The sequence below is a fragment of the Vipera ursinii genome, assembly GCF_947247035.1.
Source record: "Vipera ursinii genome assembly, chromosome: 3".
NCBI classification, from domain to species: Eukaryota; Metazoa; Chordata; class Lepidosauria; order Squamata; family Viperidae; genus Vipera; species Vipera ursinii.
This window is the reverse complement of record NC_139516.1, coordinates 202,626,602-202,698,690: the sequence shown is the minus strand read 5'-3', so window position 1 is coordinate 202,698,690 and position 72,089 is coordinate 202,626,602. Positions and strand designations below refer to the sequence as shown.

Here is a 72,089-nt window from a genome sequence, read left to right as displayed (position 1 = left end):
CTGGTGTTCTGTACAATAAAGAAGAATAGGAAGCAATTCCTTTCCTCTCTTTCTATCAGAATAGAGCTGGAAGGGACCTTGGAGGTCTTCTAGTCCAGCCTCCTGTTCAAGCAGGAGACCCTATACCCAGGGTAGGCAACCTTGGCTCTTTTATGACTCGTGGACTTCAACTCCCAGAATTCCTGAGCCAGCATGGCTCAGCTTGGTTGCCTTTCTCTTTCCCCTCAGCATGGTTGGCTCAGGAATTCTGGGAGTTGAAGTCCACGAGTCATAAAGCGGCCTAGGCCAGGGGTAGGCAACCTTGGCTCTTTTATGACTCGTGGACTTCAACTCCCAGAAATCCTGAGCCAGCATGGCTCAGCTTGGAAGCCTCTCTCCCCTCAGCGTGGCTGGCTCAGGAATTCTGGGAGTTGAAGTCCACGAGTCATAAAGCGGCCTAGGCCAGGGGTAGGCAGCCTTGGCTCTTTTATGAGTTGTGGACTTCAACTCCCAGAATTCCTGAGCCAGCATGGCTCAGCTTGGAAGCCTCTCTCTTTCCCCTCAGCATGGTTGGCTCAGGAATTCTGGGAGTTGAAGTCCACGAGTCATAAAAGAGCCAAGGTTGCCTCCCCCTGCCCTATACCAATTCAGACAAGTGGCTGTCCAATCTCTTCTTAAAAACCTCCAGTGTTGAAGTACTCACAACTTCTGAAGGCAACTTCTGTTCCCCTGGTTAATTGTCCTCACTGTCAGGAAGTTTCTCCTTAATTCCAGGTTGCTTCTCTCCTTGATCATCCATTTCCATCCATTGTTTCTTGTCCTGCCTTTTGGTGCTCTGGAAAATAGGTTGACCCCCCTTGTTTTAGTGGCAGCCCCTCAAATACTGGAATACTGCTATCATGTCACCCATAGTCCTTCTTTTTCTCTAGGCTAGCCATATCTAGTTCCTGCAACCATTCTTCATATGTTTTAGTCTCCAGGCCTTTAATCATCTTAGTTGCCCTTCTCTGCACTTTTTCAAAAGTCTCATCTTTTTTTTTTTTGTAACGTGGTGACCAAAACCGGATGCAGTATTCCAGGTATGGCCTTACTAAGTTTTTATAAAGCGGTACTGATTCTGTGCCTCTGAACATGCAACCAAATTTCCTCCTCCTATGCTGCCTTTTTTGAATTAAGTACCCCAATATAAATCTCCTTTGCCCTGGAGGTGTATTATTTGAAGGGAATGTGAGGAGAGATTGCTAGTAGGCTCTGTAGTTTTGATCTCCCCAGCAAGACACGGACAACCCTTCCAAATTAATTACCTCCTCCAAGGCCGAAAGGATATCTTGGCAGAAAAATAAATTCCAGCCTGTCCATTAAGGGATTACTTTAAAATTAACTCCTAAGAGTCAGAGACTGGGGCTAAACAACATTGTTCTTGGCTAGGCGTGAAGGTGTAGGTGCCCTTAGCTTACAACCCGTTCATTTAATGATGGTTCAGAGTTACAGCAGCCTTAGAATAGGTGTACTTACGACCCATCCTCAAATTCACAACCGTCACACTACCCCCACAGTCGTGTGATCGGAATTCATATAGGACGGTTGGAGTGCCTTTTGGTCACATGATTGTGACCTTCCCAGCATTCAGATTTGCTTACTGACCATGGGGTTCACTTCACAACCACAGTAACAATGATCATAAGAACAGCTCCAGTCGTGTGGTGACTGTCTTAATGACTTCAGTGCTTGGTGGCTGAAATTCTGGGCCCAATTGTGATTGCAGGTTAAGCACTACTTGTAGGTAAGTCCATGGCAGTTGATTGAGGAAGCTTGAGGAGCGATGGGCAGCTGATAAATGAGTCCCAAAGCAACTTAAGATGGGTCTGGAGTGGAATGGGTCTGCCCCCCTTATCTTCCTCCACTCAGATAATGTACCATAGAACAGGGGTCCCCAATCCCTGGTCCGTGGTCCGGGACCGGCCGTGACATGCCAGCAACCGGTCCACACAAACAATCAAAGCCCCATCTGTGGGATGCAGACAGCACACAAAACCATGCCCCCTCCGGTCCACGGAAAAACCTTTCTCTGGTCTCTGGTGCCCAAAAGGTTGGGGACCTCTGCCATAGAAAATAGTACAGTGCAGGGGTAGGCAACTTTGGCTCTTTTATGACTCATGGACTTGCAACTCCCAGAATTCCTGAGCCAGCTGCTGACTCAGGAATTCTGGGAGTTGAAGTCCATGAGTCATAAAAGAGCCAAGGTTGCCTACCCCTGGTATAGCCCACTTCTGGCTGTCAGCAACCAGGGTCTCTCTTTTTCCCAGCAATGTGCTGCAAGTTTGTTGCCTCGTGCTGAAGTTGGCAGGCTTAGACCGGGGAGGGAATATTTGCTCAGTGAATCCTGAATAACAGAATTGGAAGGGACCTGGCAGGTCTTCTAGCCCAAGCAAGGAGACACTGCACCCTTCCAGACAAATGACGTCCAATCCCTCAAGACTGTCCCATCCTCTTACCTGTGGCCTGATTTCCTCTTCTGTACCTTCCTGAAATTTTGTGATCAGGAAATCCCCCATTGGAGGGATGTTGTGACCACTTGTGAATCGCACAAACGCTTGTTCGGAACTCACGAGGCTTCAGCTTCTGCATCACTTCAGCGTAAAGTCAGGTTGCCTGGTCCTGGAGCGTCTTTGCACTTAAAAGGCTCCTCATGGAAAAGGCAGGAACTGCCTGGGTTGTAAATGTCTGCCTCCAGGAGCTATAGTAAAGGTAAAGGTTTCCCCGCACATGCGTGCTAGTCGTTTCCGACTCTAGGGGCTGGTGCTCATCTCCGTTTCAAAGCCGAAGAGCCAGCGCTTGTCCGAGGACATCTCCGTGGTCATGTGGCCGGCATGACTAGACGCCAAAGGCGCACGGAACGCTGTTACCTTTCCACCGGGGTGGTCCCTATTTTTCTACTTGCATTTTTACATGCTTTCGAACTGCTAGGTTGGCAGAAGCTGGGACGAGTAACAGGCATGCACTCTGTTACACGGCACTCGAGATTCGACCCGCCAAACTGCCGACCTTCTGATCGACAAGCTCAGCGTCCTAACCCACTGAGCCACTGTGTCCCTTCCAGGAGTTATGGAGACACACAATTAGGTGCTTTGCCCTGCAGAGTCATCCACTATTCAAGCAGCATCTTGAGCAGTAAGTAGATGGGTGGAATTCTACCAGGCTTGGACATTCTGTAGGTAGCCCCCGCCCTAAGACTTGCAACCAGCCATTTGAGGTTTCTGCAGACCCCCACCCACCAAAAAGGTACATACAATCTGGTTTGAACTTGTGACTCCCCACCCCCCCCATGGTCACGTGTTTTTCGGCTCATGGCAGCTGGCCTGCCTTTAAAGCCGTTTGCAGCATCCCGTGGTCACATGACCATGGTGTATGATGTATTTTTGCAGAAACTGGCATTTATTTCTGTTTTCTGGCAAAAATGCTCATCGCAGACCATGGGTTCGCTTAATGACTGCCTGCCCCACAATGGTACAGGCTCTCCCACTGGAGCAGGGGGTTGGACTAGAAGACCTCCCAGGTCCCTTCCGACTCTGTTATTCTAATAAAAATATGTGGTGTAATCAGGTTGAGCACGTGGGTACCTTGACTTACGGCCAACGGAAATTCCAGAGTTGAGTATAAAGTCAAGTATAAAGGGACCATAAGAAAGGCTGAGCACCAATGAATTGAGGCCTTTGAACTCTGGTGCTGGAGAAGACTCCTGCGAGTCCCTTGGACTGCAAGGCGATCAAACCGGTCAGTCCTAGAGGAGATCAACCCTGACTGCTCTTTAGAAGGCCAGATCCTGAAGTTGAAACTCAAATACTTTGGCCACCTAATGAGAAGGAAGGACTCACTGGAGAAGAGCCTAACGCTGGGAAAGATTGAGGGCAAGAGAAGAAGGGGACGACAGAGAATGAGGTGGCTGGATGGAGTCACTGAAGCAGGAGGCATGAGCTTAAATGGACTCCAGAAGATGGTAGAGGGAAGATGGAAGGCCTGGAGGAACGTTGTCCATAGGGTCGTGATGGGTCGGACACAACTTTGCAACTAACAACATAAAGGGATGGATTTTGGGGTAGATGGATGTCAATCTGGTGCCAGCCTGGTGCTGTCATATTTGCCTTCTGATAGAAACCACCGATGATCTCTGAGCTGTTTTGCAAGTCCCTGGTGCACATAAGCTCTTTTCTCAGCATGATATCCCATGAAGCTGGCAAAATGGCCACAAGTTTCCGAAAACTTATGTCATAATAAAGTCTCACGCAATGGACTGGACCGTGTCGGACTTAGCTGGAGAAAACAAGGCCTAATTGATCTTTCCACTTGATACGGTTGCGACTTCTCATCTGGATGGATTGCTCACAACTTTAGCTGAGTAATGCAGTTGCACGGCTATTATTCATACGCTGCATCACCACCCCAGCCCTTGCTGTCTTGGGTAATACCCATGTGTTCCAATCATTCAAACATTACTGGAATAATGTGGGATTTGGTTACCGACAAATGGCAACCACTTGGTTCTCCTAAGGAAGGGTGGGGAATATCCATCCTTTCAGAAATTGGTAAACTTAGACCACTGACGCTGGTATGTTAGTGGGGGCTGGTAACTTAAGTTGCAGTGGAACAGAATCTGGAGGGCTAGATGTTCTTGCTCCTCTAGAAGTGACATTAAGAATTGAGTCTTAAATTCTAGAATCAGGAGATTCTACAGTGAAATGCGGCATTGTAAAATAATGTATCACATCTTTTTTTGGGAGGGGGGGTTATGTTGATCTTTAAGTGAGAAAACTTTAATATCTTAACTTTTAACTTTTTTAAAAGAAAAAAGTTAACTAGATTTATTTGTAAATGCAGTGATTATGTTAACATGCCAATGTCTTGACTTTTCTTGATCCATGATTTTTTTTTTAGAGCTCTTTGGAAGCAGCCAGCTTGTCACTCTTTCCGATTAGTACTGGAGTATATTTAATGTTTCCCAAGCAGAACCAATTCCGCGTATGTGAACTTGCAAAAATCATGCTAGCGGGAAAATTCTGGGAGTTGAAGTCTTATATATATGGCAGTTACCACATTTGAGAATCACAGAACCGAGATGATCATTTCTTCAGGCAGAGAGTTGGGGTAATCTAGCTGGCTGAGGAATTCTGGGAGCTGAAGTTCACAAGTCTTAAAGTTCCAAAGTTGGACACTCCTACTTTAAGTATTTTATTATGTGGCTGCCTTAAATGAATTGTATGGGCAGTGGAGGGAAAGTGGCAGAAAATACAAGTTTCCCATTCATATAGCAAGTCCCTGACATCCTCTGTTATAAATTTAATATAAGCTTAAGAACACAGTTGAGCCCCAAATTTCTGTTGCTAAATGAGACATTTGTTAAGTGAGTTTTGCCCAGTTTTATGACCTACCTTGCCAGACTTAAGTGAATTATTGTTAGATTTGTAACCTGGTTGTTAAATGATTCTGGCTTCCTCGTTGACTTTGCTTGTCAGAAGGTTACACAAGGGGATCACATGACCCCAGGACACTGCGACCGTCATAAATATGAATCAGTTTCCGGGCGTCTGAATTTTAATCACATGACAGAGATGCCGCAACGATCACAAGTGTGAAAAATGGCCGTAAGTCATTTTTTTTCAGTGCCTGTGACTCTGAACGGTCATTAAACAAATTGTTGTAAGTCGAGGACAACCTGGATATGGGGGGGGGGAAATCCTATTTTCTAGTACCTGTAAGGTCTCCATACCCAATTTACCTGAGATGAAAAACTAAACGAATGGTTTGTAAGTCAAGGACGAACCTATATTTTTATTTTTCTTTAAAGATCCAATTTTCTTGTAAGTTTGTTTTTTCCTTGATCCTGATTGCTTTTGTGCATTTATCATGGTAAAGCTGGGAAGTAGGACTTGTGAAAGTGTGCAGTGCGTTGTGCTTTGTCTTAAATCTGTGCTTTTAGGTGTAGTTGGATGACACAGTTGTCAGTCTGAGAATATTTGTCGTGAAAGATTGGAGCAAGAGACGGCTACTGTGATGATGAATATTTCAGAGAAGTTTACTTTCCTTCCTGTGAAGCCTTGATGTTCAGTGACCCTGTGTGAATCTATTCTACCTTCCTTGTCTTAAGGAGGAAGCAATCTTTTTCTCTCGACTTCTTTTTTATCCTCTTTGGATAAAAAGAGGCAGAAGAAAAGAAGTAATGATGGCAGCCAAATACACAAACTCTTCAAGAGCGGAATCTGCATCGGGGTCACGTTATCTTCACAGTTTTGAAACTCAACAAAATAAATAAAACATTATCTAATGTAAATCTCAGGGACGCGGTGGCTCAGTGCGTTAGGATGCTGAGCCTGTCGATCAGAAGGTCTGCAGTTTGGCGGGTCGAATCCCGAGTGCCGCGTAGCAGAGTGAGCGCCTGTTACATGTCCCAGCTTCTGCCAACCTAGCAGTTCGAAAGCAGGTAAAAATGCAAGTAGAAAAATAGGGACCACTACGGTGGGAAGGTAACAGCGTTCCATGTGCCTTTGGCGTCTAGTCATGCCAGCCACATGACCACGGAGACATCCTCGGACAAGCGCTGGCTCTTCGGCTTTGAAACGGAGATGAGCACCGGCCCCTAGAGTCGGAAACGACTAGCACGCATGTGCGGGGGAACCTTTACCTTTTTAATGTAAATCTCTCGAGGGTTTATCATTTGTCTATCCAGTAGAGAAATGAAGACCTCTGTTTTTCATTGACTATGCTCATTACCTAACAATTAATTTTCACTGTCTTAAGGAAAATGCATATAGATTTAGAATATTTTATTTGAAGTAACTATTGGATCTGAAGACTGTTGGTATCACTGTGACATTTGTTCCTGCAGTTACACACACCAGACAGGTCTTTAATTGAATGGTTTTAGTTTTATTGTGTTTTGTTTCTATTTCGTCTTTTCAGGCTTCATACAAGAGCTGGTGCATCTTGCGTGCAAGGAGTAAGTGTCTATAGAAGTTTCAAGACATAGTTTACCTGGTACGTATCTTTAAGATGTTCATATCAGTTAGAATTAAGGAGAAATTTCCTGACAGTTAGAACAATTAACTGCCAGAGGCTGTGAATGCTCCAACACTGGAAGTTTTTAAGAAGAGACTGGACAGCCATTTGTCTGAAATGGTATAGGGCAGGGGTAGGCAACCGTGGCTGGCTCAGGAATTCTGGGAGTTGAAGTCCACGAGTCATAAAAGAGCCAAGGTTGCCTACCCCTGGTATAGGGTTTCCTGCCTGAGCAGGGGGTTGGACTGGATGACCTCCAAGGTCCCTTCCAACTTTATTATTATTGTTGTTGTTTGTTAGTTATTGTTGTTATTATTACTATTATTAAAAAATTATCCATCTATGTGAAAGGCTTCAAATGCTGAGCAAAGCTATGGATTAAACCTGCACCTTTTCAGTCCATCAGTACAGGGATCCCCAACCCCCAGTCTCCAGCCTGGTGCCTGACCGCGGCCCACTGGAAACTGGGCCACACAAGCGGCAGGCTAGTGTGCAAGCACACAAAGCTGCATTTGCACAAGCTGCGCATGCACGCACGAACGAAACCATCCCCTCTTCACCCACCCACCCCCACTGCTGGTCCACAGAACTGGAAAGGTTTGGGGACCGCTGCATTAGTAGGCAGCATTGTTCCTTCTTGAAAAGGGGGGGAAAAATACATAATTGTATTTGCCTTGTGTCAATCTTACTAACTAGATCTTCCTTGATGATAATTTTGATAAGTGAATGCTTGTTTATAGTGCAAACCAAATGCAATCTTGCCACTTGTTCTCTACCTGAGCCTATTTCAGGAAACATAGCCTCCAAAAGTTGAAGAGAGAAAATTAACTTTCAACTCTGGGAGATAATACAGGATATAGTGGATTTCCCCACCACCACCACTGGCAAAGCAACTATGGCAACGCAAGATCTTAGTGACCACAGATGTCTCAGGTCTTTTCCAAGTACCTTTCCCCCTTCTGCCCCGTTGTGGTTTCTGACTTTGCTACCGCACGGAATTGGCCATTTCACATTATTGCATCTGGAAAAGAGGTTTAGGGTTTACGCTGACCCTGGAAAGTGGCCTTAAAGGGTAATTTCAGCTCTGCTAGTTTGGTTTGCAGAAAGAGGAAGCAACGGCGAAGGGAAGAGAAACGAGTAAATGTAAGATTTGGTCCAATAGTTTGTGGTGTTTCATGCGAAGCAGACCCCAAATAGGCTCATGTGTGTGTGGCAGGGTGCGAAGTCATGTCCGACCCATCGCAACCCCATGGACAATGTTCCTCCAGGCCTTCCTGTCCTCTACCACCTTCTGGAGTCCATTTAAGCTCAGGCCTACTGCTTCAGTGACTCCATCCAGCCACCTCATTCTCTGTCGTCCCCTTCTTCTCTTGCCCTCAACCTTTCCCAGCATTAGGCTCTTCTCCAGTGAGTCCTTCCTTCTCCTTAGGTGGCCAAGGTATTTGAGTTTTAGCTTCAGGATCTGGCCTTCTAAAGAGCAGTCAGGGTTCATCTCCTCCTTTTGGACATGTCTTGCTCTCAATTGATGACAGTTGAAAACGGTCATTTAAAAGCAAGTTGCCGATGGAATGATAGTCACCTTTTTGATTCCTTCAACAGATCTTATTTATTTACTGGTCTTACAGGCAGCTTAAATGGCTAGCATCGGAGTACCAGACATATCTGAGACACCTGTAAATCACATTAATTTAATTTAATTTAATTTAATAACATTTATATACCGCCCTTCTCCCTGAGGACTCAGGGCGGTTCACAGGGCAGAATAAAATAGCAAGTACAAACATTAAAAAAAAGATTAAACAATTGCCCTAGTTAAAAACAATATAAATACAACGCTAAAAACCCCAGAAAAATTAAAAAACGAAAGATAAAACAACCCCAACACTCCCCCTCAGGCTAGGCCGGCTTGTACAAACAGAAATGTCTTGAGATCGCGACCTAACTCTGTGAAATAAAAGATAAATAAAGGTGAAAACTTCTCAACATTAATATAAGTTGGCTTTGGTTGTTGCCTGGTTTGGGCTATCTTTTATTTTATTTATTTATTTTAATTCCATTTATATCCCGCCCTTCTCCGAAGACTCAGGGCGGCTTACAAGCTTAGCAGTAGCCTTTATTCTATGTATATGCCTGCTTATTAGGGCTTTCACACACCCCAAGCGTCATTATTACAAAGTCAGCTTAATTGCCCCCAACAATCTTTTGTTCTTTGGGTTTTTTTTTATCATTTTCTGTTGTTGTTTTTTTAAAAAAAATCTGTGAACTGCTACAGTTGCTGGAAGCCAGATACAACTGGTATGTATTTATGACGGTTGCAATTGTCCTGGGGTCCTGGGATCCCCTTTGGCGACCTCCTGACAAGCAAAGTCATCGGAGAAGCCAGATTCACTTAGCCGTGTTACTAACTTAGCAAGTGCAGTCATCCACTGAACCGCTGTAGCAACGAAGGTCGTAAAATGGGGCAAAACTCACTTAGCAAATGTCTTCCTTAGTAACAGAAATTTTGGCCTCCATTGTGGTCGTAAGTCAAAGACTACCTGTAGAGGAACCCCCAGTAAGTGATGCTTGCTTATTTTTAAGCATCATTGATAACACATGTGAGCAATCTGAGGGCCCCCCCCCCACACACACACAAGGCCACATGTGGTCTACACAGCCTCTTTTTTTTTTTTTTGCGGGCCCAGAAGATACTTAACAATCAAAGCTGTGGAAAAACCATGATATCGTTACTTGCAGCTCTGAAGAAAGAGTTGCTCAGAAACGGCGGTGTCAGCCCGGGAATTGGCTCATTATGGTTTTATAAAGAGAAACTTCAAAACCCCTCTCACCAACTGCCATAAAATCCTATTTCCACCTATTTGACATCGTGAAAGCAGTCCCTGTGCTCTCCAGCCACGTAAAAGATGTTAAATATGGCTCTTTGCGAACAAAAGCTTGTCCAGCCCTGCGCTACAGATAGAGTTATACGAATACAGCTGCCAATATCTGTCCTGCTTCCATAGCCGAGGAACAGATCCACCCCCCCAATTTCTGGATCAAAAGTCAGCAGATGGAAACAACCCTATAAATAGATTGCTGCCCTTGCATTTGGGAACTGCTCTCTATAGGTTGCCTTCCACGTATAGAATTTTTAATGTGCTCACACAGTGAGTTGTCTTTCACATCGTTTTGAAGAAATCCGCTTGGAACATTAAGCTGGGTAGCGGTATGCAAATGCATTTTTGTCTCTGATGTAAGGAGAAAATATAAATAAAAATGGAAGGATTTGGAGAAATACATTTTTATCTGATTTTTTTGTCTCCCCCCCCCCTTGGACTTTTCACGTCTCTGGATAACTGGCGCACGTTAACTCGAAGACTGAATTAATTAATACTTTTAGGGGCTAGTACCCTTTATGACTTATTTTCCATGTTGGAGAAAGCTCCGAAAAGCAGGGGTTTCCAAAATAGATTTTCTGCTTGGCTGTAGGAGTATTGTTCTCATTTATAATTTTCACAGGTGCAACGAACAGATTTCTATCCTAAGGATTTAGCAACGATCTTCTAGTGATTTAGTATTGAACGGAGCAGTTCTGATAAAATAAAAATGTGGGTATAGGACAGTGGTGGCGAACCTATGGCACGCGTGCCAGAGGCGGCACTCTGTTGGCACGCGCACGACCACCCCCAGCAACCGGTCCGTCAGGCTGCCACCACCGCCCGGAGCAGCACAAAGACGAAGCAGCCGACTAGCAATCTCAAGTAGAGGTGGTAGAGCAGAGGTCACCGACCATTGTCGGTTGGTGGACTGGGAGAAAAGGGAGGGGGAAGCATTTTACCTGCGTGCATGCACGCATGGGGCCGCAAGCACGCACATGCTGCAAATGGGGCAGGGCTAGTGCCTGGGTGATACTCACTAGCCCTGCTGTGTTCTTGCGTGATGCAGCGCCTTGTATCTGCACCCCGCAGCGCGCCGGCGGCCATTTTTGCACCTTGCAGCATGGCCTATTTTTGTGCCCCCCGTTTTTTGCATGCCAGAGGCGGCACTCAGAGGCGCCTCCCTGCCCCTCTTCCCCCCCCCCAGGGCACCACAATGCTGATGTGGCCCTGGCATTTTTGCGATAAAATAAGCGGGTTTTGGGTTGCGGTTTGGTCACTCGGTCTCTAAAAGGTTCGCCATGACTGGTACAGGAGTACATTTGATGTGTGCGTATTGGTTGGTGGTCTTTGAATTCAGCAAGTGTGTCTAATTGGGCTCCCAGCTGCATAGAGTAGGGAAATATGATGGGGTGTGCAATTTTGTTTCTTGGGTGTTCACTTATCTGTGGCTAAGCCTCTTGTTGCCTTGCAAATGGCTTTTAAGTTAAAACTGAGCAAGCTAAAATGAGCCACTCTAGGTACCTAAGTCTGCAGTTAACAAATTTAGGTAATTGAGACTATAATTCACACTGAGGCAGCTTGAAGGCTCAGCAACATTGGTGTCATCCACCGATCCTCACGAGGACAGGGCTCTGTCAAATGGCTCTCGGTTCCCCATTTTCCAGTCGCAAGTAGCAGTGGAGATTTTAACTGATTTCTTGCTTAATACATTATGTGTCGTGGCGTGATTTGGATTTTGAAATGCCTTAAAATGAACTGAGATGCATAACAGGAGGAAAAAAAATCCCTCTGCAGTTGTCTCTTGCTCTTCACTTTGAAATAGAGGAGGTTAAACGGCAAGACCAGACGAAAAGCTTCTGTGCCTGGGATTCGGTTCATGTATACATTTTATTTATTTATTTATTTATTTATTTATTTATTTATTTATTTATTTATTTATTTATTTAATTTATATACCACCCTTCTCTCAAGAGACTCAGGGCGGTGAACAGGGCAATACATAAAAATTAGATACAAAAATTAAAATTAAAATTATTAAAACATGATTAAACAATGCCCATAAGTAATACAAATTTAAAATTGAGGTCATTAATAAAAGTCCCACCCCGTCCCATCAGGCCAGGCCCGCTTGTTTAAAGAGATGGGTTTTAAGGTCGCGCCGGAAGGAGCGGAGATCGGGCGCCATCCGGAGCTCAACCGGAAGATGGTTCCATAAATCCGGTGCACCCACAGAGAACGCCCTCCCCCTGGGGGTCACCAGTCGGCATTCTTTGACCGGCGGCACCCTGAGGAGACCCTCTCTGTGGGAGTGTACTGGGCGGAGGGAAGTTGACGCCGGCTGCAGGTGCTCCCCAAGGTATTCTGGACCCATGCCATGGAGGGCTTTGTAGGTCATAACCAACACCTTGAACCTCACCCGGAAGACAACTGGTAACCAATGCAGCTCGCGGAGCAAAGGTGTAACACGGGAGTATCGGGAAACTCCCGATACAACTCTCGCGGCTGCATTCTGTACCAGTTGGAGCCTCCGAGTGGTCTTCAAGGGTAGCCCCATTTTTTTTTTATTTTTATTTTTTTATTTTTTATTTATTTTAATTCCATTTATATCCCGCCCTTCTCCGAAGACTCAGGGCGGCTTTACAAGCTTAGCAGTAGCCTTCATTCTATGTATATGCCTGCTTATTAGGGCTTTCACACACACCCCAAGCGGCATTATTACAAAGTCAGCTTAATTGCCCCCAACAATCTGGGTCCTCATTTTACCTACCTCGGAAGGATGGAAGGCTGAGTCAACCTTGAGCCTGGTGGGATGCCAACCTGCACTAATTGCAGGCAGCTGGTGTTACTTAAGGAGGCATCAGCCCACTGCTCCACCAAGGCTCTGTACATATATACATAAATATATATCCCCCCCCCCCAAAAAAAAACAGTCCTGTGTAATAGCTAGCCTAATGCCGTTCATTCAGTGAGTTTTCTGTTCTGTCGTGGGATTTGAACCTACATCTTCCTAGGCCTACACCACCATTCATAATGCTTGCGTAAATAAGATGACAGGAGCAGTGATCCCTGTATTTAGCCCCAACCCCAAATTTGCATCCTCCCTTTCATCATCCCCACTGTGTTGCTCTCCATAACAAGTGTGATGGAGGGAGAGAAGATAAGTCTTCATTGTATCAGAAGACTATCATCCTGGGCTGGGAAATTGAAGAAGGCCATTGGCTATGATTGATGTTGAAGTTACATCTATATATCTGGAAGGCTCTAAGGCCAGATGCTTGGAGTCATCAGGATCAGGCAGCTTATCTAACATTGAACTAAAACAACGCATCCATCAAGATAGCCATGGTTTTCCCAGTGTCAGCCTGATTGGTACATTTTGTCAAGGAGAACTCCTGGACAATGTGCAGTTATGTTCCATCCAGATGTCTTCAAATAAAGTTTCCTATGGCAGTTTAGGGCAACATATTTTTCAAGGTAGCTGAAGTAGCAATCTATTGGGGCTACCTCATCCATCTCTTTCTTGTTAGCTGTGGTAAGTATTAGAACAAAGGTAATCTATCAATCTTTTCAAAACTGCTTATATTTAAAACAGGTCCTAAACTTAAACAGTAAATTGAAACTAAATTGAGACGTGTGTGTGTGTGTGTGTGTATGTGTATGTGAGTACACACACACACACACACACACATCTATCTATCTATCTATCTATCTATCTATCTATCTATCTATCTATCTATCATCTATCTATTCCTTCAGTGCTTTTTATACGACTTCCTTAAGTCTTAATGTTTGGCATACTCAATATTCTTCCCAGTGTTGATACCGTGCAATTAATGAGGGAAAATTATGAATGGATTCAGATTCTCTTTTATCACGAAATGGATATGAAGGGCCAACAAGCAGATTTCAACCCAAGTTCCTTTGCAGGATAAATAGTGAGATTATAGGCCAGGCGTCTCATCATGGCGAAACCGCGCCCACCCGATTGCCGGCAATGGAAAAAAAAGTCGTGATACGTCACGACACATCACATGACGTTGCGAGTTTGACACCCCTGTTGTAGGCCATATTGTGTAGTTCCTTACTTTTGTAAATTGAGAGCTTACTATGTGATGTTCCAGCTGCATGTACCAATGGTTTGTCCGTACTCCACTTTCGTCATTCGTCAGTTCTCACAGACATACACTACCCCCTTGGTTCTTCCTATATACTATCTATTAGATCATGTGCAGTGAGATGTTTTACATGGCTGCCTCACCATGTGCTTACAACGTCCATATAAATAGTTAGCTTGCTGTGTTATGAGCTGATTGACATCTCTCAATCACACTTTTCCATCTTCCATTTCAAGTCTCTATGATACATACCAAATTTGAACGGCATGAAAAATACTAGATGCTCTACATGCCAGCAAGGTCTCTGTCGTATGGCAGATGGTGAAGTTGGAGAAAGAGGGGAAATGACTTAGCCTTTATTTGCATCCTTATTTCATATGCTGGTTTCACATCCTGATATGTGACCAAATCTTGATGGTATCAGCATTAAGATCTTCTGCTTAAACTTGGTAATTGCGTGATTTGATTTCATCCAAATAAGAATTTTGCTGGCTGATAAACACTGTAACATAATCACCCCACCACAGCCAATGGAGGGAGAAAAATCTGCAAAAAATCTATTCCTATTTTTAAACATTTTAACTGTATCTGCAATTATATTTAGAATATTGGATAGCTATAAAGACAGTAGGCTAATATTTGATACAGAGAACTTGCTGTTAGCTTCTGTTAGACCCTAGTATATTTGCTTAAAGAGACTTGGGTGTGACTAAAAATATATTCTGTTTGGGGGGAAAAAAATGAAGTGTTAGTTGAAAACTGACTGGACATGGTTTCATTTCCTCTTTTTATATTTTTAGATTGGGAACAAAAACAGAGCAGCACTGGCTGAAGGTGAGAATGTTGTTCTGTTACACAGTAGATGCCTGTTGCAACCGCCACCCTTGCTGAAGCATATTTGTTCTTTCTTTCGTTTTTTGCAGTGAGGATTGTTATCTAAATTTGGTTTGGGGATGGTATCTGAAAGCTGACTTTAAGACAGTCACTAATGAAATATTGTGGTTTTTTTTCTTCTTCTAATCTACGTAAAGCATAAAGCAATCTTAATGCATAGGAGCAAATGACTTAATAGAATAAATAAACGTGTCTTCCCCTTCTAACATGCCATTTCCTTTGAAATGGTTTCCTTATAGCTCAAAGAATAATGAACTCTCCATGGCACTAAATATTTAGTTATTGATTGTAGTGTATTTTTTAAAAAGCAAAAGAGGCTGACCATGAGACATCACATACGATTTCTCACAAGTATTAGGAATTGCTGTAAATCCTATTTACCTAAACGTGATGCTGTTTAGGTTGCATCTTATCATATAGTTGACAAGCAGAAGCTAAATGCAGAAATCACTTGGGTGTAGCATTCAGTTTTCCATTCTATTAGAGAAAATTGGGAGTCACCAAAAAAAATAATAATATAGTGATTATAGTCTATTTTAAACCTCTTTAAATAAAACATTTGCGTATTATTTACAAAGTTCCTGCTATGTGTTTTACTTGAATTGCTTTTATGGTCATAAATATTAGAAAAACCAGTTATGAAGAGAACTGACAGATGATTGCTTTTAATATCTTTTAAATAGCCCTATTAATGAACTTATTCTGTAGTCGTTAGCTATAGGGTTCTTGCACCAATCTAAAGCAGCATACTTAAAACTTGCCACTAGATGTCAGCAGTAGAAAAGAGAATAAGGAAGGATGTAGCTCAAGATACATAAATAAGTCAAAAGATTTGTTTTATCTTGCATTTGGCACCCATGCTTGTTCAACTATTCCCATTCCTTGCAGCCATGTATATTTCTGGAACGTGTGGCCTAAACTGTACTTCTTGCAGTAGCATAATTTACTTTGATTTTAGACCTTTTTGTTTCTTTTTTTTTCATTTTTAACCCTCTGCAATTATTGGGGGGAGGGATAGAAGTTATATTGGTGTATGAAATTATACCACAATATTGATTGTTGTACTTCCCTTTAGCAAAGAACTAAGAGGATTGAACCTGTAAGTCTATGGAAAATTACAGATGGTCTCTGACAATTAGGAAACAAATAGAGGTAGTCCCCGCTTAATGGCTAGTGACTGGTCAAAGTTAAAATAGAACTCAAAAAAAAACCTACAACCCTCCTTGTGACCCAGTTCTAGACGTCCACCCCTTCTGGGCATGTGGTTACATTTTGGGTGGTTGGCAAGAGGCTCAATTTATGGTGGTTTGCAGCATCCCACAGTCACACAACCACACTTTTTGGTGTTATTTTGCCTATCTTTGGTGATCACTTCCAGTTTCTGGAAAAAAAATATATGGATTTGTTTAACGATCCCCACATTCGTTTATCTGCCACATTCGCTTAACAACCACCACAAATACAATCTTAAAAGTCAGGTCCCAGTCATGTGGTAACTTGCATCCGCGACCGCCACGACTTACAGCTGTAATTCTGGACTCCGTTATGGTTGTAAGTCAAGGACTCCTGGTGTAGTGGCAGAAAGAATTTGGGAAATTCACCTTCTACAGTTTTATTTCAGAATATATAATCCTGCTGAGTTATGCCGCAGGTTCTGCAGGTGTGTGTTTGCAATTTAAATTCTATTGACCAACATCTTCAAGGGACAGTTGTACGGTGCAAAATGGCTGCCAGGTTTTTATGTGCAATTCACTAAGAGGAAATGCTTGCCTGTGTTGGTGGTTAGTTACTAGTTTCAAAAGTGAGTGAAAAGGAAGTGCCTCAGCCTTTGCCCCGTCTCTTTGATATTCTCCAAAGATTTAAGTGTTGCTTTTAAACATTTAAAGAAGTATTAAAAGCATGAGGATTCTTTAGGGCAGGGGTCTGCAACCTTGACAACTTTTAAGACTTGTGGACTTCAGCTCCCAGAATTCCTCAGCCGGCTCTTAAAAGTTCTTAAAAGTTGTCAAGGTTGCAGACCCCTGTTTTAGGGGGTCGAGTTGTGTATCACTGCTTCTTGTCTTTTAAAATGCTCAATACATGAGGGGACCTTGGTGCTCTCTGAGCTGGGTTGTTTTCTTGCAGAAGTTTCATTTCCCAAACCAGATAACATCATCAGTGCTAGTAAGGAGTGCAGTTTGGTCTCATTTTATATTCTAGTGCAGTGATGGCGAACCTTTTAGAGACCGAGTGCCCAAAACTGCAACCCAAAACCCTCTTATGTATCGTCGGGTGCTGGGTGGGCGTGGCCCATTGGGTGGGCGTGGCTACGGTGGTAACGGCAGACTGGGTGGGACTAAAAAGTTCAATCAATTCCAACATTGCAAGATCTTTTTTTTCCCGCGAGTTGAAATTGATTGATTGATTGAACCTTTTTTTTTTTTTGCACAAGACGGCGGAGACCTAAAGCAAAAACGTTTTATAAAACCCAGCTGAATGCCCAGGGCCGAGGCGATGGCGCGTGTGCCCACAGAGAGGGGCTCTGCGTGCCACAGGTTCGCCACCACAGTTCTAGTGGCTTTGCCTGTCAGTGTTTGTGAGGGCATACTCCTAGAGATTCTTTGGTTGGGCTGTTTGCTGTTCACTTCTTTGGAAGTTTCTTGATTGGGGTATTGTTTACTTGATCGTTGGTCTGATGTTAACCTTGGAATAATAATAATAATAATAATAATAATAATAATAATAAGAATAAGAAGAAGAAGAAGAAGAAGAAGAAGAAGAAGAAGAAGAAGAAGAAGAAGAAGAAGAAGAAGAAGAAGAAGAAGAAGAAGAAGAAGAAGAAGAAGAAGAAGTTGGAAGGAACCTTGGAGGTCATCTAGTCCAACCCCCTGCTCAGGCACGAAACCCTGTACCATTTCGGATAAATGGCTGTCCAGTCTCTTCTTAAAAACTTCCAGTGTTGGAGCATTCACCACTTCTAGAGGCAGGTTGTTCCACTGGTTAATTGTTCTAACTGTCAGGAAATTTCTCCTTAGTTCTAGGTTGGTTCTCTCCTTGATTAGTTTCCATCCATTGCTTCTTGTCCTGCCTTCGGGTGCTTTGGAGAATAGCTTGAGTTAATCTATGCTGATCTGGGTGCTGAATCTCTAAAGACCAGCCCTATCAAGACTGACAGGGCAAGTCACTAGAATATAAACTTGACACCCAACAGCACTCCTTATTAGCACTAATGATGTTACCTAGTTCGGGTAATGAGACGTCTACAAGAAAACAACCCAGCTCAGAGAGCACCATGACCCCTCATGTCAACCCTGAGCTTGAAATATTCACCTTTATTATGCTCAATACATTTTACAGCCTGGATTTTACTTTCTAAGAAACCTAATTGCAGCTGGTAGTTCTTTTCTGCTATTAGGGAAGTTTGATGATCATTGCCAGAGACTGTAGCTCTCTGATGGCACTAGGCTGATGGAAGTGTGCTAGTGTGCCTGCTTTACTCAGATAGCTGCTTGGGAAGTCGAGGTTGGGGGATGTGTGGTAAGCGAACAAGCTTAGAAATGGAGCAGTTTTCGTTCTCCGACCTACATCATCCTTATCCTTTGATCGATTGCTTCACCTCCACTGCCTTATTCTATTCACGGTTAGGGTAGAGGGGCCGTAAAGTCTGGCCTTGCAGCAGCGTCCCATGGTGTACAGAATTTTAAGAGGTTTTTGCAGCTTATTCTAGGACTAGATACCGTATTTTCCGGCATATAAGACAACTTTTTAACCCACGAAAATCTTCTCAAAAGTTGGGGGTCGTCTTATACGCCCAGTCGTCTTATACGCCGGAAAATACGGTATTATCCTTTCATCGTTTTGCTTTCATTTGCTGCTCTTTCAATATTAAAAAAGGTTCTTCTTGTGCAGTTCCTGACCAAAGGCAGATAAAGATAAAAACACTGAACTTGCTAAAGAGAAAAGATTGCTGAATCCTATGTCCCCATTCCCACAAAAGTCTAGCATATGTTTCCTCTTATTTCAGTATCTAGATTAAATTTCTAGTCCAGTGTTCTTGCACTGTCATTTGCTATGGATCTCCTTAGGGCAGGGCTAGGCCACCTTGGCTCTTTTATGACTCGCGGACTGCAACTCCCAGAATTCCTGAGCCAGCGTGGCTCAGCTTGGAAACCTCTCCCTTTCCCCTCAGCGTGGCCGTCTCAGGAATTCTGGGAGTTGCAGTCCACGATTCATAAAAGAGCCAAGGTTCCCCACCCCTGCCTTAGGGCTTGGGATTTTGTGATTAAGAGATGTCCATCTATCCATCCACCCGTCGTCTATATATCTCAATATACAAAGAAGAGAAAGGAAGAAAATTGGATCAAAATAATTCCATTTCTCAGCTTCCAATCCAGGTTTTGTTTTTGCAGTTACTCAAAAAACACTTGACTACATCACTCTTGAAATAATATTGTTTAGTATTCCTGTATTATTATTTATTTTTATTATTTTCATGCAATCCATGAAGACTTGGGATTTTATATGTGTGTGTGTGTGTGTGTGTATGTACACACACACACACATACATACATTTTAAATAAATTATAGAAATCCTGTAGGGTCATATAAATGGGCTTTGTATACACATGTACAGTTCTGAAAACAAAATATGTTCTTCCTTTTTTTTCCCTTATCACCCCTTTTGAGATAAAAGCTTCAAGTGTGGGACAGTTATCTTTTTATAAGCAGCACAACTGAGAAAGCTATAAGCACCACAGCTTTGGTGTAGAAAAGAGGTAATCCTCTTTTGCATTGTTAAGATTTTAAAGGTGAAAATAAGGGAGGGGAAGAATAAAGAAATAGGGACCACGATTCTTTACCATTTGCTTATGGAAAGCTTGATTGAAATGCTTAATGCAAATTGATTACAATATGCATTTTTTTTCTTTGTTACCATGGAGCTTAGAAATTTGGTATTAAGAAGCTCACGAACATTAAGAAGCCCCTAAATTAAAGGGCATACACTACTCAGCACAGCACAGTCAAGAATTTTATATGTCAGTAGATCCTTTGCACGTGGCAAAAATTAATCTCCATAATCAGGGACAGTCCTATTTTATTTTAATTTTATTTTAATTCCATTTATATCCCACCCTTCTCCGAAGACTCAGGGCGGCTTTACAAACTTAGCAGTAGCAGCATGTATTTATGACGGGTGCAGTGTCCCATGGGTCAGTGATCCCTTTTGTGACCTTCTGACAAGCCAAGTCAACAGGGAAGCCAGATCCACAGTGTTCCTAACTTAACAACTGCAGTGTTTCACTTAACGACGGTGACAAGGTTGTAAAATGGGGAGAGCTCACTGAACAGTTGTCTTGCTTAGTAGTGGAAAGTTTGCACTCAGTTGTGGTCAATCAAAGGCCACCTGTACCGGATGCCGGTTGGTTGGATGGATGGTTGGTTGGATGCCATTGGTTGGATGCCATTGGTACATCAAAACATGTAGCTAGTTTATTGTGTGCACTGTTTATCCATTATTGGAAATTATGGGAACTGACTCATGATCACTGTTGTTTTCTGAGATGTAAGCATTTGACAGTCTCCCGTTCATTACTATTAAATCCTTGCACATCCGCACTTGGGCTTCAGGATCATTGTTGCACACCTGTGTGTAAGAGAGGGAGAGGTCTACTCTAAGCAGTCTTACTGTCTGGTGCAAATGTGTCAGTCAGCTTTCAATCTGCGTACATTGAATTTCATTTAGGAAGAAGAGATCTACAGTATGTGCAGGTGCTCGGCGTATAGAAAAGCCGCCATAGTGCCTTCAGTATTGTTTCTCCCAGTGAAAAAAAAGCAGAATAGCTTTGCAGTTCATTATGTTGAGCCTTCCCTTCCAAGAATTTTTACCTTAGGGGTTTTCTTCCCAAAGTATTGAAATTGGATGTGGAGGGGAGGGGTTGTTAACCACTTGCTGAGCCATGCATTCGGTAGATCAGCGGGGAACAAAACAGTTATTAATGTAGTCTCACCCCTCGGGGAGTTATCTCTTGATCCTTCAGAATTGGCATTACATCTTGTAACTCCATGGCCTCTTCCTCTGAATTAAGCCCAAACGAAAATGTGTCAGATGCATCCAGCATGAAGGCCGTGCGTGCAAGTCTTGTTTGGAAAATGTGCCCCAGCTTTCTGCCTGTCTGATTTTGACATGGCCCCTCGCATCAGACAATCCCATAAGGCTGGAATGGGTCTAGTCATTGTAATCAAATGCAGCGTTTCGTGTGTCTAATTTTGCAAAAGTAGGTCAAGTTGGAAATAGTATTTCCCAATGATTCCTGCAGTCTGTTCTTAGAGGGGCCGGAAGCACCGTTTGCCGATACCTTGCTGTATAATCTGGACCAACCAATGATAAGAATCACACGGTCACTGGCCTTTCGGTCTGTAATAGCTCCATCAGGCAGCATCTGAGAATGAAAATTGGTGCCTAACAATAGATAAAAGGGAAAGCATTAAAATAGATGAATGCATTCTCGTTCTTAAGAGGAAAATTGTTATATTTTTAACAAAGCAGGACTGTAATGAATGACCATTGCCATGAGCATGTTGCACCTGTATCCCACGGCTTTGGATACAGTGAAATTACTGATCGTTGCCTATAGCACCCTAGATCTCCAACTTTATGACAAGAGGACTTTATGGCAACTTTATGACGTGTGGACTTCAATTCTTAGAATTCTTCAGCCAGCCACGCTGGCTGAGGAATTCTGGGAATTGAAGTCCACATAAAGTTGCCAAGGTTGGAAGCCCCTGCCTTAGATTGTTTGGTGCTGAAGTACTTATAACAGGGGTCTTCAAACTTAGCTCTTTTATAACTTGTGGACTTCAACTCCCAGAATTCCTCAGCTAGTGTGCCTGGCTGAGGAATTCTGGGAGTTGAAGTCCACAAGTCATAAAAGAACCAAGTTTGAAGATCCCCGGCTTATAAGAATGGGTTCTCTAACTAGAATTGACCTACCCAATGTATCCATCCCTGGAGCAATTGCTGATGAGTGTCTCATTTCCATAAGGCATGGTTGAACTGCCTGTAGAAATTAGGTTAGCTCTGCTATCTCGGCTTCCTGGAAGCTTTCAAAAAATGAAATAATATTTCAGAAGCTTCTGATGTGTTAGGATGCCCAATTCAACTTGATTTAAATGATGTTTATGGGTTCATATTCTATAATGCTCTATTCCTCCAAGGGATTTTTTTTTGTTTTAGAAGTTTTTCCCCCCTACTGTAAACTACCAGGGATCTGCGAATAACAGGGTTGGAAGGGACCTTGGAGGTCTTCTAGTCTGACCCTCTGCTCAGGCAGGAGACCCTGGCCTGTACCATTCCAGACAAGTGGCTGTCCAGTCTCTTCTTAAAAGCCTCTGGTGATGGAGCACCGTAACTTCTGAAGACAAGCTGTTCCACTGATCAATTGTTCTGTCAAAAATTTTCTCCTTCTAAATTGATTCTCTCCTTGATTAGTTTCCATCAGTTGCTCCTTGTCATGCTTTCCGATGCTTTGGAGAATAGGTTGAACCCCTTCTTCTTTGTGGCAGCACCTCGGATATTGGAACACTGCTATCATGTCACCCCTAAACTAGACATGCTTTTTTTTCTTTAAACTAAAAGGTAAAGGTTCCCCCGCACATGCGTGCTAGTCGTTTCCAACTCTAGGGGCCGGTGCTCATCTCTGTTTCAAAGCCAAAGAGCCAGCGTTTCTCCGAGGACGTCTCCGTGGTCATGTGGCCGGCATGACTGGACGCCAAAGGCGCAAGGAACGCTGTTACCTTCCCACCGTAGTGGTCCCTATTTTTCTACTTGCATTTTTAACATGCTTTTGAACTGCTAGGTTGGCAGAAGCTGGGACGCGTAACAGGCGCTCACTCTGTTACGCGGCACTCGGGATTCGACCCGCCAAACTGCCGACCTTCTGATCGACAAGCTCAGCGTCCTAACCCACTGAGCCACTGCGTCCCTTCTTCTCTAAACTAGACATGCCCAATTCCTGCACCTGTACTTCATATGTTTTAGCCTTGGATAGAGGAAAGAAGACTTTGTAGCTTTATTATTTCCTCCAGTGATATTTTAAAAACCACAGTTGATTTCAGTTGTTTGTAACTCATTTTTTTATACCTGGGGTGGATATATATTATGGCCAAATGACTTTACTTGCCTAGGAAGTAGAAAGGGCATCTTTACTAACTTGCTACCTGCTAGATCTGTTAAGAATGCAGTTCTTTGGATTCAGCTATGCTGGTTGGAAATTCTGAGTGTTGCAGCTCCTAATTCCAGAGAGAACAAAAAGTGGGCCTCAAATTATTTAAAATTAGCCCTGGACACACAACATTGTGAATTTGTCAGCTCTATGTACACTTACATGAGCACAACTCATTGGTGTGGGGGGGAAGTGTTCTAACAAAACTTTCTCACTATTGTCCTTCAGCGATTCTCTTGCCCACCCCTCCCCATCCTACTCACATACACCTAAACCACAGGTCTGCAACCCGCGGCTCTGGAGCCGCATGCAGCTCTTTCAGCCGTCTCCTGCGGCTCCCAGTCCTCTGCCAGGTGTAGTCCCAAAAAAAGTGGGACTAAAAAAGTTCAACCAATCAATTCAAATATGCAGGGTAGGTGCATATCTCGCCTTGGCTCCACTCTTCAGTCAAACCCTGTTCTGCGCATGTACGTGCATGTGCACACAGTTTTTGCGGCTCCCAGTTTTTCCTTTTGTGAGGGAACCGGTTCCGAGTGGCTCTTTCACTGTTTCAGGTTGCTGACCCCTGACCTAGACCAAGGGTAGGCAACCTTGGCTCTTTTATGACTCGTGGACTTCAACTCCCAGAATTCCTAAGCCAGCATGGCTCAGCTTGGAAACCTCTCCCTTTCCCCTCAGCATGGCTGGCTCAGGAATTCTGGGAGTTGAAGTCCACGAGCCCTAAAAGAGCCCAAGGTTACCTACCCCTGACCTGGACACGCTCAGAGAGACATATGCATACACTCAGATGCTATTGCAGAGCTTGAAAGGATGATGAAGAACATACTGGAAGAAATCCAGTAAATGTCAAGAGAAGGTGGTGGTTGAAATGGGGTCTGCTTAAGAAGAACTGGGTCCTGTTTAAATAACCATCCCATGTTGCTAAGATCATGGATTAATCATAATCATAGTCGTAATCATAATAGTAAAGTTGGAAGGGACCTTGGAGGTCATCTAATCCAACCCCCTGCTCAGGCAGGAAACCCTATACCATTTCAGACAAATGGCTGTCCAGTCTCTTCTTAAAAACTTCCAGTGTTGGAGCATTCACAGCTTCTGAAAGGAGGTTGTTCCACTGGTTAATTGCTGTCAGGAAGTTTCTCCTTAGTTCTAGGTTGCTTCTCTCTTTGGCTAGTTTCCATCCGTTGCTTCTTGTCCTGCTTTCAGGTGCTTTGGAGAATAGCTTGACTCCCTCTTCTTTGGGGCAGCCCCTGAGATATTGGAACACTGCTATCATGTCCCCCCTAGTCCTTCTCTTCATTAAATTAGACATACCCAATTCCAGCAGCCGTTCCTTATATGTTTTAGCCTCCGTCCCCTAATCGTCTTTGTTGTTCTTCTCTGCACTCTTTCTAGAGTCTCAACATCTTTTTCACATCATGGTGACCAAAACAGGATGCAGTATTCCAAGTGTGGCCTTACCAAGGCTTTATAAAGTGGTATTAACACTTCATGTAATCTTGATTCTATCCTTCTATTAATGCAGTCTAGGACTGCGTTGGCTTTTTTGTCAGCTACAACACACGGCTGGTAAAAGCTGAAAGGCAGAAGGCAGGTAAAATTATTGACTTCTCAAACTGAGCTGCCTTAAATCTTCCTCCTACACCTGTTGCAGCTTGAGAGAATGGCTGCTAAATAATAGCAGGCAGTAAGTAACATTCAGCAAAGTTAGTTTCTCTGTAGGGCTGGTGGGGAACTGTGGTTTTCTTCCCTCTGCATTACGTGTGACCATAATTATAAATATAGAGAGCTCTATTAATATAGGAGCCTGCTAGAAGTGCCTGTATATCGCTGTGCTGGGGATTCTTTCCCCTTTGCTCCATAAATCAATATTACATTATGGTTTGCTGTGGTTGCATCATAAGCTGTGGGAACTGATGGGTAGTCAGTTTAGGGAAAAGTAACCCTAATGAATCTGAGATTTAATTCTGTATCCTTGTCCTGTGATGTTGAAAGATTCTAATTTCTGATAGCAGCTGGTTTATTAATCACCCAAGACAGTTCTGACCTAAGGATTTATCTGAAAAAGCTTTAGAAACCCATCCTCCTGCGTTTTTAACCTTACTTAATGCATGCAGTCTGCCCCAGAACTGTGGGGAAGCAAGATTTTCTTCATGCATGCACCAATAATTGCTTTTTCAACAGATGGTTTCCTGCACCATCGGAGTTCCACACTGCCGATTTTCCCAGAATATCATTTGTCTCAACATGATACCTTAAAGCAGAGGCTTGACATCTTGTTAAATTGTCAGCATTTCAGATTTTTAGACCTAAAAGGAAGTATTTCAAGGGTGTCATCCATCTTAAGCCATAGCTTTCCCTGAACAGTTTGGCTGTGAAAAACAAACGTATCATTTGTTGGGGTGAAGGAAAGTAATTTCAAAAGTGAAATGTACAACTAGCTCCTGACTCAAGGCTGCAGAAGACTGGACTGCACTTAACATTTCTCAATAAATTATAAGTACTTTCTGGGCAGCAGGACATTATTAAAACCAATTGGTGACAAGAAAATATTACCGTTCAATTCCTGGTTCGGTAGTAAAATAACTCCAGAAACATTATTTTGGAGGTGTTATGGGTTTTTCTTTGAATTGTAGTAATACTTTTCTTCTCTGCATGAAAGAAACCAATATTTTCCTCCTCAACATATCTATTGGCTAAAGGTAAAGGTAAAGGTTCCCCCGCACATGCATGCTAGTCGATTCCGACTCTAGGGGCTGGTGCTCATCTCCGTTTCAAAGCCGAAGAGCCAGCGCTTGTCCGAGGACGTCTCCGTGGTCATGTGGCCGGCATGACTAGACACCAAAGGTGCACGGAACGCTGTTATCTTCCCACCATAGTGGTCCCTATTTTTCTACTTGCATTTTTACGTGCTTTCGAACTGCTAGGTTGGCAGAAGCTGGGACGAGTAACAGGCGCTCACTCTGTTACGTGGCACTCGGGATTCGACCCGCCAAACTGCCGACCTTCTGATCGACAAGCTCAGCGTCCTAACCCACTGAGCCACCGCGTCCCTTGTATATTGGCTATTAATATGTAAATAATTAAGCAGTGATAAACTTGATATCCCTTTCTATGGATAGTTCAAGAAGACACATAGGGGGGATAGGGAGAGGAGTGAAGCTATGCAGTTACAGAAAAAAGAAGGCAAATAGGAGAAAGGCTGAATATTGAAGAAAAATTATAACTATTGGTTATCCGGGTGCCTGCTGTGATGATACAGATTGATGAAGAAGCAACTTTTCTGCTTTTTGGATGCTCTGGATTACAGTTCCCATCAGCTGTTTTGGAAGTCATACTCCGAAGCATTTTAAGGGCATTTCTAATCAAGGAGAGAAACAACCTAGAACTGAGGAGAAACTTCCTGACAGTTAGAACAATTAACCAGTGGAACAACCTGCCTCCAGAAGCGGTGAATGCTCTAACACTAGAAGTTTTTAAGAAGAGACTGGACAGCCATTTGTCTGAAATGGTATAGGGTTTCCTGCCTGAGCAGAGGGTTGGACTAGATGACCTCCATGGTCCCTTCCAACTTTTTATCATCATCATCTTGCTTGACCCTATTTTAAAGTATGGGAGAGTGATGAGAAATTTCTGTTAATCTGATATAAAAGCAGCAAAGAAAGAAAGAAAGACCCAGTTGCAAATTTGCCCAATCTACAAGCTGTGGGCAAAGCGAAAATCTATTTGCTCGCTCTCAAGCGGGTTTGGATTCTTTGGTCCAAAGAGCCTCTTTCAACTCTTATGTTGTTGTTGTTGGTATTTGCGAAGTTGTGTCTGACCCATCTTGACCCCATAGACAATGTTCCTCCAGGCCTTCCTGTCCTCTACCATCTTCTGGAGTCTCTTTAAGCTCACGCCTACTGCTTCAGTGACTCCATCCAGCCACCTCATTCTCTGTCAACTCTATGCATCTATGAAATCTAAGAAGAGTAGTATAAGTGTGTTTGGAGAGCTGTGTGGTTTGTGGCTTTAGTGGATACGGACTGGGGTTCTTGTGTCTTTCATTTGTTATGGAAGAGCCAATGGTCATCTGTAGGATATTGGGAATTTGCAGGTGATGGGCCCACTCTGTTGATCACTGACAGGAAGTGAAAACTGCCAAAGGTTTGTGGATATTGATGCATACATCTCCCACTACCTCTTAATTTTTCAAAACTTCCCTAAAGAAAATGTGTCTTCTGTTTTGTCTCAACAGGTATCTTAACATGGGGAACCTTCTTAAAGTTTTGACATGCACAGACCTTGAACAGGGGCCAAACTTCTTTCTGGATTTTGAAAGTGAGGACTGTTGGGCTACTTGCGTATCATAAGCCCCGGCTGTTTGTTTTACGCATTTCTGAAAAAGTACCTTACTAGACAGTGCCCGGATCATAAATTAAGTTTCCTTTTATCAGCTAATTTATATGAGAGTGGGTTATTCAAGGATGAAAAATCTGAGCACCTGTTGGGAGCATTCACTGAAACAATATTTAGGGGGGGGGGGGAAAGGGGTTATTGTGTTAATTAATTCCAGGTTATAATAAATATGTTTAAATATTGTGTTGGTGCCCACAGCTTGTATTCAACTCTAGTGGGACAGATTTTGCAGAGTCTCCATCACAGGGGTAGGCAACCTTGGCTCTTTTATGACTCATGGACTTCAACTCCCAGAATTCCTGAGCCAGCTATGCTTTCTGGGAGTTGAAGTCCACGAGTCATAAAAGAGCCAAGGTTGCCTACCCCTGCTCCATCAGAACTGGGAAACCAACTTCAAAAGAAAAGGCGGCCCTTATTGTGAAACTGGTTTCTTTTGAACAGAGTTTTGCAACGTGAATGAAACAAAACCCCAAGATTTAGAGGGCTTCCTTGTAAAATTGAAGTTGCTGCAAAGCAGCTGGATGGGCATGCATAAACATCTCTGTGTAACTCTCTTGATTAAGTCAATAATGAGCATTTTCCTTTAGAAGTTCTCCTTATTAAGGCTGTGCAGCCCTTCGGCTTTAAAGGAGAAAAGATTCTTTGGAGCACATAGTGGTATACTCATGTCACTAGGTGGTCACTCCATAAACTACATCCCTCTTTATTGGATTGCACGGCAACTGTAAAAGGCAGCCGCGTGACCCTGGGAAAAGATGCAGCTACTTTAATGAGATGTGCTTCATTGTTATTCCCATGAGTGTAGAAAACTTTTTTTCCTTCCCCATCCAAAGTAGTACACAGTTCAGGGCCTTCTAATTTTCAGAAAGCCCAGCTAGAGAGTAGAGAAATGGGTTGAACATTCCTGATTTCGAATATAGATGTTTTTGAAAATTAAAATATGTTCTATGCCTATGTGGCATTGGAATAACTGCAGAATCTTCTTTTATTAGCCTCTTAAAACCACTCAGAATGGTACCTCAAATTCCAAAAGAGGCTGATCTTGAAACCATAGTACAACATAGCATGCTTTATTAACATACCTTTAGAACAGTGATAATATTTTTTATTTTTGTTGCTGGGGACATGGCACAAGGACATACTGCCTGAAAATGTAGTTGATCTACTTTAATCTGCAAGATTTTTGCAATGATATATGAAAGTAAACTGATAAAAACAGATCCAATAAACATAAAAGAAGGCCACCACCAATGGAACATTTAAAAGAGATTCACTGGTTGATAAATACAAATAAAATTAAGCCAACACAAACCTTACCTTGATGACAAATATGTTTTAGTGGAAAGATATTCTGCTAAAGTTGATGACAGTTGATAAGAGTTAGGACTAAAATACGGACATAGTATTTGGATTTGTGAAGGGGATAATTCCATACACAACCTGATATTCTCTCCTGTGTGTAGATGCTCAACCTACAGAATCAGAAAAGGAAATTTACCATCAGGTGAACGTAGTGTTAAAGGATGCAGAAGGAATCCTGGAAGACTTACAGTCGTACAGAGGAGCTGGTCATGAAATACGAGAGGTAAAAGTTTATATTGGATGTTCAATTCAACAAACCTTTTTATACAAGACTGATGCCCATGAGCTTCGTTTAGATCAGTGAAGGCCTCTGGATGTCTTAAGTGAGAAAACATTAGACCAGGGGTCTTCAAACTTGGCCCTTTGATGACTTGTGGACTTCAACTCCCAGAATTTCTCTGCCAGGAAGACTGGCTGAGGAACTCTGGGAGTTGAAGTCCACAAGTCATCAAAGGGCCAAGTTTGAAGACCCCTACATTGGACATTGTTGTTTGTTCATTAGCTTTAACTTACAAGTATACTAAGTGTGTCAATAATCTTGATCAAGTGTTTTTCAAAGTTGGTAACTGGGTGGCCTTCAGCCAACCTTACATTCGCTGGGGAAGTTTGGGAGTTGGAAGCCCACACGGCTTAAAGTTGCCATGTTTGGAGAAGACATGGTCTTGATCAAGCATGTCTTTAGCAATCATGCAGAGGGTTTGTTTATGCTTTTCCAGGTAAGCAATCTATTCCTCATCTGTTGTGCCACCACCGCGCTGCTTCCTTTAAGGACCACATCCCAAAGATGCTTTTTCACGAGGAAACAGGACTTTCTTGTTTTCCTTTGAAGAGGTTTTGCTTCTTGGATGAGAAGAAAGTCCGGTTGCCTCGTGAAAAAGCTTCTTTGGGATAACTTACGACCTGGATGACTGAGAATCTCCGTAGATTTTAAGGATACCCTTTCTTTAAGGCATCTCCTTTCCCCCCCCACACTTTTTGAGCCATCAGTACGTGGGTCAAACACTGCACTTGGGACTGGCAATTCCGTCACTGATACAACTGTAGCATGAAAAACCATGTGACTATGCCCAACTTAACAACAGCAGTTCATCTTTTTTGGTTGTTGCCATTACGTTAGTCACCTACAGTCATTAAGTCATTGTGTTACCTGACTGCAACTTACTACTTCCCTCCACTTTGCAAATCAGAAGCCATCCGTGAAGGTTGCAAATGGAGTTCACATGACTATGGAACACTGCAACCATTATGTTAACACACACCAGTTGCCAAGCGTCTGCATCACAAACATGTTGTAAAAGGTGATCCTCGTAGAGTTGCTATTGACCTCACAGCCTGCTGTGTACAGTGAAAACTTTTAGATCATTGTACCTCTCTCTTTTTTTCCCCCAAACATATACACGACGTACAAAATAATGCCTCTTCTTTGTCATCAGATAATATTAAAGAAAAGGATAGGGGTAAAAGGGAATTTCTATTTTTATGAAACGGGGTTTTTTTTTATTTTATTTTTTCAGGCAATACAGCATCCCACCGATGAGAGGCTGCAAGAGAAGGCATGGGGTGCAGTTGTCCCCCTAGTGGGCAAACTAAAGAAATTCTATGAATTTTCTCAGAGGCTAGGTAAGAACATTAGCTAATAATTCATAGTATTTAATTTATTTTATTCATTTAGCAAATTTCTATATTGTTGCCTTGTGCAATTTTAGTTTAGTGACGCAAAGCCCTGAATCCAGCTTAGCATGACAGATGATTGGAGATAACTTTTAAGAACAGTATTACACCCACACATAATTTTGGCAACTTGCTGCTGGTTGGTTTGAGTTGTAAATTTTCAGCGTCTCTACAGTTAGGCAAGAACCTGTTTCTTCTTCTTCTTCTTCTTCTTCTTCTTCTTCTTCTTCTTCTTCTTCTTCTTCTTCTTCTTCTTCTTCTTCTTCTTCTTCTTCTTCTTCTTCTTCTCCTTCTCCTTCTCCTTCTCCTCCTTCTCCTCCTCCTCCCCTCCTTCTCCTCCTCCTCCTCCTCCTCCTCCTCCTCCTCCTTCTTCTTCTTCTCCTCCTCCTCCTCCTCCTCCTCCTCCTCCTCCTCCTCCTTTTTTGAGGCTGGTTAAACTTGTCTGTTTAGACAACACACCGCAACACCTAGGATTTTGTCACGCTTGAACTGCGCCCTGTTTTTGTAACCGTGAATTAGGCCAAGATAGTCAACACATCCCCAGCGTTTGATATATTCCTGTCTTTTCTCTTTTTTCCCCACCCTCAAAATAGAAGCTGCTTTACGAGGTCTCCTCGGGGCCTTGACTAGCACGCCTTATTCTCCTACGCAGCATCTCGAGCGAGAGCAGGCTCTTGCTAAACAGTTTGCAGAAATCCTTCATTTCACGCTTCGGTTTGATGAGCTGAAGGTAAGTACAGAGTAATTTCCCCTCCGAACTGTTAGTTGGCTGATCGCCACGTCACATTATATTGATTGTGAGCTTTAGTCTCCTTTTAGACTGTGTTTAAAACAAATGAGGAGGCGTTTAAATGTCTTTCTTCCCATTTCTACCTTTTGCAGAAATAATAGATTTCTAACAGATTCTTTTAGAACATTCATATTGACTAGTGAAACTTCTGTTAGATGAGTCAGGATATTAATCTACATTAATCCACACACATATATACGTGTGTGTGAATGAGACCTTCTGGATCAGTTCAGGAGCCGTTCTAGGTTTTGTGTTGTTTTTTTTTAAAATCCTATCCCTCACTTCAGTGCAATATACGGAAAATCTTCAAAGGAAGAGGAAAACAATCTGATTGTTATATCCCATTTTTGCTTCTTTACATTTTGGAGCATCTCTTAATAGTCCAGTTGATTAAGCTTTACATATGATCAGGTCCTGAACCGTGGTAATCAATGCTACTGAAGTGGATTGGGCTTGAAATGCCATTTTATTTAGAATTATTTATTAGGCATATAGGCTGGCTGGGGAGTTTGGGCCAAACTAGAAGGCTGTGAGTTTTAGTCCTACCTTAGACATGAAAGCTGGCTGAGCGACTTTGGGCCAGTCACCAGGAGATAGTGAGTTATAGGCATACTTTAGGCATGAAAGCTGGCTGAGCAGCTTCGGGCCAATCACCAGGAGACAGTGAGGTGGTTGGGGAAATAGGAGGATAACTCAACTGCCTTGAGTTATCTGTTAAGTAATAAAGGTGGGATAAAAAAAATCAAATAACTCTCGTAATTTCTCCACTTTTTACAAATTAGAAACTCGGCTCTCTTTTGAACAAGTTAAGGCAGAGATTGGCAACCCTTTGGGGCATTTCCCCTAATAAAATCACAATAATTTGATTGTGAGTCACCAAGACTTAACAGCAGGTGTCTTCAAACTTGGCCCTTTTATGACTTGTGGACTTCAACTCCCAGAATTCCTCAGCCAGCATGGCTGGCTGAGGTATTCTGAGAATTGAAGCTCACAAGTCATAAAAGAGCCAAGCTTGAAGACCCCTGCTTAACAGTGTTCATGATCGACAGACATATAAATTGCCTATAAGAAGATAAGAAAGTAGAAAAGAGTAAAAAAAATATATCTCACAAGTTCACCAAATCTTACACGTGATTTCAGGATTCCTCTGCCTCAAGAATTGGCATATTCTCTCCTCAAATCTCATGTATTCTCCCCTGGGGATCCTGACTCACAAGCTTTGGCAATTAATTTTTAAAATATTTCATGGAGGTTCTGTGGACGCCATTTTGGAGTATCAGAGACTGACTTGCCCAGACTTACATGTAATTTTGTAATGTTCTTGGTCTCTGGTGTTTCTTTTTAGATGACAAATCCTGCAATTCAGAATGATTTCAGTTATTATAGAAGAACCTTAAGTCGTATGAGAATCAACAATGTCCCAGTGAGTAACCTTTAAGGAGAGTCGAAGAAAATGACTCAATGTGTTCCTTTCTCCTTGACCTGTTTTATGAAGTCAATTATGCAAACATTTATTTTAACTTTTGGTAGGCAGAAGGGGAAAATGAAGTAAACAATGAATTGGCCAACAGAATGTCCTTATTTTACGCTGAAGCGACACCAATGTTGAAAACCTTAAGTGATGCCACGACAAAATTTGTTTCAGAGGTATGTGCAGGTCTTAATTTCTATTAATGCAGAATTACTTTGGAAAACAATTAACGCATCTTGCGACTGATTTGCATAAATCTTGTGCTTGGGGTTTCAGTGGAGACAAAGGATCAAACCTTGTCAGTATTATGAACAGTTCTTCATGGACAGCAAGAATTGTGTAATGTTGTTTGGGAAGTTGTTGTTGTTGTTGTTGTTGTTGTTAATTTCGCAAATTCGTATAGCTACCCATCTCACAAAAATTACTCTGGGCGGCTTACAAGTAGAATAGCAAAGCCATATTGCAAGATTAAAAAAAAATATCGAAAATAAATAAGAACAAAAGTGAAAACCTGAAAGAACCTCAACATATCGATAAAGGAGAATATTATTAGCTCAGGGTTAAAATGAGGGTGCTCTCTGAGCTGGGTTGTTTTCTTGCAGACATTTCATTACCCAGCTAAGGAACATGATGGTTGCTAGTCTAGTATCGATGATGTTACCTAATTTGAGCAATGAAATGTCTGCAAGAAAACAACCAAGCTCAGAGAGGCACCCAGGACCACTCAACCTCCTTTGGCCTCATACAAGGACTTTGCAGGTTCACCACGGGATCCCCGAGGAAAAGCCAAACTTTAAGGCTTTCCAGAAAGCTGGCAAAGGTGGGGTTAATATCCCCTCAGAGGGACTGATGGTCCAGAAGGTGGAGGCTACAACAAAAAAAGGCTCATCTACCGAGTCCCCCAGACCTCTTTGTGGATGGGACCTGGATTATATATCTCTTCTGCTAGGCTTGGTTGGATGGGTAGATAAATATAATTGGAAAGAGATGGTCTCATCAATAACAACAACAACAACAATAATAATAGTTGGAACGGACTTTGGAGATCTTCTAGTCCAACCCTTTGCTTAAGCAGGAAACCCTATACCATTTCAGACAAATGGCTGTCCAGTCTCTTCTTAAAAACTTCCAGTGTTGGAGCATTCACCACCTCTGGAGGCAGGTTGTTCCACTGGTTAATCGTTCTGTCAGGAAGTTTCTCCTCAGTTCTAGGTTGCTTCTCTCCTTGACTAGTTTCCATCCGTTGCTTCTTGTCCTGCCTTCAGGTGCTTTGGAGAATAGCTTGACTCCCTCTTCTTTGTGGTAGCCCCTGAGATATTGGAAGGCTGCCATCATGTCCCTCCCTTGTCCTTCTCTTCATTAGACTAGATCAGGGCTAATGAAGCGCCAATCAGCTGGAAAGCAGCACTGATCCTGGGGCTTCCGCTGAGCCCTGACATCCCTGCAGCTTCAGCCATCTCTCGCTCAGGCTTGTGCAGGGCTGCCACCAGTTCAGCTCATTCCCCTCCCCTGCTACCACTTTTCTAGGATGGTCGCGTACCACCTGCCAGGTGCCAATGTACCACAGGTCCTTACCACTGGTTGAAAAGCCCTGGACTAGACATTCCCAATTCCAGCAACCGTTCCTTATATGTTTTAGCCTCCAGTCCCCTGATCATCTTTGTTGCTCTTCTCTGCACTCTTTCTAGAGTCTCAACATATTTTTTACATCGTGGTGACCAAAACGATACAGTATTCCAAGTGTGGCCGTTATCAGGGCTGTGCACTTTTGCTCGCAGCCAGACAGCGGAAACCAGGGTTGGAATGTTATGGGTGGCCGGGAGGGAATTGAGGAATTGCGTCGTCTGTTGGCCTGGGAGAATCTTGACACCTCAAAGTCGAACAATGAGGGCCTTCTGAGCATAGCTGACTGTTTCCCAAAACAAAAAGATGGCACTGGATTGGTGGACAGTGGACGGCCCCAGGGATTTAATTTTTAATTTAATTTAATTATATTTTTATACCGCCCTTCTCCCGAAGACTCAGGGCGATGTACAGGGCAATAAATATAAAAAAGCGGAATACAAAAGTTAAAAAACGATTAAATATTTAGCCCAGTTTAAAACAGTATTAAAACATATTAAAACCCCAACCCTAACCCATCAGACCAGGTCAGAACTGCTCGAATAGATATGTTTTTAAGTCGCGCCGGAAGGAGCAGAGGTCGGGGGCCATCCGGAGCTCAACCGGCAAGCGGTTCCATAGGTCTGGTGCGCCCACAGAGAACGCCCTCCCCCTGGGGGCCACCAATCGGCATTCTTTGATCGGAGGCACCCTGAGGAGGCCCTCTCTGTGGGAGCGCACTGGACGGAGGGAGGTTGACGCCGGCAGCAGGTGCTGCCGTAGGTAATCCGGACCCATGCCATGTAGGTTGGTGGTAGATAAAGGGACTATTTTAACTATGCAATTTTTTTTCGCCAGTAAACCTCAGAACAGGCTTTGCTTCTACTGTGCCTATCTGGATCCATCAGTAAAGTTATATATATATATATATATATATATATATATATATATATATATATATATATATATATATATATATATATATATATATATATATATATATATATATATATATATATATATATATATATATAAAAGTATATATATAAAAGTATATATATAGTCTTGGTAAAATAATGTCCCAGGAGTTTCTTTTACTACATATGCCAATGGGATGGTGGACACGATCCCTCAGATAAGATCTTAGGGCTTTATTTGGGGCTTTAAAAGTTGAAAGTCAAAGCCATAAGACCTCGAACTTCACCAAGCAGCAAACTGCCAACCAGTGCAACTCACAGAGCAGAGGTGTGACTGTCTGTGCGTTCTCCGCTGTCACAACACATTTTGTGCCAGCGGAAGCCTTGGGGGTGCTCTTCAAGGGTCTCTCCAGGTAGACCACAAACCTGTTGGACCGCAGAACCTCTGAATATTCCTGCTGAATGCCTTGCACAGTTTAGAATTGGGAGAAATGGCTCAGATAACCACTGTGCCGTCTTTAACCATATTGACTCTTAGTACAGGCCCCCATTAGGAAAGGTGAGGCAAAAACCCGATGCTCCCGATCACGTTTCAGTAACTTTTCTTCCTTACCGCCTGTTCACAGAACAAGAATTTACCTATTGAAAACACCACAGATTGCTTAAGCACCATGGCCAGCGTTTGCAGAGTCATGCTGGAAACCCCGTAAGTAGAGCGATTCCTTCAGATACCACCACTGTTAAAGATCAACATGCACAGGGTCTAAAAACCAGGGGGTCTTCAAGCTTGGCCGCTGGCTGAGGAATTCTGGGAGTTGAAGTCCACAAGTCTTAAAAGGGCCATGTTTGAAGACCCCCTGGTCTACACCGAGCAGACAGGAGGAAAAGTGGGAGTTGGGTTTTTTTTGATCCATGCAGTTTACAGACAAAAGATGGCTATGCTGAACTGGCCCTGGCTGAACTCATAAAGTTAAGTGGCATTAGGTCTGGTAAGTTATTTGGATGGGGATCACCAGAGGTGTAAGCTAGTTTGGGAAGCCCAGAAGTAAAATGCAATAAAAACACGAAGGAGGCAGGCCACTTCCATCGTGTTCCCAAGAAAGGTACACGGACAGGTTGGTGAAGTTACTGAATACTTACCTTGACCCAAAGGAGTGTTTACTTTTCATATCAGAATGTTAAGTGTAAGTAGTCCTCAACTTACGACTGGTCACTTAGGAGCCGTTTAGGGTTCTGACAGATCTACCTGCTTACAACCAGGATTCAAACTTTTTAACGGTTGCATTCTCTCCCCTCTCCCCCCCCTTCCCAGTCTTGTGATTGCACTTTGGGAGCTAAGCAACCAGGCTGCATTTATACTGTCACATGAATGCCTTTTACAAAGGTTTTGTGGGGGGAAATCGGCATTTATTTCCAGTTTTTGGCAACACCACACCCATATTCGACTCATTGGTTTGTGTAGCGAGTGTCATGTTTGCTTAGCAGCCATGACATCCACTTAACAGCTGGTGCGAAAAAGATTGTAAAATCAAGTGGGTTGTATGATCGACCATCATAAGACCATCAATGTGATGAGCAAGCATCATTACAGTCATAACCTGAGGACTACCTGACCCAAAAGGATAGAACCAGCATTGATTTTAACAAACATAGGAGCGACTATTATATGTTGACTCTTTTTTCCTCCCAGATAGATTTGGAAGAATCTCTGACAAAAGTTGGCGTTTCTTTAATAGCTTTTATAGCCTAAAATACAAGTTTGGAGACTTCACCTCCCCCTTTCCTCCGTTCCCCATTTTAACCTTCTTGCTTGACAAAGAAGGCGAGTAGTATTTTGTAAATTTTCAATTAACCTAAATGAGGTTTTTTTCAATAGGTGAGGATCATCATCATTACAGTGAATCTATCGGTACAAGTAAAATTGTAAGAGACTGAAAGAAATTAAAATTGGTAAAAGAAAGAAGGGTAAAGTCAGCCAATCAATTTATTCCGGTCTCTGCAAACACACACACACACACACACACACACACACACACAAAGCTGCACTGACGTTAAACTAGCCAGAACCTTTTTAAAACAACAGAATATTGCAGAATGCCAGTCTCCTCCCATCTCTCACCCAACCGCTGAGGTTGTTGCAACATCTAGAACAAAGGCTGAGACCAAGCCTACTTTCCTTAAGTTAGCTTCCTCTTCTCCCAAAAGATATCCTTTCAGCCCTGAAGTTGCTTTTAGGGTAGAGATTGGTGGTGGGGAGCTGTGTGGCAGATCTTTTCCCAGCCGTGGGAGAGGAGAGGAGAGGAGAGGGGGAGGCAGAGGGAAGGAAGGAAGGAAGGAGAGAGAAAGAAAAAAGAAAGCCAGAAAGAGAGGAAATATTTGGTGTATTGTCAGTATTTAGGTCTCTTTCTCCAGCGGTTTTATATAAAATCACGTTTTCCAAAATGCTGGGTCACAAGCCTGTTGCCCCTTCTTTCGGTTTGATCTTTTTATCCACATAGGTGTGTTGCAGGGATTCTACAGGACAGGGATGCTACAGGAGATTTGGCAGAGGCAGGAATCATAGCAGGGAGCAGGGATATATCCTCTTATCCTATGTCTCCTTTCTCAGCAAGAGTACAACAGTTCTGCAAAGGAGGATCTCGATGAGACCTGAGCGGTGGTATAAAATAGAACCACGAAAAATACATTTTGCCTCTGCCCTCTCTCATCAGGTGGTGACCGTGAGGCAAATAAGGACTGTTTCCCTTATTCTTCCAGTAGACCTAGTACCCCACTAAAAGAGCAGATGGAGTTACATTCTTCTTAGAAAGATCTTGGCACTTTGCAGTTCTAACAGTCTCTTATGTTTTGGGGGAAGCTCTCCAGTTTATTCTTGCGGGAATACTGTTAAATATTTCAACACTTAGAGATGCGTTCCAAGGTCGCTGGTACTTTTCTAAATCTTTTCACCTCCTACATAATTAAAAAAAAAAGTATGAGAGATGTCTATTTTGCCCAGAGTACAGTCTGTGTAAAGTTGAAGCCCAGTTTTCCCCCCCCCCCGGCAGCTTCCTCCTTTGATTAAAAACAATATCAAAATAAAGGAGAGCCAGTTTGGTCTGCTGCGGGGGTAGGCAACCTTGGCTCTTTTATGACTCTTGGAACTCCCAGAATTCCTGAGCCAGCCATGCTGGCTGTGGAATTCTGGGAGTTGAAGGCCACGAGTCACAAAAGAGCCAAGGTTGCCTACCCCTGGTCTAGTGGGTAAAGCACCAGGCTAGAAACCAAGAAACTGTGAGTTCTAGTCTTGCCTTAGATGTGAAAAACAACTGGGTTACCTTGGGCCAATTACCAGGAGACTGTGAATTGTAGTTGTTAAGTAGATGACTATGGCCTAAACTTTTTTACACACCTCGGTGTATCTGCGTAAACGTGACTACTCTCAGTATCCTCTTTTTCTGTGCACGCTCTTGTTAGCTCAAGAGGTACTCTGCACATCCTTGTCAGTAGTCCTGCCTTAGATATGAAAGCCAGCTGGTTGATTTTGAGCCAATTACCAGGAGAGTGTGAGTTCCAGTCTCACCTTAGGCATGAAAGCTGGCTGGGTGATTTGGGGCCAGCCACTCTCTCCCAGCCTAACTCATCTCACAGGGTTGTTGCTGTGGAGTAAATAGGAGAAAGAAGGAATATTAGATACGTTCTCCATCTTGAGTTGTATTCAAAAAAATAATAAAGGCAGGATATGAATGAATAAATTTTTTAAAAAATAAAGTTCAGGAGCTTAGCCAGGGCTCCCATAGAACTGCTGGATGCGTCCAAGAAGGACTGATAACAATAGTTGAATTTTATAGTTGATAAGCTTAATTTATGAGCCTTCACAAACGGGCTGTCATAACAATCACTCATTGCAAATGTAAGTCGTACTTTGGGAAGTTACTGAGCTGAACTTGCACTTTGGGAAGTTACTGAGCTGAACTTGCACGTGTGTTATAAGTGGGTGTTGTGATTCAGGGTCAGCCTGTGGGTTCGGCAGTTGGATTCAGAGGAGGAGGAGGGGGGTGTTGGAGAGCCTGCAGAGGACAGCCCTGAGGCTTCGCAGAGCCCTCAGCCAGGCCCCTCTCATCTGGTTACTACGCAGACCCAGCTGTGTGAGCCTGACAGCGTGGATGAAGATGACCCACAGCTGGCCCTGTTCAAGGACGCCCGACGCAGGAGGCAGTCAATCAGGAGTAAACAGAGGAAGGCAATGGGGCACCTCGGAAGGAGGCAGAGAGAAGCCACGCCTTGAACTGTTTAAAAGGGGAATGTGTGGGAGGGCTGGTTTGCTGAAGGCAACCGTTTGAATAGCTCCTGTTTCATGGTTCGTGTTTTGGTTTTGCTCTGTTTGCTCTGTTTTGTGTCAATAAATTTGGCAGGCTTAGTTCCAGCCTCTTGCCTTTTTGTAAAGGGGTTTTCCCTGCCTTTTCTGCAGGGCCGGTAGTAGGCTGGTACAGAACAATGGGAGCTCGCTTCAGCTTTTGGCAACCCAATTTCTGTTATCTTGTCTGTTGTTTCTCCAGGGAATACAGGAGCAGGTTCACGAACGAGGAGACCGTATCCTTCTGCCTGAGGGTAATGGTGGGTGTTATAATCCTCTACGACCATGTGCATCCAGTAGGTGCTTTTGCAAAAACTTCAAAAATTGATGTAAGTTCTGTGTTTGGATAGTCGAAATATTCCTTTCCATTGCTGACTACAGTGGCGGTGGTGGGGACAATGGGAGTGCGTAGAGGGTTCATTATAAATTGGAAAGAACTATTTAGGCCGGGGTATCCAACCTTGGCAACTTTTTTAAGACTTGTGGACTTCAACTCCCAGAATTCCACAGCCAGCCTGGATGGGGAATTCTGGGGCTTGAAGTCCACAGGTTGCCAAGGTTGGGCACCCCTGATTTAGGCCACTGTGATCGGTGTACGAATCCAATTAAAACACCCCAGACAAATAGTCATCGCCCTCACTGTAACCCATGCAGTACAGCCCCCCCCGCCCCCAATCATTTCTCCTAAGTTTCAGTTAGTGAATGGCTCCTACCAAAAGGAAGCCTGTTCTACAACTGTTTATTTAGCTCAACACATTAATATCGCTGCCTATCTTACCTACCGTAACTCCGCACAGCTCACAGATAGCAGCAATAAAAGAAAACAGTAAAACCAAAATCCCCAAATAGCTGTCGGACTTCTAAAATAGCACTACGCGATCCATCAACCGTCAGTCACTAGACTCCATTCTTACGCTGCAGGAAGACCCAGGTTTTCAAAGCCAGCTGGAAGGTTAGTGAAGTAGGAGTTGCTGGATCTCACCCAGGAGGAAGAGTGCTCCACCGGGCAGGGGCTGCTTTGGAGAAGGTGAATTTCTGAGATCTTGCTAAATGACCCCCCCCCCATCTGATGTGGCAGAAAGGAGAGGCACCCCACTAGTAATCTTGCCTTGCATTCAAAACGATAGAGGTGATCCTCAGCTGACAGCCACTGGTTTAATGACCGTTCAGAACGGCTTATTAATGAGCCTGCATCTCCATAGCCACATGGTGAAACTTCAGCTGCTTGGCAGCCAGCCTCCATTTATGATGGTTGCAGCATCCCAGGCTCCTGGGGTTGTCATCTGCAATTGTGAGTCTAGGACAGGGCTTTTCAACCTTTTCGCCCATTCTACCACTTTTAGGATATGGCAGTATCCGGGTACCACCAGATGCCTAGCAAAGTGTCAAAAACCTGATGACCCCCCCCCCAAAAAAGAGGACTGTTGGAAATTACAGTGGCACTGAAAAAAGTGCCCCCCAAGCCACAGCTGAGCAAGACACCTGCCTGCCCGCCCGGTGGCCCTCTTCCTCCTGTCCGAGGTTTTCATTGTTGTGAGCATTTCTGTTGAGGATTGGCAGCGGGGGTGGGGTGGGGGTGTTTGGTTTTTATTCCCCCTGTCTGCTGGGTGGTTGCAGCAGGTTTGGGTCACTTCACATGACCCTGGGACACTGTGACCGTCATAAATATGAATCAGTTGCCAAGCCTCTGAATGTAAATCACAAGACCCTAGAAATGCTGCAACATTCCAGCTGATTGGCGCTTCTTCTGGGCTCAGCAGAAGCAGAAGCACTAGGATCTGCGCCAAGATCCAGCTGACAGCCCCGAAGAAGCGCCGATCAGCTGGAAAGCAGCACTGATCCTGGCGCTTCCGCTGAGCCCTGACAGCCCTGCAGCTCCAGCCGTCTCTCGCTCAGGCTTGTGCGGTGCTGCCCCCGGTTCAGCTCATTCCCCTCCCCAGCTCCCACTTTTCTCAGATGGTCGCGTACCACCTGCCAGGTGCCAATGTACCACAGGTGGTTCCCGTACCACTGGTTGAAAAGCCCTGGACTAGGAACATTCCTCCCACCCTCATCGCATGCCATTTCTCTCTGGAGGAAGGTATATGGAAATTCTCAAGTCATCCTGGTCGTCTCACGGTTTTCAAGGGACAACTGGGTTTTCTTGAAGACGTTTCACTTCTCATCTAAGAAGCTTATTCAGTTCAAAGAAAGTCTGGTTGCCTTTTTTTTTTTTGAATGAACCTTATTATCAAAGTACAACATGTATAAAATGAGATTGGCGGAGCTTCCCCTTCGTGCTCCCCCCCCACAACTCACAGTGACAACAAACCCGCCATCTTGTTACACCATGTGAGCTAATTGCACAACACAAGTCAATCATACATAAAGTTATTTCCCGTTCAAGAGCCTGACAGCCCACGGATAGAAGCTGTTCTTCAGCCTGTTGGTATGACTGGCTCTACTTCTGTATCTCCTACCCGATGGTAGGAGAGTAAAGAGGTATCGACCAGGGTGTGAGTCGTCCCTGAGGATTTTCCTCACTCTTCCAAGGCAGCGGGCCCTGGCAATGTCATCCAGTGGTGTCAGGGGACAGCCTACAATGTCTTGTGCTGTGCTCACCACCCTCTGTAATGCCTTCCTATCCGTGGCTGTCAGACCAGCATACCAAACCACAATACCATACGAGAGGACGCTCTCTATAGTAGACCGGTAAAAGTGGGTCATTGGCCGTTGTTCTACCCTGTTCTTCTGCAAGACCCTGAAGAAGTGGAGTCTCTGATGGGCCTTTCTGGCCACCTGGGTTGTATTGACTTTCCAAGTAAGATCTTCACAGAGGTAGACTCCCAAAAATTTAAAGGAGAAGACTCTCCACACAGCCCCCTCTCCCCCCCCCCCCCCAGATGTAAAGTGTGGTAGGTTCCTCTCTCTTCCTCCGGAAGTCTAGCACCATCTCTTTCATCTTGCCGATGTTCAGGTGCAAGTTGTTCTCTAGACACCATGAGGATAGTTTTTGTACCTCCCCCCTGTATGCTGTTTCGTCTTATCACCTGTAATAAGACCCATTACGGTGGTATCATCTGCGAACTTAATGATCGCAGTGGGTGGGTTGGACTATACACAATCGTGTGTGTACAAGGAGTACGAATGCTACTCCATCAAGAGTGAAAAATAACACCTCATCAAGTCTGAGGGAGAAGAGCAAAACCCCAAAGCCACTCTGTCTTTGTACGGTTGAGTTGGAGCAAGTTCCTTCCCCATCCATACCTTTCTATCCTCCAGGCCACGGATCAGCACCTAAGTATAGAACTCAAACAGTGTTGGGTAATTTTCTTCCCAGTCTTCCCTTTTTGGGGAAAGTTGTTCTGAGAATGGTAGGCATTCAAGCTGCAGGCGGTCCTAGGTGAAGCCAATTATCTGGATCCTCTCCAGGTAGAAAGTTTCAATCTGCTTCCCTGTAACTTTTTAATCCATATTTTTGATTCCGTTTCCTGCACTCGGAAAGGGGAGCGTCGGATCCTGACTTTCTATGTGACAAGTCATTCCAGTATTTGAAGAGGGCTGTCATTTGACCCTGGGATATCTTTCCTAATCCTACTGCTTCCTTCCTTCTCTCTTAGATTTAGCCTCCCCTGATCATCCTTATTGCGCCCCTCTTAGCCTCCTCCAATTTCTCTGAATCCTTAAAGCAGAGCCCAGGGGGATCTAACTAAAGCAGAATAAAGGGGAGCGTGATTACTTCCGTGATTTGGCAACGGTGCTTCTGTTGAGGCAGCCTAATAAAAGTGTTTTTATTGCAACATCAGGCTGCGGTTTCAAATTCGGTTTGCAATCTAGGACGTTTCCATGATCTTTTCCCTAAATGTCCAATCTTAGGACATTTGGAATTTGCTTCCTAGGTGAAGCACTTGAGACTGTTTCTGTTATACTTCTGCAAAACAGCACTTCTTTCCCTTTTCAGATTTTTGAAAGTTTTGCCCATTTTTTGCCACTGAGTGAGAATCTTGACAAAAATCTGAAAGGGGCGAGTACAGGTATTCCTTGACTTGTGACCGCAGTTGAGCCCGAATTTTCTGTTGCTAAGCGAGACGGCTGTTAAAGTGAGTTTTGCCCCCACTTTACGACCTTTCTTGGCATAGTTGTTAAGTGAATCACTGCAGTTGTGAACTTAGTAACACGTTTTGTTGAATGAATCTGGCTTTCCCCATGACTGTGCTTATCAGAAGGTCCCCAAAGTTGATCCCATAACCCCGGGACGCCGCAACCGTCATAAATATGAGTCAGTTGCCAAGGGTCTCAATTCTGATCATATGACTGTGGGGGTTACTGCAACGGTTGCAAGTGTGGAAAACGATCATAAGTCACTTTTTTCAGTGCCATTGTAACTTTAAATACTCACTAAATGAACTGCCAACCTAGCTGTTCCAAAGCACGTAAATGCAAGCAGAAAAATAGGGACCACTACGGTGGGAAGGTAACCGTGTTCCGTGCGCCTTTGGCGTCTAGTCATGCAGCCACATGACCACGGAGACGTCCTTGGACAAGCGCTGGCTCTTTGGCTTTGAAACGGAGATGAGCACAGGCCCCTAGAGTCGGAAATGACTAGCACGCATGTGCGGGGGAACCTTTACCTTTAAATGAACTTTTGAAAGTTGACCACTACCTGTACTTTTTTCACAGAGTATCAGCTTTTTTTCCCCCCAGCCTGTAAACTTATTTTAAACTTTACTACTATCTCCTAAGCTATTAACTCTCCCATCCAATTTTGTATCAGCTGCAAATCGAAGAGGCATTCTCTACCCCACTTCAGTCCAAGTTCCTACAAAATGCTGATTAGCTAATGAACTGTGGGGCTGGAAAGCATTCCAATTAAGTGGCTTTTCGATCTATCCGGCCTGGACTGAGGGGGTTTTTAGTTTCAAGTTTTTTAACATTGTTTTATTGTTGGGCTATTAATTAATTTAATTCTTTTTAATTCTATTTTTTAAATCTTAATTTTATATTGTCTTTTAAATATTGCCCTGTAAACCGCCCTGAGTCCTTCGGGAATAGGGTGGTATAGAAAACTAACTAACTAACTAACTAACTAAATAAATAAATAAATAAATAAATAAATAAAAAAACAGGAATAACTCTGCTTCTTCTTTATTACTTGTTCGGGAATAGGGTGGTATAGAAAACTAAATAAATAAATAAATAAATAAATAAATAAATAAATAAATAAATAAAAACAGGAATAACTGCTTCTTCTTTATTACTTGTTCGGGAATAGGGTGGTATAGAATAACTAACTAACTAACTAACTAACTAACTAACTAACTAAATAAATAAATAAATAAATAAATAAATAAATACAGGAATAACTCTGCTTCTTCTTTATTACTTGTTAGCAGTTAACCTTTCTACATTCAATAGATGATATGTTGATTTTCTTTTCCTTTTGCTTTGAACATAACCAAAGCAGCCCCTTTCTCTTATTCTTAATATTCTGTGCTGGCGTTTTTATTTTCATGACTCCAACTCTGCTGTTTCAGGCTACTCGTCTGGATTCTCCTTGATGTTATTTTCTGTTTCCTCTGTGTGTTCTTTATTACTTTAGGTCTTCATAAAATCTGCTTCTTTATGTAACCATATTTGGGTTTTTTGTTTTTTTTTTGCTATCCTTCATGTGTTTCTCCTAACAACGCATTTGAAACAACACGTGGGTGAAGTAGCATTCAAACTACTGCTTTAAATAATAGATGGGATAATTTAGGGGGGGGGAATCAATATTTAGACAATTGATGGTATAATTCAGGATTACTTTACATGTATGGATCTCTCCCAAGTTCACAACTAGACAGAGCTTGGGGAAATTTATTCTACAGTTTCTTGGATTTTCCGTGGTGGCGGGTTTTTTTATTGTTATTATTAAGTTGTCATTTTTAAGAATTTAGGGGACTTACACTGACACCAAGTTCGGATATTTCTTAAAATATCCAATAAAGTATTTGTATGAATCAGTAAGCTGAAAATTACAGGTATGGAATTACTGCATCATGTCTAGACGTACTTTGAAATACTATATTTTGTTTTTCTGTTTTATGGCACTCTAGATGAAAGGATGCATCAAGGTTCTTAAAGACCAACCTCCAAACAGCGTAGAAGGTCTTCTAAATGCTCTCAGGTACCTAACAAGCCCTCTTGTGTGAAGCACAATCACTGCATTTTGGATGTGTGTGTTTTTTTTTTAAATCCGTCTTGACGCAGCATGAATGCCCTTCTGTTTGAATCGCAGAGGTCTTCATAAAGTCGCTGGCTATGACTCTCTTGCTTCTGAGAAACAGGCTGCTAAAAATTAGCAAGTCCTCTGACCTCTTTAACTTGCTGGTTAAGCAGTGGTGTAAACCCTTCATGCCTGAAGCTGTTTTGAGCTTAGGGACAAAGCAGAGTTAAAATTGAAATGGTACAAATTTGAAAGGTCGAGTTGGATGCAATAAGAACATTTTGCATCGCAAATGCTAATTGAATCAAGTGCCATCCTGTGAAAAGATAAGTCCACAAGCACATCCCGTGTGAACCTTTGTTTTAACGGGTGAATATATCAAATCTTTTGATTTTCGTTCAAACAGAATATAATGGGAGTGCTGAGGTAATTGAACAAAAAGATCCTATGAAAAATTCACCTTGCAGTCATTTATTCGACAACAACAAAAAATAGACACAGGTAGTTCACGGCTTATGACCAGTTGCTTGGCGACCATTCAAAGTTACGATGGATCTGAAAAACCTTTTCTTTCTTTTTTTAACAATTTATGATGCCTTTCTCTCCCCCCCCCTCCGGAAACCATCATTTACTTCTGGTTTCCAGCAAAAAAACAACAACAAACCTCATAGTAGATAATGGATGTGCTTAATGACCATGGTGTTCATTTGAGGACTGCGACAGTCACCTAACAACCGCTGCAAAAAAAGGTTATAAAATGAGGCATGGTCACACAATGACCTGCTTTACTACCATTGTGACTCATGACCAAAATTGCAGGCTCAGTTGTGGTTGTAAATTAAGGACTACCTGCATAGCATGTTTTCTGTGGAAAAAAAAATACACCATGGTGTCAAGTTTCTGATGTATGGGCTTTTCAAGTGACTCTGAGGCACTGTTTACCTTAAAAGTCCTTTATTAGCCTAATACACCAGCAAATGCTTGCTCGGAAAAAGCTGGAATCTGAAATCTCCGCCCCTTGCACAATATATTAAAACACAATTTTCCACCTTTCTAATTTTGTCATTAATCATATTCTCCAATTAATTTAAAGAATCAGTTTCCCTTCCGTTAGAAGAACCGCCAAAGCCTTATCTTCTTTAGAGAGACAGATGGCCTTGAAAGTGCATTCCTACTCTTCTCTCCTCCCAACTTTAAACTAAAGCAATACACAAGTCTTAAAGCAATGCACAAGTTTAACCTATGAAATAGCTACTTCTTCATCTCTTGTCAAGCAATAACATTCGATGTTAGCAGCGTTGACACACGGATCTAATACCTAGGTTTTGTCCCTCGGTTAGAAGTAATCTCAAGTAGACATTTCTTAATAACTGCCCACTGATCTGTGACATCAGCTAAAAGGAATTTTTCCCCACTTTTTCATACATTTTTTTTTTACAGCTGTACGAAACAGTGCTTACGGGGTTTATTGCATCGCGGCCCATTTCAAACCACAGCATCTCAATGAACTTTAGATCTGGGCTTTAACTTGGCCATTCCAGAATCCTCCATTTCTTTCCTTCCCCCCCCCCCCCCAGCCATTTCTTGGGGGTTTATTAGAAGACTGTCATGTTGCAAGGCCAAATTTTGGTTGAGCTTCATTTTTTGGGGGGGGAGACAGTTGGTCTCCTTTTATCCTCCAGCATCTTCTGGTACAACGAAGAATTAATTGTGGGCCCTTAGTTGGGAAGCTGGCCCAAACCGTAGCCACCATGCTTTTCAGTTGTATCAAGTTCTCCTCGGGGAGCGCTGTTTGGTTTCTTCCAAACATGTCTTCTGGCACTGGGGTCAGTTGACTTCTCATCCAGAGCATGTTGTTCCAGAACTCCCACCTTTTAGTTAACTTTTTAAGGTGGAAACGTAATCACCTTTGCCTCTTTTTTAAATTTGATGTACAATTTTTACGTTTTGAAATTTTATTTGTACACCGCCCAGAGTCCCTCTGTGAGACAGATGGGCTGTTTCTAAATTAAAGAGACAGAGACAAAGAGAGAATATGATTGAGAGAGAACACGATAGAGAGAAATGGACAGACAGAAGACAATGATCCTATTTAGCATTGTGAAGGTGGTGGTGTAGTGGTTAGAATGAAGTATTGCAGGCTGACTATGCCCACTGCCAGAAGTTCGATCCTGACCGGCTCAAGGTTGACTCAGCCTTCCATCCTTCTGAGGTCAGTAAAACGAGGAGCCAAATTGTTGGGGGCAAGATGCTGACTGTAAACTGCTTACAGGGGGCTGTAAAGCACTATGAAACTCTTATTAAGTCTAAACGCTGTTACTATTGCCATCTCAGCACTGCAAACCATACTTGATCTGAGTCTCTCTTTTTTTTTTAAGAAACGGCAAAGCGTCAAACTTACGTGTTCTTCTTTCCTCAATAGGTACACAACAAAACATTTGAATGATGAGACTACCTCCAAGCAAATTAAATCCATGTTGCAATAACAGTTACCTGTATAGTGTGGCCCTGCTGTAAACAGTATTCTGCAATGACTGAGATGCACAGATTTTTTTTTAAAAAAAGTGATTGCAACTACTATCTTGTTCAGTTTTGCTTTTGACTCCCCCCACCTCCCATATCCTCTCTTTCCATTAAAAAAAAATCACGTTCTTGTCCTTGGGTAAGTTGATAACTTCTTTTTTGTGCCAAAATCAGTGAAATGTATCATCTCTGGAAGGTAATTTTTTTACTTTTCAGAATCGCCATTGTACATGGCAGCTAATTTCTGCATTGCGTTATGGATTTCTCTGTATGAGAGAAAGTTCTGTGACTTGAACTAAATATTTTTAAACGTGGTTTTTTTTCTTTTTGTTTTTGAAAAACTAATATTTAATATTGCTTCTCGTGCATGGCAAAACTGCCTATTTACTGCTATTTAAAAAAAAAGAAAAATCCTCAGTGACTTCATTTTCTATTGCAGCTTTTTTTATGTGCAACCAGGAAGAAAATTTAAAAGCAGATTTGTTTAAATTAACTGTGTTTGTACAAATGGTACCCAACACAAAGATTTTTTTTTAAAGAAAGAAACTAGTAAAAACTGTTGGTTTTTTTTAAAGAAAAAGTTAAGTTTGCATTGCGACACATTTTTGTAAGGATGTATGTTGTATGTTTAATAACTAATGTTTTTCAAAAAAAATTGGTGTGTGCGTAGCCAAATACGTATGCATGTTTGTGTCAAAGGATTGGCTGTGGAAACAATAATAAAAGTCAGCTTTCATTTTTCTAAGTGTGGTTTGTTTCAGTAATTGAAGAGGGGGGGCTGTAATTAATAGCTGCCTGGGGAAAATTGGTTTTAAAAAAAAGTTTCTGTCAGGATCGTCTTAAAAGATGGCCATCACGTGACTGACCTGATTTTACAACTTTTTTTTTTACAGCGGTCACTAAGTAAATCACCATGGTCATTAAGTGAAGGCACAGTCATTAAGCGAATGCCACGGTTGTTTAGTGAAGCCATTCGTCATTATGGGAAGTTTTTTGCTGAAAAGCAGAAGTAAAAAGCTGAGCTTTTCAGCAAAAGCAATCATCTGGCCACGGGACACCGCAAACCCAGGTGGGGTGGGGTGGGGGGCCATTCAGGCTTCACAACCAGATCGTAAGTATCTTTTGGGGAGGTCCTTCATGACTTTGAATAGTCACTTAAGCGAACAGTTGAGGACTGGCTGTAATGTTGGTGGAACTGGATTTAGATCCTGTATAAATCAATCAGAATACAGCTGGAAGGGACTTTGGAGGTCTTCTAAGTCCATGGTTGGCAACTCATGGCTCTGGAGCCTCATGCGGGTCTTTCAGCCTTCTCTTTGCGGCCCCCAGCCATTTGCAGAAAGAGACAGAGAGAGGCATTTGCGCTTCCCTTCTCTCTCTCGCTCTCTCTCTCTCTCTCTCTCTCTCTCTCTCTCTCTCTCTCTCTCTCTCTCTCTCTCTCTGTGTGTGTGTGTGTTTAAAACTTATGGGCGGGGCTCCTGCCTTTGCTGCATCTCCACAGGAAGTAGCAGAAAGCAGGGCAAGAGAGCCAGCCCTATAAGAATGCGTGTCAGCTTGTCCAAGAACAGCCATCTTGCCAGGTGAGCAGAAGATTGGAGAGGGGAGGAGGGAGAGAAAGAGAGAGAGGGGGGGGAGGAGAGAGAGAGAGAGAAGACTCATGCACAGCAGCCTCTATTTCTTTTTAATTAAACTCTTCCATCAAGTTCTCCCCCTTGCGTGCGTGCGCGCGCGAGAGAGAGTTTTGCGGCTCCCCGTGTTTTTTCCCCTCTGGGAAACGGGTCCAAGTGGCTCTTTTGAGTATTTAAGGTTGCCGACCCCTGTTCTAGTCCAACCCCCTGCTGAAGCAGGAAACCCTGTATCATTTCAGACAAAAGTCAGTCTAGTCTCTACTTAAAAGCCTGCAGTGATAGAACACCCACACCTTCTGGAGGCAAGTTGTTCCACTGATTAATTGTTCTGTCGGGACATTTCTCCTTAGTTCCAGGTTGCTTCTCCTTGATTCGTTTGCATCCGTTGCCCTCTGGTGCTTTGGAAAAATAAGTTGACCCCCTCCTCCTTGTGGCAGCCTCTCAAATACTAGTCCTTTTCTGTAGACCAGCCAAACTCGGATCCTGCAACCGTTCTTCATATGTTTTAGTCTCTAGGCCAGTGGTGGCGAACCTTTTGGAGACCAAGTGCCCAAACTGCAACCCAAAACCCACTTATGTATCATCCGGTGCCAGGTGGGCGTGGCCCATTGGGTAGGTGTGGCCCATTGGGTGGCCGTGGCTGCAGTGGTAACGGCAGACTGGGTGGGACTAAAAAGTTCAATCAATCAATTTCAACTTTGAGAGATTTTTTTTTCTGTGAGAAGTTGAAATTGATTGAACCTTTTTTTTTTTGCACGCGGCGGCGGAGGCCTAAAGCGAAAAGGTTTTATAAAACCCAGCTGAAGGCCTAGGACTGGGGCGATGGTGCGCGTGCCCACAGAGAGGGCTCTGCGTGCCACCTGTGGCACGCGTGCCATAGGTTCGCCACCACGGCTCTAGGCCTTTAATCGTCTTAGTTGCTCTTCTTTGCACTTTTTCCAAAGTCTCAACATCTTTTTTCTAATGTGGTGACCGAAACTGGATGCAGTATTCCAGGCGTGGCCTGACTAAGGTTTTATTTATAAAGCGGTACTGATACGTCACGTGATTTTGGTTGTAAGTTCCTTAAAGCAAATAGCACTTTTCAAATTGCTCTCAGACCAGTATGCTTCATCTCCCTTGCTTCCTGTGGTCATTTTGATCAAGCTGAAGTTAATCGTAGCTACATTCCATTGAAACTAAAAGAATGAATTAACCTCAATTAACCATCTCTTTTTTCTTTTAATAGTATTTTAGCAAGATTAATTTTACTTGTTCCCTCGGCTGGAAAACCTATCCGTATATAAGTCATGAGTTAATACCGGCATAACTTCATTGGATTAAGACACTTTTAATCCACTTCCCGAGAAACAGTTATGTACAGTAATAAATTATCGTTCCAGTGACAGCCTAGTTAGCTTTACGTAGAAAATATGGAATTTTGACTTCCCAAGTACTGTTTTCCCACAAGAATCACCATGTGTTTGTTATTGAAGAATTTATAAAAACAGGTCATCGTGGGTTTTTAATGTTTGGTTTAGCGTGTTTCGCTGGAAAAGTGGAGCTCTGGTTACAGGCAACATGTTTTGGTTTCCATGCTGTGTGTACAATATAGCAAAGCTTGCCCTAAATTGACCAGTCAATTTTCAAAACAACCACCCCATTTTTAAGATTCCGGGTAGGCCTAAGTAACCTTCTGCCATAAGGCTTCCCTTTCTGCCCAATCTACTCCAGGGGTCCCTTCAAGCTTCTGGATCGGATTTGAGGGTGCATGGAAAGAATAGGAAAAAAAAGTTTCTCCTATTCAGAGCCTCTGTTTAGGTCATTCACAGCCCTCAACAATTACATCAATAGAGAAGAATATTTGTAGCTCGGGGTTGAACTGCGGGATGGATCCTTGGTGCTCTCTGAGCTTGGTTGTCTTCATGTAGACGTTTCATTACCCAACTAGGTTTTTTTTAAAAAAATCCATTTATATCCCGCCCTTCTCCGAAGACTCAGGGCGGCTTACAAGCTTAGCAGTAGCCTTCATTCTATGTATATGCCTGCTTATTAGGGCTTTCACCCCCCTCCCAAGCGGCATTATTACAAAATCAGCTTAATTGCCCCCAACAATCTGGGTCCTCATTTTACCTACCTCGGAAGGATGGAAGGCTGAGTCAACCTTGAGCCTGGTGGGATGCGAACCTGCACTAATTGCAGGCAGCTGGTGTTACTTAAGGAGGCATTAGCCCACTGCTCCACCAAGGTTACATCATCTGTGCCACAATAACGTCAACACAGGTGGTCCTTGATTTACAACCACAACGGAGCCCAAAATTTCTGTTAAGTGAGAATTTGTCAAGTGAGCTTTGCCCCATTTCACGACATTTCTCATCACAGTTGATAAGTTAGTAACAGGGTTGTTAAGTGAATCTGGCTTCCCCATTTGACTTTGCTGGTCAGAAGGTTGCAGAAGGGGATCACAGGACCTCCTGGGACACTGCGATGGTCCTAGATATGAACCAGTTGCCAAGCCTCTGAATTTTTCATGACACAATCATGGGGATGCTGCAAAAGTTGTAACTGTGAAAAATGGTCATAAATCACTCTTTTGCAAGTGCCATTGTAACTTTGAATGGTCACTAAATGAACTATCGTAAGTCGAGGACTATGTCAAGTTTCCGACGTATGGGCTTTTCAAGTGACTCTGAGGCATTGTTTACCTTAAAAGTCCTTTATTAGCCTAATACGCCGGCAAATGCTTGCTCGGAAAAAGCTGGAATCTGAAATCTCTGCCCCTTGCACAATATAATTAAACACAATTCTCCCCCTTTCTAATTTTGTCATTAATCATATTCTCCAATTAATTTAAAGAATCAGTTTCCCTTCCGTTAGAAAACCTGCCAAGGCCTTACCTTCTTTAGTTAGAGAGATGGCCTTGAAGATCCCCCCTCCCAACCTTAAACTAAAACTTTTAAAGCAATACACGTTTAACATATGAAATGGCTATTTCTTCATCTCTTGTCAAGCAATAACTTTCGATGTTAGCAGCATTGACAGGCTACCTGTATAACACCATGGCCAACAAAAAGTTAAAGTCTTATTTATCTTTGAAACACAAGCAGAGGAAGGATCATGGTCCAGGACAAACTATTTCCTACATCGCGGTATTTCCGAGGTATGCCAGAAAGAAGTTTGAGAAGGGAGAGAAATATCTGTCCTTCAAGAGTTTATTATGGTTGAAACAGTTTTGATTAATTACCGATTTCACATGGTCAATTCTTTATGGAATGTTACTAATGAGAAATTACTAAACATGCCCCCTGTAAGTTATCAATTCATGCTCACCCCTTCTCCTAAGTGGTAAAATACTTCTGCTTTCCACCCCTAAGGATATATTTTGCTTGGTCAAATGGTGGAATAAACTGCATTTTGCATGAATCTCCTAGGAAAGTCACCATAGTTAACTTGCTTCTTCCAAGGAAAGTTTTAAAGATAAAAATAAAGAATAGGCATTCCTCTGATGAATGATATGCGTGGGTGGAATTAAATGGAAAGAGATTTAGTGAGATACGTGGGAGAGAAATTAAATGATTCTTACTAGTCCTTTCACAGGAGAAAATCCTGAATTTGTTGCATGACACAATTGCCTAAAACGATCTACTCCACCCTTTACTGGCTGGGGAGTTATATCTCTGCTGGACATGCCTACAGTTCATCAACTTGGAGAAAAACCATTGTAGACATGCAATTTGTAACCTGCAACAACTAGCTACTTTTGGCTTAGCAGGAAAAGTGGGTTTTTGTTCAGGGGTGATATTCTAATCTAAAGCAAAGTTTAGCATCCTTCATAGATAGTCTTCAGAGGACCGGTGTGGTGGCCTAGTGGAGAAGATGCCTCCCACTCGGAAGGTTGAGAGTTCAATCCTAGGTAGCAGATATTTCTCTCCTAGGGTGCAATGAAAAACTACTGCGAACTTCACGTGGTGTCAGGAAGGGCACCTGCCCAGTAAATTCTCAGCTTCATCCAGTCAACCCGACTTTGTAAGGGATTACAGGAATTAGGTAGTCTTTATAGGTGGATTTATAACCATTCATTTAGCCACTGTTAAAGTTACAACAGTATTGAAAAAAGGGAACTTATGACTGGACCTCACAATTGCAACCATTGCAGCAAAGTCACTTGGCATCTGGCATGGTGTTTATGACAGATGCAGCGTCCCATTTGGGACCTTCCCAGCCAGCTTTCGACAAGTCAAGTCAATGGAGGAAGCCAGATTTGCTTCAAAGCTACAGGATTCACTTAATTAGCACGAACTTGGTAGGATGAAACCCACAAATGGAACGCACAGCTAGAGGGATTGACATTATTTAAAAGAAACAGAGCAAATAAAAGAAGAGGTGGAGTTGCTCTCTCTATAAGAAATAACTGCATCTCTACAGAAATAGAGCATGACAATGAAGAAAACTGTCTTGAATACATTTGGGTCAATACAAAAGTTGGGGGGGGCGAAATGACATTACCATAGGTGTATACAGGGCTTTTTTTCTCATAGAACGCTCAGAACGGAGTTCCGGCACCTTTTTTGGATGGAACCTTGTAGGGTATGCAGGGAGGGTTGTATGCCATGTGCGAGTTCTGGCACCTTTTTCTTTTACAAAAAAAGCACTGGGTGTATACTATAGGCCACCCAACCAAACAGAGGAAATACAAGAACTTTTTGCTAGTCAGTTAACTAAGGTATAAGGACACGGTGGCTCAGTGGGTTAGGATGCTGAGCTTGTCGATCAGAAGGTCGGCAGTTTGGCGGGTCGAATCCCGAGTGCCGCGTAACAGAGTGAGCGCCTGTTACTCGTCCCAGCTTCTGCCAGCCTAGCAGTTCAAAAGCACGTAAAAATGCAAGTAGAAAAATAGGGACCACTCCGGTGGGAAGGTAACAGCGTTCTGTGCGCCTTTGGCGTCTAGTCATGCCGGCCACATGACCATGGAGACGTCTTGCTTCTTGTCCTGCCTTCAGGTGCTTTCAGTCCTAGTGGATAATCACTTAAATAGGAGCCAGCCGTGTGCTGCAGCTGCCAAAAAAGCCAACACAGTGCTAGGCTGCATTAACAGAGGGATAGAATCAAGATCACGTGAAGTGTTAATACCACTTTACAATGCCTTGGTAAGGCCACACTTGGAATACTGCATCCAGTTTTGGTCACCATGATGTAAAAAAGATGTTGAGACTCTAGAAAGGGTACAAAAAAGAGCAACAAAGATGATCAGGGGATTGGAGGCTAAAACATATAAAGAACAGTTGCTGGAATTGGGTATGTCTAGTTTAATGAAGAGAAGGATGAGGGGGGACATGATAGCAGAGTTCCAATATCTCAGGGGCTGCCCCAAAGCAGAGGCAGTCAAGCTATTCTCCAAAGCACCTGAAGTCAGGACAAGAAGCAACGGATGGAAACTAACCAAAGAAAGAAGCAACCTAGATAGAACAATTAACCAGCAGAACAACCTACCTCCAGAAGCTGTGAATGCTCCAACACTGGAAGTTTTTAAGAAGAGAGTGGACAGCCACTTGTCTGAAATGGTATAGGGTTTCCTGCCTGAGCAGGGGGTTGGACTAGATGACCTCCAAGATCCCTTCCAACTTATTATTATTATTATTATTAAGAAGCAACAGATGGAAACTAATCAAGGAGAGAAGCAACCTAGAACTAAGGAGAAACTTCCTGACAGTTAGAACAATTAACCAGTGGAACAACCTGCCTCCAGAAGCGGTGAATGCTCCAACACTGGAAGTTTTTAAGAAGAGACTGGACAGCCATTTATCTGAAATGGTATAGAGTTTCATGCCTGAGCAGGGGGTTGGACTAGATGACCTCCAAGGTCCCTTCCAACTTTATTATTGTTGTTGTTGTTACAGTGATTTGCTTAGCAACTGTAGAAAAAAAAGCTTGTAAAAATCATCAATGGCTCACTTAACAATCAATCTCTTTGCTTAGCATCAGAAATTCTGGTTCCACTTGTGGTCCTAAGTCGAGGACTATCTAAATACATTTTGCATTTCAATCCCCATCAACTCCAGAAGTTAACCAGACTGTCTGAGTCGTATCAGACTCCTATTATGACAATGCTTGGGAATGTTTCCAGCATGAGTAGGCACAGAATGGGGCTTGTTAGGACAATCCAGCATAGTGGCTTAATATGTTCCCTACTCAGTCACCCATGATTTAACCAAAATTCAGCAGCATCGCACAATGAGCTGTCTATAATGCGCATTTTGATCACCTTCCTGTTCTCAGAGGCCTCTTATGGGGAGGATTTGACACCATTCGGACGGCGGCCGTGGCGTCATCTTTTATTTAAAGGCAGAATTGGGAGGCCCCCCCAAACAACCTAAACCAGCCCTCCTCTCCCCCCTAGTAAGCTTTTTGTGCTGAAACAGCAGCCATCCCCGTTCCATCATCCTCGCCAGCTTTTCCGAGTTGATGAATAGCTGAGTCTCTTTTCCTAGAAGGCTTTGACGCAAAGGCTGTTTCCAGGGATTTGAAGGCTGTGGCAGTTTTGAAAGTAGGCTAATGGTATCGCCTGGAGATTTGGCACATGAAACTCTGAAAGGCTGCCAGCGTTGAAAAGGCAGACACCGAGAGGGGGTGTCGGCAAAAGACCGTTGCAAGGCAGGGTTTCGCCTGCCCGTCTTTCCTCTCCACTCCTGGCTCCAAGATTAGCCTTTTGCTATGTCAACCTTCTTTCGGTCCTCCATCCATTTTCGGAGACATGAACGTGAGCCTTTGAGTGTATTGCCTGATGGATTAATTCCTTTCTCTGGGTCCTGAGAGCGACAACTTCCGTTTTGCCCCTCCGGATCTCTCGTTGCCATTTTCCCTTAAAAAGGTCAAGTCTTTGATAACCCCAAGGTCCTTCTGGCAAATGCTATATCCCAGGGCTTTTCAACCTTTTCACCCACTGTACCACGTTTAGGATATGGCATCATCCGAGTACCACCAGTCGCCTAGCAAGGTGTCAAAAACTTGGATGACCAAAAAAAGAAAAAGAAGAAAGGAAAAAAATGATGAAGTACAGGTAGTCCTCGACTTACAACAGTTCGCTTAGTGACTGTTTGAAGTTATAATGGCACTGAAAAAAGTGCCCCCCCAAGCCACAGCCGAGCAAGACACCTGCCTGCCCGCCCGGCGGTGCTCTTCCTCCTGTCCGAGGTTTTCATTGTTGTGAGCGTTTCTGTTGAGGATTGGCAGCGGGGGTGGGATGGGGGGGTGTTTGGTTTTTATTTCCCCCCCTCTGCTGGGTGGTTGCAGCAGGTTTTGGTCACTTCACATGACCCTGGGACACTGTGACCGTCATAAATATGAATCAGTTGCCAAGCATCTGAATGTAAATCACAAGACCCTGGAGATGCTGCAACATTCCAGCTGATTGGCGCTTCTTCTGGGCTCAGCAAAAGCTGGAGCCTGGCACTAATCCTGGCGCTTCCACTGAGCCCTGACAGCCCTGCAGCTCCAGCCGTCTCTCACTCAGGCTTGTGCAGTGCTGCCACCGGTTCAGCTCATTCCCCTCCCCTGCTACCACTTTTCTAGGATGGTTGTGTACCACCCTGCTATAAAAATCATGACGTCCTTCCATTATGCACAATAATTTCCTGACAGCGAGAACAATCAACCAATGGGACAGAAGTTGCCTTCAGAAGTTGTGGGAGCTTCATCACTGGAAGCTTTCAAGAAGACACTGGTCTGCCATCTGTCAGAAATGGTGTAGGGTCTTCTGCTTGGCCGGGAGTTGGACTAGATGACCTACAAGCTCCCTTCCAACTCTGTTATTCTATTCTATTCTATTCTATTCTATTCTATTCTATTCTATTCTATTCTATTCTATTCTATTCTATTCTATTCTATTCTATTCTATTCTATTGTCCTTTCCTGTTCTGTTTTCTATTCTATTCTGTTCTGTTCTGTTCTGTTCTGTTCTGTCCTGTCCTGTTTTCTATTCTATTCTATTCTATTCTATTCTATTCTATTCTATTCTATTCTATTCTATTCTATTCTATTCTATTCTATTCTATTCTATTCTATTCTATTCTATTCTATTCTATTCCATTCTATTCTATCACTAGTCCCAAACCAGCTATTAAACTATTGATAAACATTGAAGGACAACCCAGTTTAGCCCATTCTTGGGAAGCCTCCGATTCCAGTAGCAGCTAGGCCAGGCTCAGCTTCCGAACCGAAAACAAGCTCAGTGCTTCTTTTGATGAGACCTTTAACCATGGTTAAAGCGCACCCGCAGAATGTCTGGGTTTGTGCACCATGCATGGAAAGGGGTGTTTGGTTACGCAGACCCAACCTGGGCATGTTCAGTCATGGTTCAGTGAGAACACAAGCAGCTCGGTTCAATAGCATCTCGTGGAGACACAGGGAGAGCGAACAAATCCAATATTTTCCTAGCTTGGAGAAGCTTATATACATTCACCTGCATTTTTTGTGCATCCCCTCCAGTGTAAACATAAGAATGGAATTCGAGAAAAAAAGGATGCAATCATTTCGAATGAATACAGGCAGTCCTTGACTCACTCCATAATGGAGCCTACCCATCAGGCTAGTAAATCGTGACGGTGTAAAATGGGTCACCATCATCACCATCATCATCATCATCATCATCATCATCATCATCATCATCATCATCATCATCAAGTTGGAAGGTACCTTGGAGGTCATCTAGTCCAACCCCCTGCTCAGGCAGGAAACCCTATACCATTTTAGACAAACGGCTGTCCAGTCTCTTCTTAAAAACTTCCAGTGTTGGAGCATTCACCGCTTCTGGAGGCAGGTTGTTCCACTGGTTAATTATTCTAACAGTCAGGAAGTTTCTCCTTAGTTCCAGGTTGCTTCTCTCCTTGGTCAGTTTCCATCTGTTACTTCTTGTCCTGCCTTCAGGTGCTTTGGAGAATAATTTGACTCCCTCTTCTTTGTAGCAGCCCCTGAGATATTGGAACATAATTGATCTGATCTTACAACTTTTTTTGTGGTGGTTGTTAAGTAAATGGCATAATTGTTAAGCAAACCAATAGTTCCCTCCAGGCTGGTTTGGTTGAAAACTAGAAGTAAATGTAATTTTTTTTTAGCAAAACATGTCATAAATGTCATCATGTAACCATAGGATGCTTCCAACAGCTGTAAATGTGGTTGCCAACATCCAGCCTGTGGTCACGTGAATGTGGGGTTGCTGCAATGGCTGTAAGTGTGAAAAATGGTCATAAGTCACTTTTTTCAAGTGCCGTTGTAACTTTGAAGGGTCACTAAGCGAACTGTGGTAAGTCGAGGACCACCTGTAAAAATATCCGTGCTATGGTAGTCTTCTACTTAAAACCATAAATTCTGAGGCCAGGATTTCCATTGATTAGCGAAGTAGATGTTAAGTCACTTAGTCCTTATTTTATGACCCCTTTGGCCCTGGTTGTTAAACAAGTCCCTGCAGTTGCTGGGTAGATCATGCGGTCGTTGAGCAAATCGGGCTTCCCCCATTTGACTTGGCTTGTTCAATGTCACCTGGGGAGGTCACCCGGGGCCATCACCGGATCCTGGGATGAAGCAGCGACCATAAACACCTGCTGCTCGCCAGGTGCTACAGCTCTGATCACGTGACCCCCGGGGAGTTTGCTGCAGCCGTGCCAGGACCTCAGTCCTCCGTCGCCTTTGTGACTCTGAATGGTCACTAAACGATTGGCTGTCAGTCGAGGTCCGTCTTCATCGAATGCATGAGTGAATGAATGATTGAATTTATCATTATTTATTTATTAAATTTATTTGCCACCCAATATGTGTCTGAAAAAAGATGGTGGCGGTGGCAGGGGCGGCGGGTGGGTGGGGAAATAAATAAATAAAATAATCCCTCCCTCTTCTTTCTCTCTTTTTTCCCTCTTTCTCTCTTTCTCTCTTCTTTCTCCTCTCTCTTTCTCCTCTCTTTCTCCTTTCTTTTTTTCTTTCTTTCTTTCCCTTTCTTTCTCTCTCCTCTCTTTCTTTCTCCCTTCTCTCTCTCTCTTTTTCTTTATTTCTCTTTCTTTCTTTCTTTCTTTCTTTCTTTCTTTCTTTCTTTCCTTTCTTTCCTTTCTTTCCTTTCTTTTCTTTCTTCCTATCCTGTACATCTCACCTAAGTGACGTAAGCATAAAATTCCACTTTTCCTGAAAGATCTAGGGGGTCTTATGAGGATGTCTAAGTTATCCCCAGAATAACCACTCTCTAAGGTTGAATAAGCTCGGAGAGAGAGAGCCAGAAAAATGGTCCCAAAGTGTCCAGTGAGCTTCACGCTAGACTTGCACTGAGTTTCCTCAGGCCTGGCCCAGCCTTTACAGCCCGTATGGTTGTCTTCTTCATCTGTCTAGCAAGGCCAGTCCCTATTTGCAGAAAGCAGGGCTGTTAAGTGAGTACCAATAAAGGAGAATATTTGTACCTCTGGGTTCAAGTGAGGGGTCCTTGGTGCCCTCTGAACCTGGTTGTTTTCTTGCAGACCTTTCATTCCTCAAACTAGGTAACATTATCAGTGCTAGTAAGGATGAAGTGAGGGTCTGGCATTTCCTAGCAGGACTCCAGGGCTGGCTTCACGAAATCCCCCACATCTGCCCCAGTGCTGGTGTCACTGCCCTGCCTTCAACCTTTTTGTGTCAACCTAAGATACTCTCTGATAAGAACGTGGTTCTTGGAAGCCGTCATAATCTTTAGGAGACAGAAGGAATTGTCCATCCTTGGTTAGGGGCCAGGAGTAGGTTGCTACTACTCCTGATTTTCCTTTACTTCTCCTTTTTTAAAAAAAAATAAAATAAAATAAAAAATCCTGTTTAGAAAAAGTTTGCCCTGCAGTCTTTTGCTGCTTCACCCAGCAGAAAGTCAACAGCTGAACCTCTTTTAAAGGCACCCTCAAAAGGGGGCTGTTGGAGAATGGGGCTCTTAAAATTACAACAGATGCAGGGAATTTGGGTGCAAAAGTAATAGGCAGCTGCACTGCTGGGGAACTAAAGGTAATCCTCAACTTACAACAGTTCATCTAGTGACCATTCAAAGTTACAACAGCACTGAAAAAGTGACTTATAACCATTTTTCACACTTATGACCGTTACAGCATCCCTACAGTCACATGATGCTTGGCAACTGATTCGTATTTATGACGGTTGCAGTGTCACCGGGGTCATAGGATCAATTTTTGCGACCTTCTGACAAGCAAAGTCAACGAGGAAGCCAGATTCACTCAACGAACATGTTACTAATTTAACAACTGCAACACTCCACTTAACAACTGTGGCAAGAAAGGTCACAAAATGGGGTCAAAGCCCGCTGAAAAAGTGCCTCACTTAGCGACAGAAATGTTGGGCTCAATTGTGGTCCTAAGTCGAGGACTACATGTGTAAATGCGTATCCTGGTTGTGGACAAGCACAGATCCACCTCCTGGTTGGCACCCTACCCTGATTTGAGACGAGTACGACTGCAGAGTTGGGTGCTTCCACAAGCAATATTTTAAAAAATTGCCCGTTTGTATTGCTTTGTGCTGGGGTAGGCCTTTCCTTTTGCTTTGCTTGCAAATGAGCCAGATCCTGCTGATGAATTATGTGAAATAAATACTAGTCAAAGCTGATCAGCTTGTATCAAGCTAATGGGCTGCAGGCATAGATGGGGCTGATGGGGCTGGGGGAATCACATTCCAACACTGCTGGAAAAAGCCAAGGGTTGGGGAAATCTTCTTCCCATCTCTAAAGGATGAAAGTAATTGAATAACAGAGCTTGTTTATTGAGCCTCAAAGAACGCAGTGATCACTGGATTGTCAGAGCTCCGAGCATGCTACAAGAACTTATCAGGGTGGAAAGACACGTTGATGTCACAAATAATTAGTTTACGGCTACTTAAAGGAAAGGACATCTGTGGAGATAAGGTGGGCAGATGGCCCTCAACATGGGGATGATGGCGCCTTGAGGCCACCATAGAACAGATCCGCATGCCCACATTAGCATCTCAATAACACAAATAAGTAGTATCAACCTTCCACAAAGGACTATTCTTTACCATCAGGATGAGATGATCTTCTTCACAGGTCTCTCTGACAGGAAACACCCTGTCTGGGGATCTTTAGCAGTTTCCTTCACAGCAATTTGCCCAAGGTTGTTTATCTACTATCACAGTAACATGGTTTAAAAGTCAGAAGGATACTACAAAGGCATGCAGGCTTGCTAAGGAAAAGCTCCATATAGTATCCCATGACCTGTCAGGAATGCAATTGAAGAAGAGATCCAAGATGAATAAGATATGCAAACAACTGCACAGACCACAATGCTTTATCAGTACAAACACCACATTGCAAAGCATCCCAACCCAAGTTCAGGACAGCAGAGTATCTGGATCTAATGAGAAGAAGGACTAGGGGTGACATGATAGTAGTGTTCCAATATTAGGGGCTGCCACAAAGAAGAGGGGGTCAACCTATTTTCCAAAGCACCTGAAGGCAAAGTAAGAAATAATGGATGGAAACTAATCAAGGAGAGAAGAAACCAAGAATTAAGCACACATTTCTTGACAGTGAGAACACAATAGGTAGATTGGGTTGCCTCCAGAAATTGTGGGTGTTCCAACACTGGAAGTTTTTAAGAAGAGACTGAACAACCATTTGTCTGAAGTGTATAGGGTTTCCTTCCTGAGCAGGAGGTTGGATTAGAAGACCTCCAAGGTCCCTTCCAGATTCTATTCTATTCTATTCTATTCTATTCTATTCTATTCTATTCTATTCTATTCTATTCTATTCTATTCTATTCTATTCTATTCTATTCTATTCTATTCTATTCTATTATTTCCTTTTATTCTATTATTTCCTTTTATTCTATTCTATTCTATTCTATTCTATTCTATTCTATTCTATTCTATTATTTCCTTTTATTCTATTCTATTCTATTTCATTCTATTCTATTCTATTCTATTCTATTCTATTATTTCCTTTTATTCTATTCTATTCTATTCTATTCTATTCTATTCTATTCTATTCTATTCTATTATTTCCTTCTATTCTATTCTATTCTATTCTATTCTATTCTATTCTATTCTATTCTATTCTATTCTATTCTATTCTATTCTATTCTATTCTATTCTATTCTATTCTATTCTAGGCCAAGTGTTTAGCTCAGCCCATTCCCCATCATTACACCATCTTTTTGAAGTCAGATCTGGGCTCCGTTCAAAGACTTTGGTCTTTTCACCAAAAAGAAAAATAGGCATGCAGTATTTAATTTAATTTATAATTAAATATAAATAAAATATTTATGTAATATTTTATATAACATTTAAATATACTTATATATAAAATAATATATATTATATACAATATATTGTTATATTGTAGATCATGTCTCCTCGGTTCTACAAGTGTATATATTAATTTCCACAAAAAACCCCCCTCCAGATTAGTTAGACAGGACCCTTCATAAGTGAGACCGTATTTTTAAGCAAAACGTATCTTCTCCAGAACTTTGGTAATTTTATCTTTAACAGCAGTTTCCTCTATCATTCCTGGAACAGATGTTAAGCTGACAGGCCTATAATTCCCTGGATCTCCCTGGGAGCCCTTATTCAAAAGTGGAGTTACGTTGGCCATCTTCCAGTCCTCAACCAAAGAGGCTGAGTGCAGAGTCCCTATTTCACTTAGGAAGTCCACAAACTCATTTGAAAGCTCCTTGATAACCTTTGGTGGATGCTAACAAGGCCTAGAGATTTGTCGGTGTTCGATTTGTCAATCAGTCCTAGTGCTTCTTATCACCACTATATGGCTCAATTCATTTAACCCCTTTCCTGAAAAGAGGTTCAAAGTTTTGCCCCAATTTTTCTTCTGTGTAGACAAAAATATAGAGTTTGCTCAGGTTCTTTGCAATTTCCTCTTCTTCTTTTAACAAATAGCTAATTGTTCAGCCATGGGAATGTTGGTAGGCTTCCTTTCAACAGATGGCACAATCTGTAAGGAGTTGGGGTGTGATTTTGAAGGAATGATTGTGACTTCAGTTGGACGGAGGGATTCACATTTCCCTGAAGATCTTTCTTTGAATCCACAATGGGATTCAGAATTCTAGTAAACTATAAAGTATATCTCATAAACTGAAGCCTTCCTAACCTTGGACATCACATCTCCAGGGTTTCCAATGTGAAGGATTCCTAATCCTTAAAAAAAAATCTGTCCAAAGGTACCAGGGATTTTCAGTGGGAAAATTTGTCCCTCTCGGCAATTCTTCAACCACTTAGCTTGGTCTGATACCCAGCTAAAATGAGAGTTTCCAAATGTTGCTGGACAAACTGTACAGTTTCTGTTGTCTTAGGAAAGCTCAAAATATACTTAAAGACTGATCTCATCCCGAACATTCTTTGTTTGAACTATTACTATCTAGCAAGCAGTACAGGATAATAAAAACAAATAGGCTGAAAAATAGTTTTTTATCCCAGAGCTGTAACCATATTAAATACCAATGTATACCATCGGGTAGGAGATACAGGAGTATAGCCAGCTGTACCAACAGGCTGAAGAACAGCTTCTCTCCATGGGCTGTCAGGCTCTTAAATGGGAAATAACTTTATGTATGATTGACTTGTGAGGCTGGTGTGTTGTGCAATTAGCTCACATGGTGTAACAAGATGGTGGGTTTGTTGTCACTGTGAGTTGTGGGGGGGGCACGAAGGGAGGCTCAGCCAGTCTCAATGTATACATATTGTACTTTGACAATAAAGGTTCATTCATTCATTCGAAGTGCAGTATTAGGGGCAGCGCAATGGTGAATATAGTGTGAAGGATGTGTGTATATAATGTATGTTCTTATTTGTGGTTTTTACTTGTGTGTAGTGTGCACTGTGGACAGCACTTAATTTTGTTGTGAGTTACACAATGACAATAAAGATATTCTACTCTATTTCTATTCCTACTCTACTCTACTCTACTCTACTCTACTCTACTCTACTCTACTCTATTCTACTCTGTTCTGTTCTATACCAGGCTTTGATTACTGAGTCCCATCAAATTTCTCCAAAGGCTCTAGCTTCTGCATTCTTCAATGTTGGGAATAAGCTTCCTATGTAAGGATCTTGTTTGATGACCTATGTATCCCCCTTCTTTAACTTTCCAGTGCATTAAACAACTCCTGAAATTCATAATTTAGATCCAACACTGCTAGGTTTCTGAGCACAGAAGAAAACCAGCCAAGCTACTGCTAAGCTTGTAAGCCGCCCTAAGTCTTCGGAGAAGGGCGGGATATAAATGGAATTAAATTAAAATAAAAATAAAATAAAATGTTAAGCTTGTTCTAAGTAATAGAATCATAAGGGTAGTTTCACAATTTAGAAAGAAACCAGGGAATCCCAGGACCATGTACGACTGATAACATTACCCAGTTTGGTAATAAAATGTCTGCAAGAAAACAGCCAAGCTCTGAGAGCATCAAGGTCAGCCCCACTCCCCAATTCAACCCTGAGCTACAAATATTCTCTTCTATCAATCCTGGGATTGCCTGTTTAGCTTGAGGGTTCCTGCCTAAGATTCAACCAGGGCAAGCAACTGCTGAGATCAGCAGAAGCTTTCTTGCTAACTAAAGTTCTCCAAGGTGTCAATGCTTGGCCTCTTTCTTCAAGGAAGAAGCATCTGGGCTGAAACTGATAACTGAGCCAAGTGGTTAATTCATGGAATTGACAGGGGAGGGTGGTTGCTGAGGAGTCTTCGGAGAAACAAAGCTGATCATCTGGGGAAGATTGTCTAGGGACAAAGGAAGATAAGAGACGTTTCGATAGCCTTCAAAAATATTTCAAGAATAAGGTGGGGAGGCAGTGGGGAGGGAAGCAATTTCCTAAAGAGGGTCCAGAGATGGTTCCAAGGTCCTTGTTTCACACATATGTGACTCTACGTTATAAGCAGGGGCTGTAATCCTTTGTACTGCATCATAAGCAGTTTTTGCCATTTTTGGTTTCTGTTGTACACTGCCCAGAGTGACATTGTTTGAGTATTATATACATTGTTGGGTCATATATACCTTATGTATGTATTGAGAGCTAGTTTGGTCTAGTGCAGGGGTAGGCAACCTTGGCTCTTTTATGACACGTGGACTTCAACTCCCAGAATTCCTGAGACAGCACAGCTGGCTCAGGAATTCTGGGAGTTGAAGTCCACGAGTCATAAAAGAGCCAAGGTTGCTTACCCCTGGTCTAGTGGTTAAGGTGCTGACCTAGAAACCAGGAGATGGTGAGTTCTAGTCACTCTTTAGGAACGAAAGCCTACTGGGTGATTTTGGACCAATCACCAGGAGACTATGACTTCTGGCCCCGCCTTAGGCATGAAAGCCAACAGGGTGATTTGGGGCCAATCACCAGGAGACTGTGAGTTCTAGTCCCACCTTAGGCACAAAAGCCAACTGGGTATGCAGGGGAAGGTCAGATAGATAGATATCTAAATTATCCAAGGATAAAATGAGACAAAACAAACTCTCAGTATCAACTTGTTTATTGACTGAAATAATTGAAGTGCCAAATTGGTTAATTTTATCTGCATCTGGTTTGAAAGCCATTTACAGTCTACGTGGAAGTTATGTTGTTCAGTTTGGCTGGCTTTGGGTTGCAACTATACTCCCCAGCGTGATCTTCAAAGGCAAGTTGAAGAGAGTCTGATTTAAACAATGAACAGCTGTTTTTTGTTTCCCCCCCCCCAAACATTTTAGCACTTTGGTCATTCGTTTCGATTACTCACTGGCTTGTATCAAGCCTGTTAGGTTTCTCTAGCATGTAAAATGTCACATTTCCCCCGCCTGGGACATGTAGACTTCACCTCCATTCATTGCTGATGATCCACAGGCATTCGGCTTTTAAAGGGTGGGAATCCCATGTCTGCTGGGAACTGGGGGTGGTGCTTTGGGTTGACGTTTCACAGTTCTCATCACTGTGTGACTAATTCTGTTTTCCTGTGATTCCATCAGCAAGCCAAAAGGCAGAGAGTGGAGATTTATCCATTTATTTATGGTTGGGACTCATTCACAGGAGCCTGGAAGAAGTAGCTCTCATGAGGAAAGGGAAGAATGAGGGCGAAGCCAGGATCAAAATTGCAGCATAGATTCCATTCAAACATAGAAGTTCCTTTGTGAAGTATTTATTTATTTATTTATTTATTTATTTATTTATTTATTTATTTATTTATTTATTTATTTATTTATTTATTTATTTATCACAGAAGAGAAGGAAGCATATTATGCAAATAGTCCTTGACTTGAGACTACAATCGAGCCCAAAATTTCTCTTGTTAAGTGAGACTTCTGTTCAACATGTTTGGGGCCATTTTACGACCTTTCTTGCCACGGTTCTTAAGTGAATCACTGCAGCTGATGAGTTACTCACCTGGTTGTTAAGCGAATCTGGATTCCCCATTGACTTTGCTTGTCAGAAGGTTGTAAAAAGTGATCACATGACCCCAGGACATTGCAACCGTCATAAATATGAACCCCTTGCCAAGTGCCTGAATTTTGATCACATGAATGTGGGGATGCTGCCAAGGTCATAACTCTGGAAAAACGGCCATGAGTTGTAAGTTGTAAGTCGAGGATCACCTGTACCCAGGCTGGATCTCTTTTTGACAAGCTTCCACCCGTTACTTCTTGTCCTGCCTTCTGCTGCTCTGGAGAATAAGTCAATCCCCTCCTCTCTGTGGCAGTCCCTCAAGTACTGGAAGACAGCTATCAGGTCACCCCTAAGCCTTCTAATCCAACAAAGATAATTAGGGGGTTGGAGGTTAAAACATATGAAGAACGGTTGCAGGATTTGGGTATGGCTAGTCTAGCTGAAAGAAGGACCGGGGGTGACAAGATAGCAGTATTCCAGTATTTGAGGGGCTGCTACAAAGAGGAGGGGGCCAACCTATTTTCTTAAAGCACCAGAAGGCAAGACAAGAAACAGTGGATGGAAACTAATCAAAGAGAGAAGCAACTTAGAACCAAAGAGAAATTTCCTAACAATGAGAACAACCAACCAGTAGAACGGCTTGCCTTCAGAAGTAGTGGGTGCTACACCAATGGAGGTTTTCAAGAAGAGACTGGACAGCCACTTGGCTGGAATGGTATAGGATCTCCTGCCTGAGCAGGGGGTTGGACTAGAAAGCCTCCAAGGTCCCTTCCAACTCTGTTATTCTCTTCTGTTCTGTTCTCTTTGATAGGCTAGTCATATCTAGCTCCCTCAAGCATTTATCCTATGATCTACTGTAAGTTAGGTTCTGTAGATCCCTTTCTGAATCTCAGAAGCTGGGTATGAAAATCATGGTCAACTCTTTTATTCTTCAGAATTCTTCATATTCTTCAGTTATTCTTTATAGTCAACTTCGTTATTCTTCAGAATTCTTCTGAGAACATTTATTTATCAGGACTCATAGCCATAACCCTATACATTTTAGGTGCATATGCCACCTGACATGATGTTCAGAAGTCTCTATGATGCAGCCTTCTGCCTTGTTCTTTTGCTTATAATGACACTGTTTCTTAGAAGACTGGTGTTATCCATCAGGATCTTTTGAGAATCATATAAAAGAAATTTTGTACGGCTTTTATCATCTCAACTCGGCCAGTGTACTGAATAAAGACACTAGATGGCGCTCACCATGTTCCTTTATTATTTTGGAATGTACCTATGACCTTTGGAGAGAAAAAGGACCATGCACAGCCAATAGAATAAATATGACAATTGTGTGGGCCATTTGTTTTTAAGGGGCTCCTTTGAATTTTGTTTTAAATCAGGGGTCTTCAAACTCAACCCTTTTATGACGTGTGGACTTCAACTCCCAGAATTCCTCAGCCAGGCATGCTGGCTGAGAAATTCTGGGAGTTGAAGTCCACAAGTCATAAAAGGGCCGAGTTTGAAGACCCCTGTTTTAAATGAATCCACATTCCTTTTTTTTAATTATCTATTTTCCCTGCATCCAGAAAATTAACATTTGAGAATTTTAATCGTAGAACAGCTTTCTCCATAACTTTCAGTCCTTGACACGTGCAGGAAAAGACCCTTGTCATTTTGGCTAAGAAAAGAGCTAACATGAGAGATTTTTTCCACGGCAGTTATGGGAAAGGGCAACTTTCATGATCCCTGATGATCTCATTGGACAGGCAGATACTACTGGGAGAGGGAGATCCCAAAGACATCCAGTAGAGCTCTAAAAGGGACAGGAGGAAGTGCACCTGGAATTGCACCTGGAAGTCAACTGATGTACATGATCCCAACAAGAGGCACCTAGAACAGTTCAGGCTGCTGCGTTCTGGATCATTGGCAGCTTCCAAGTGGTCTTCCAGATCCGTGCCATGAGGAACATGTTGCAATTGTCCAGTTGAGACCAAGTCATTAGTGACCATGAGCAGAGCCACTTTTATGACTTGGAAGTCTTCTGGACTCACAGTTGTTGCTTGAGGGACAGGAAGTAGCTGTGGCCAGGAAAGGCTTTACGAAATTCAGTCTGATGAACAAGACAGTCATTCCTAGATCAGGAGAGTTGGGCCCCTGATGTCATGGGAATAAGCCCATGATTGTCATAGCGGTCACAAATTCCCAAGCTGTCTTTGACCCCCTCCCCGCTGCCTAAAAGCACACTGAACTTACTCTAACCACTAGTCCCAAAATGTCCATTTGGAGATGAGGTTAAACGGCTTGGTCAGGAATGGCATTGTGCAGCAGGGAAAGAAGTATCACTGAGAATATTATTCAATAATAATGATAGTAATAACAACAACAAGAAGAACAACAACAATGACAAAAAAAAGTCTGGATATGGATGTGACAGTGCCTGGAGACAGCAGAATAGAAGAGAAAGATCCGGAGAAGATAACAAAATACAAAGACCTCCAAACAGAAATAGAATGACTATGGCAAAGGCAAGCAAGGGTCGTAATAGGCACCTTGGGTGCAATCCCCAAACAACTGGGGCGCCACTTGAACACCATTGGCATTGACAAATTCGCCATCAGTCAATTGCAAAAGGCGGCCTTACTAGGAACTGCTTCCATCCTGCGACAATATCTATAATACCATCAATTCAAACATCCACATCTGCCTACCCCAGGTCCCTGGTAAGGACTCGATAGGTAGACAAAAATGCCAAATCCAGTCTGAACATCTGGCTGACTGTGCGATGATGATGATGATTAACAACAACAATAACAAGTCTAAATAATAAGTAAGTAAGTAAGTAAGTAAGTAAATAATAAATAACTCTAGGCTGCAAAAACCCAGAGGTCCAACAGATGGCAGCAACAAGCTAGAGCTCTTTGTTTGTCCTTGCTGCCATCTAGGGGACGATCACTTTTCTGCAATCCAGACATGATTATCCTTACATAGAGATTTGGGGTGTTTGATGTGTTCGCACTTTAGTCCCTAGAAAATGAAAGAGGCAGTAGATGGCAGCAGAAGCCAGCAAATTCAAGAGGCTGAGAGCCAGGAAGAAGGAAGAACTCTTGATGATTTCAGTGATAGTTTCAACACCTCTCAAGGAACCCTTCTGATAGCTATTGCAGCCTCTTGGAATGTAGTGCGAAGGGGTTTCAGGCAGTGAAGGTGGGATCACCATGACTCATCTTTTGTCAGGGTGTCAGGGGATAAGTGTTTGGGGGGAGGGGAGGGTATCTTAAAGTCAATTGCTAACCAGACTAGTCCTTGAGTTACAACCATGAGGAAGCCTGCCACCATAGTCATAATTTGTGATAGCAATAGCAACAGCACTTAGACTTATATACCGCTTCATAGTACTTTTACAGTCCTCTCTAAGTGGTTGGCAGAGGCAGCATATGGCCCCCAACAATCTGGGTCCTCATTTAACCGACCTCGGAAGGAAGGCAGGCTGAATCAACCTTGAGCCGGTCAGAATTGAACTGCCAAACTGCTGGCAGCTGGCAGTCAGCAGAATTTTGCCTGCAAGTACTGCATTGTAACCACTGCGCTGGGCATAAAACAGGTTGATTAAGGACAGATCTACGTATGAAATGTTGGAAATGCCATCAAATACCAGGCTGTTTCTATCATATGTGGTGGACGTGAGCAGAAGCTAAAACCTATTGGAACATAATCAAGATCATGGATAGAAAAGATGATACAACAACGTATAGAACTAAGACCAGAAATATTCCTGTTGGGTATTTTACCAGAGAAATATAGTAAAGAGAACACCTATTTGATTATTCATATAACCACTGCAGCTAGGATTGTGTTTGCACAAAATTGGAAGGCACTGAAAGCTCCTCCAGAAGAAGAGGTGATCAGGAAAATAATGGAATGTGCGGAAATGAATAGATTAACAATGATAATTAAAGATTAAAGACATTAAGCAAATCTGCACTCATTAAGCATCCCAAAGTTTACTACGCATATGGTTTCCTGAAAACCAGGTGTAGCTTCCAGTTTTCAGCAAAACCGTCATAAAATGCAAATCACTTGCTAAGGAACCAAGGTGCATTCACACAACTATGTATGTGTTTGTGTGCGTATGTGTGTGTGGGGGGGGGACTGTCAGAACTTCAAATCCAGGTCATACGTCATGAGTCGAGGACTATGTATAATCTACATATTTTCAAAAAAGGAGTAATCTAATCTAATCTAATCTAATCTAATCTAATCTAATCTAATCTATTTTTCCTCTGAAACATTTTGTGCTCTATATGAGCTTTTTTGTTTTTCTTCTCTTCAACTGTGCCCAGTTCGTGGAGACTGCCTGAACAAGTCCCTGCAGTTTTGTTAGCAAGGTTTTTCAGAAGTAATTTGCCATCGCCTCTTTCCTAAGGCTGAGAAGAAGGGACTGGCTCAAGATCACCCAGCTGGTCTATGGCAGAACTAGAACCCACAGTTTCCTAGTCTCTAGTCTGATGCCATAACCATCATACCAAACTGGCTCTCCTATATGACCTTAACTATTCCTAACTCTGTCCTTTGGACACTTATCTCATATCCATGAGCTAAAAACTTAGAATTCCACACAACCATCAAATTCTCTGCTGGTCCACAGGCAGCAGAAACGAAGAGTTGTTCCTGGTGAGATATAGTTCAGGTTTAGGTGTAAAATGTGCACCAAGTTATGCATGCATCACACGTTCACCCTAAGTTCTCCAGAACCTTGGAGTTATTCGTTTTGTC

The 72,089-nt window shown here is 42.8% G+C and overlaps 1 protein-coding gene across 1 annotated transcript; it reads left to right on the top strand.

The window, feature by feature from the left end:
- The first annotated feature begins 27,338 nt into the window (after nt 1–27,338).
- Nucleotides 27,339–49,096, top strand: CYRIB (CYFIP related Rac1 interactor B). The gene is made up of 10 exons (XM_083360145.1): nt 27,339–27,417; nt 28,959–29,080; nt 30,372–30,477; nt 31,122–31,258; nt 32,664–32,741; nt 32,849–32,965; nt 35,935–36,014; nt 39,847–39,973; nt 45,719–45,789; nt 48,251–49,096. The coding sequence occupies exons 1-10, from the start codon at nt 27,345–27,347 to the stop codon at nt 48,312–48,314; spliced, it is 975 nt and encodes a 324-aa protein (XP_083216271.1). The 5' UTR covers nt 27,339–27,344; the 3' UTR covers nt 48,315–49,096.
- Nucleotides 49,097–72,089: the final 22,993 nt, after the last annotated feature.

What these genes read in the sequence shown, in the direction of transcription:
- CYRIB (XM_083360145.1), top strand. Translation starts at nt 27,345, where the DNA reads ATGGGGAACCTTCTTAAAGTTTTGACATGCACAGACCTTGAACAGGGG. An exon ending in CTTCTTTCTGGATTTTGAAA is followed by an intron (nt 27,418 to 28,958) that starts GTGAGGACTGTT and finishes TCCTGTGTGTAG; the next exon opens with ATGCTCAACCTACAGAATCA. An exon ending in GGTCTTCTAAATGCTCTCAG is followed by an intron (nt 45,790 to 48,250) that starts GTACCTAACAAG and finishes TTTCCTCAATAG; the next exon opens with GTACACAACAAAACATTTGA.